Here is a 60,948-nt window from a genome sequence, read left to right as displayed (position 1 = left end):
ACTTATTAAGTGGACAAACAAGAGCTAAAAAAAAAAAAAAACTTCTTCTGAAGCCTAATTGAGAAAACAAGCCACCAGAGTATGAACAGGGAACCATTACTAGCTCCTCACTCATGAAGAAAACAAGTCGGGATCGGCGCCACGTTGTCCCCATGCCAGGGGCGGAAAAATACTTTTGGAAAAAATAAAAAAAAAAATTTCACCGTGGGCCCCTGTGTGTGGTCGGGCCTGGGGGCTCCCCGCGGGGGAGTCCGGTTCGAAGAAAACCACCCTGAAAGAGGAAACCGGATTCCCAGAATCCCAAGATCTTCGAAGTTAGCAAGTTAGCACCGGTAACGCGAAAAATTCAATTTTTGAATTTGTGTTTTACTAGAGAAAGTTACACACTTACATCGCTAGATCGCTGCAAAATAGGTATCCCTGCATAGTCGTTCTCTGGTGGCATCAATTCTGTTATAGCGATCCAAGAGATCAAGAGATGAATACTGTGTAAGAGAAGTTCTTTCTCTGTTTCTTTCCCTCAATCTTCATCTTGAGAATCACTAATTAAGATAAGAAAGCAATTATTTTTCATTTGTTGTTGTTGTTGTTGTTGTTTTTCTTCAACCCCCAAAACCCACTCTTTTTTCTATCTTCAATACAGGTTTAGCTGTGGATCTGAGTTAGCAGGTTTCGTGTTAGCTTCTGGTCTTCTCCAGGGTTCCTCGAAGGCAATTCAAGCACTCAATGATGGTTCCACGACGAAAATACGCACGTCCTCTTCATCTCTTGCATACAAGATTTGTGATAATGAAAAGTACCAAATCTTAGTTTTCGGCGTTGGAGTGGATGGAGAAGTCTCGTCGGAGCTGCCCTCAACTTTGGTTCAAAATCCTTCTGCGTTTGATTTCCTTAAAATTAAAAACTATTCTTTCTCCATCAACGAAGAAGCCCTCACACTATTCGGCTCCTTCTCTCAGGATGAAAACCTTTCCCAACTGGTATGCTCTGGGTTTCTTTGGTTAATTTCCCCCCTTTCTTTCTCTGATCATCAAATTCTTATCTTTAAATTGTTTAATTGTTATATGTTTTGGAAATAATGCAGCCAAGGAAGCGCATTGATTATCACGGGACATTCTATAGGAGGATGGGTTGCATCTCTCTGCTGTTTATATTTGCTTCACAAGATGAAACCATCAAACTCTAATCTTCCCATATGCATCACATTCGGATCTCCGCTACTTGGCGACGATGCTTTCTCCAAGGCGATTCACATTCGCTCGGGATGGAAATCCCAATTTCTGCACGTTGTTTCCAATGGCGACCTCATCGCTCGTGCCTTCGTCTCATCCACAGAAAAGACCTACAAACCCTTCGGCACGTTCCTTATTTGTTCATCTTCGTCTTCTTCACCTGCTTGTGCTTGTGCTTGTTTCGACCATACTGTTTCGATCCTCCAAGTGTTGGCAGCTACTCGTGGGTCGCCTCAGATTCTCGGTATCTTGGATTATGTTAACTTAGTGGAAGATCTTAGCCATCAGATCATTGTCTCCAATGGAGTTTCCGAGCTATGGGGCTCAGAAGACGATCCACTTCGAGCGGGGATTATACTTCAACTGGATGCAATTGGAGTTCAAAGCAACCAGGTAACCCTACCTTCATCCACGAAACAGTCACTGTTTCAACTTAAATACATATTTGAATTACAGGTTTTTTCATCCTTCAAAACAGTTTGAACTTCCAAGCTTCCAATTTCTGTTCTGCTCTCGGATACGATCTGGAACTATAATTGTTTGATGTTAATGTCTAAAATAAATGTTAGATGGCCATTGTGAACCATTAATCTTAGTCTTGAGTGGTTAGAATCACAGTGGCAAAGCCAATAAGGCGAATGTTTTCGTTAGTGACCTTGAATTCTCTTACTTTCTGTCAGAACGAGGAAGATGACAAATTGATTACAGACATGGAGAGACGGGAAAGAAAAAATTACCTGGATCATGTGAGGCGGACCTCTGAAGCTGACAAGAAACTGAATGATATGAAGATAAACATGGCCAATCTTGAGTGGTACAAGCAGGTCTGTTCAACTGAGGTTGCTATGGGCTATTATGATTGTTATAAGAACAAGCTATTCCCAAGGGACATCTATGCTGCGAAGTTCAAGAAAGCCCTCACGAATTTCTGGCAAGAGGTGGTCAACGAAGCAGCGACAAAGCCCCTGAAGCTGGGGGAGCCTCCCTTGCCTATGCGCCTGCTCTATGCAGGAACAAACTACAGGAGAATGGTGGAACCTCTTGATATTGCAGACTATTACACGGATGGTAAGCTTGGTTACATGACTTACATCACCAATGGAAGGTCTGAGCGCTATAAATTGTTGGAGGAATGGATGGAGGAGCACGAGAGAGCTGCAAAACACAGAAGGAGATTAGACACTAGGGACACTGCTGCTACTCTAACGGAGGATTCTTGCTTCTATGCGAAGTTGGAAGAAGCAATGATTTGGACCAAATCATTGAAGTATGGAGAAGCTGCAGGGCCATTAAAAGAATCACTTCTGCGCCAGCTGAATAAATTTGAGGAGTACGTCGATGGACTTGATTGACGACTTAGCAGCTTCTCTAGAGATTTTCTTGAAGGATAGTATCTTCATGCAATGGTGGAAGGAGTATGAAACAATTCCAGAACGCAATCGTACTTCCCGTCTTGCAAACTTCATGGATAATAAACGTCATCTAAAGTACAAGTAACTGATCTTGTATAAGGCATTCACTCTCTCCAATATTATTACACTTCTCAGCCTATTTTGTTTTTGTCTTGTTTTCAAACTTCTTCACCTTTGTAGGTCTTGATGTAGAAAGAGTATCTAATTTTTATTATTTGGTTTGGCTGTAACTTTGCTGCTTTCTGGAGAATTGGTATTTGCAAAGGAGATAGTTGCTTCAATCAAGCTTTACACGTAGGTAGGTAAGAAACGATGTTGGTAGGTGAAATCAGATGGGAAGCCATGGTAGTGGCAGAGCTTGAGGAAGCAGACAAGCTCACGGTGGTGAGAAGAAAAGGTTCTGAGGATTGTGGACGATGTTCAAGGCTGAGAAACTGAAACTGAGGTTAGAATTTGGTTTGAAATAAAACTCAATTGAGAGAATTATTCCACTCTCAAATTGGTGAGTGGGAGAATATTAATATTATTTGAATTACAACTTGTTTATAATCAAAACTCAACAATTTGTTGACCATAACTAGACTCTTTTGAGGAAAGAGTTGGTAAGGGTGGATTTGAATAATGAGGCTTTATCCTTTACGTGTAGAAAACCTTGTTATCCATGAAAGTAGAAAATAAATGCAATCAAAGTGAAAAATAATACATTCAAGTAAGACAAAGTGCACAAGAGTGTGTATGAGTTGCTGTCAGTGCTGCAGATGTGTTGCACCAGGCACTGATAGTAACAAGGAGATGCGGCAAACACTGATATCACCACCCATGGCAGCCGTTTCAAGTGCCAGTGAAGCTTTTCAAACTAATGTCTGATAATGGCTTTGCTTTGGCTACTTCACCAGTTCAGCTCTATATGTATTAGAAATCAGTAGGAAAACATAAAAGAGTGATAGATATGTGTTGCTTGCTGCTTAATCAGTGTGTGTTTTGGTAGTTCGGTTGACAGTCAGTGATCTGTTTTATTTCTAATCCACAGAAATTCGATTAATTTAATCATTCCTAGAAAAGCATTTATTGGAAAATCATTCCCATTTGCTTTTCTCTTTGACCAACCAGGTTAATAACAAATATCTCTGTTAATGGGCTTGGGTAGGAGAAAAGGGGGCCCAATCTTTGTTTGTTTTGCTGCTTTGATTTGTTAGCTCTCAGATTCGTACCACTGGTTGGTCTGGTTTGTACCTTGTGTGGCTAGCTGTCTTTTATATTATATGGGCCAGCTGGCATCACACCCACGTGGGGTTGTCTACCAGTAAGATGACGTGTTGAAAGCTTTTAGTACCAAATGGTTTTTGCGTAAAACTTCCGGCTTAAAACAAACTAAGATCAAGATAAGGTCACGATGGAGTGTTTGACCTGGCCGGCTTGGTTCAATTTTACCTTTCACAATATTTATTATGAAATCATAAATTCTTTTGTTATTTTATAATGATGGTCTAGAGTCCACATCACCGAAATCATAAATTCTTTTATCCGTCATTTTAAGGCATAGGTCTAAGGATCACCTACCTCTTTGTCCTGCTTTAATGCTTTCAAATCATAAATCATTTTGATTCGACCCATGGATAAAATATTCAGATAATCGGTCACCGTTACCACCTAACTTTGAATTGTGGGCAAGGCATGCAACAATAGCACAAGTGGCAACATCAAGTCTAAACTTTCATTGGGAGTTATCTTCTCCCCAAATCCTACAACTTTCACATCTTTATAATTTTAATTTCTCGAATGAAGATGACTCTTGAATGTCTCTTATTTCAAACAATGGAGAATTCTCAATCAAAATGGTAGGAAAAACCTTGTTACAAATAAGAACGACATCTCAACTTATTGCTACTCACACGACATGGTGGAAATATTTTTTGAAATTACATCTTCACCCAAAATTTAAGTTTTTCTTTTGGCGTCTTCTAAATGCAGAACTACCAGTCAAGGCAGTACTTACTCAATGGACACCAATACCATTAGAATATGAATTTTGCGGAAATAGCATTGAATCCCTTTGACACATTTTTCTTTCGTGTGAATGGACAAAAAGAATATGGGCGGCAAACCCTCTTAGACTTCGAATGGAAGAAATTACACAGACATCCATCAATGATTTATGCCACTCTTTCATAATAAATATTGATTTGGACAAAAAATCTAAACGATGGCTAGTATCTATCTTTATACCCACATGCTATTTTGTTTGGAGAGAAAGAAACAACAATCTTTAATTAGCAAGCTCCAACCCCCCTAAGAGTTTTAAATAATGTCTAAAACTCATAACACAGAAGAAACATTACAAGCTACACACAACTTGACACAAGTAAGATTTTCTATACCTTATGTGTGTAGGGATACATAACATATTTGAAAAGCACTGGATGGAGTGTGAGGCTGATTTGAGATGAACAACTAAAATACACCAGTACAAGAGGAATAGGGAAAATAAATATCATGAAGGTGCTTTTGTTGGATTTACAAAACATATTAGAACAAGCTACGGTCCTTAATCTTCTTAATTTCTAATTCTCATAAATTTAATTAACTTAATCATTCCTAAGAAAAGCATTTATTGGAAAATCATTTCCATTTCCTTTTCTCTTTAAGACTTTAACCAAACACATGTAATAATTAGTAATACACAAATATCTCTGGTAATGGGCTTTGGATAGGAGAAAAGGGTCAATCACTTTTAAGCTAAAGATAGGTTTTCTTTTTTTTCCATGACGAGGGAGGGTGAGATTTTTTTTTTTTTTTTTTTGTCTGAGGTTCATCCAGGTCAACGTACGAGCACTATAATTATTTCTTCCGACGGAGCTTTGTCGGTTTTTGTTTGTTTTGCTGCTTTGCTTCGTTAGCTCTCAGTGGCTTTTAAATTATATGAGCCAGTTGGCATCACACCCATGTGGATTGTCTACCAGTAAGATGACGTGTTGAAACCTTTTAGCACCAAATGATTTTTCGGTAAAACTTTCGGCTTAAAACTAAGATTTGTTTTTTGGGGGTAAAACCGTAAAACTAAGATCAAGATAAGGAAGGTCACCATGGAGTGTTTGACCTGGCGGGCTTGGTTCAATTTTATCTTTTATAATATTTATGAAATCATAAATTGTTTTGTTTTTTTATGGTGAAGGTCAAGAGTCCACATCACCGAAACCATAAATTCTTTTGTTATGTTATCTTTTTTATGCCGCAGGTCGAGACTCGAGAGTCCAGATCACCTACCCCAAGGGAGGAACACATTTTTTTTTTTCTGATGGAAAAGTGATGTGAATACATTAATATTTTAACTTAACCAATCACATCAAATTACATCAAGTTAGGGTTTTTTTTTTATTGGGTAAACAAATTTTTAATTAGAAGACGGGCAAGAAAAGCTCAAGACATCCTGATGACAAAGACCAAGAATCCAAAGAGTGAAATTAGACCATACAGTTCGACTTGTCACAGACTGGACCTTCCTAGCTAGAGAATCGGCTACACAATTATAACCTTCAAATTAAGGTTTTGAAGGTTATAATAAAAATCTTTTCGTCTTTTTTGATTATAATCCTCTTTTAAGCTTGTTAAGCTATTTAAAAGTTGAAAAAATTTTAAAGACACCTCGATAGTTGGCAAAAACCAAGAACATTTCGAATTATGCCAAATTAGCAATAATACTTCAAATATTTCTTAAATTTGCACAATAATACCCTCTGTTAGCAAATTTTTTTTACCTCGCTTGGTTCGATTTGACCTTTTACAATATTTATGAAATCATAAATTTTTTTGTTGTTTTATAGTGAAGATCAAGAGTCCACATCACCGAAATCATAAAATTCTTTTGTTATTTTATGGTGAATGTCAAGAGTCCAGATCTCTACCACTCCATGGAGAACAATGTGTGATGTATTGTGCTACTTTGATGCTTCTCAACTACATGTATTGAATTTTTATTTTCAAATTATTTTTTATATTCACTGATAATATTAGGGAAACACATTTTTCTCCTCCGACCAATAAGTAATCCAGACTTGAAGGTCAAGACTAGGGGTGTCAACGGTGCAGTTTGGAGTGGTTTCGAGCTGAAAATCCCCCCAGCCCAAACACTGCCCATTTAAAAGATAACGGTTTCGGTGCCGTTTCAACTTGGTGCGGTTTAGATTCTGGTTGACTAGCGGTTTGGACTAACGGTTTGTATTCGGTTTGAGTTAACGGTTTTGACTAAATTAAAAATCAATATTGAAATTTATTTTTATTTTTCCTTAACTCCAAGTTTCTCACACACAAGACTACAAAAGAGAGAGGAATAAGACTCCAAGTAGATCTAGTGATAGCATTAGCTTGATGTCGTCGCCGTTGCCTAGAAGGAACAGGAGAGAAGGTAAAATGTGAAAGTAGAGAAACAAAGAAAGTGAAAGTGAAAACCCTTAACCCTGATTTGTGAAAATGAATAATGAAAGACTGAAAGTGAAATCAAAACAGTGAAATCGTAAAACTTAAAATTAAAATATTAAATGAAAAGAAAGGTTTTGCCAGTTTGGTAAAACTTAAAAAATTGAAAGAATGTTAAACGTTTAACTAGTGAAACGTAATTCAATGGTTCATTACTTCATTTAATATTTTTATTTTAATTTATACTAACGGGTTAACGGGTTGTGGTTCGGGCCTATTGGTTTGGGCTAGCGAGTTGCACACGGGTTGGCCTAGCTCAGCCCGAAACCGTTCGGGTTGACGGTCTTCAGCGCAAACACAGTCCATTAAGGTTTGGTTTGATTTCAACGGTTCGAGTTAAAAATTGACACCCCTAGTCAAGACATTAACGGTTTAACTTGACTAGACACATCAAATTAGGGTATTCAAAATATTTTTGTCTTTTTGGGGTAAAAGGCCTTAACCAATCCAAATTTGTAATAATCTTTGTTATCAACATTTCCAACTGCAATCTCTAAACCAGAATATGCCAATTGAGCTAGAGTTGGGGTTCAAGCGTAAGCGAGGGGTTCAACAAGTGCTTCTTGGACAACGCACTTCTTAGGAAACTCTCCCTCAGAGAAGCTATGTGATGAAAGAAATAGCAATGATGCTCCTCTAACCTCATGGGACTTCTCGGTAAGTATGACAAGAGTGAGGAATTCTATGTAATATTCATTCTAGCATTTAATGCATTAAGGATCCTTGATATCCCGCTGCGGATAAAGAAGCTTCTAACTCACTCAAAGCTCTCCTCGAGCCCCGAATCAGCGATTCATTTGTCCCATTGTTTGTGGGCTATTGTCACGTTAGTATCAAAGTGACACTAACCTTTGATTCATTGACAAGATTTTTTGACGGGCGGGATTATCTGGCACTTTGGCTTATCTCTCAAGCCTCTCTTAGAAGTCATCTTCACCCTCCATCTGACCAGATGTGCATCTAAAGGCGGTGAACGTCCATCATCTCCTGAGGTATGGATCAGCTATATAACCCGTCACTATGCCTAAACAATGGTAAGACTTAGATATTCCAGCTATTACTCTTCTGCAATGATTCATAAAGAACATTCTCTCCTTCTTCTTCTTGAGCATTTATTCCTCCATGACTGTGTTTGTTTGCGAAGGTAGGGTGGAAAAAAAAAAACATGTGGGTCCCATGTGTAGTGGGGTGAGGGAGAAGGAGAAGGAAAGGAAAGGAAAGGAAAGGGTTTTGTGAAAAAGTGATAGTGGTGAGTCCCACTTTTTACTTATCCAAATTTTTCCACAAAATCCTACCAAATTTGTGGGGTTTTAAAATGACTTGGGGTGGGAAAGTTGGGCTGCCACATCACCAGAAAAATTTCTTTGATTCAAGGAAGCTTGTCTCTTACTTTCCTACTCTAAACAACCAAACAATCTACAATTTTGAGATTTATGGGAAAAGTAAGAAATCTACACTTTTTTCAAGAATTTTCCCACCCCTTTTTTTCCACCCCACTTTTATTCCAACAAACAAATGCAGCCTCAGAGGAGTCCCTGACGACCCACTCTCACCATTGCTTTGGTCTCGGGAACCATGACAGAAGGAGTGAACCAAAGAGCTAAGAATACATTTTTCACCTCAACAATCTTCTTTTAAGTTTTTTAAGTTATAAGTTATTTAAAAATTGGAAAAATTTTAGAGATACTATAATAATTGACAAAAACCAAGAATATTCAAAATATGCCAAATTAGCAATGATACTTCAAAATATCCCTTAATCTGCCCAATAGTACCGTACCCTCTATTAACAATTTTTTTTATTCACAATTTCATAATTGTATTTAATCTTTTATAATTTTATAAGGTTGTTTTTTTCTTTCTTTCTTTTGGTTTGCCAACCTTGGTTTTCAAGGCTTTGCCTTGACTAATCCGGTGTGCGACCTAGGCTGAGGTGGATGAGTTTTTCAAAGGAAATTTTTTGTATCCACAAAGTTTTGATACCGAAACCTTGCTTAAGCGGACCAAGCTACTTATCACTTGAACCAACCCGTTGGTTTATAAGGTTGCTCTTACTAAAATAGAATTCTGATTTCATATTCTTTCTTCTTTTGTGAATTCTTTCTTCATTTATTATAAAATATGAGACAAAATATTACCATTGAAGAAAAAAGATGTATTTATTAATTTGGCATAGTTTTGATAAGTCTATGAAATCTCCCCCCCCCAAAAAAAAATGGTTACCCATGCCTCCACACTTGCGGGTGAATTTCTCTCTCAATGAGTATCCTTTTGTCTTTCTCTTCTGCTGCATTAGTGGCTTTTGATAGTCGATTTCTTTGCAGCTTCTAAGGCTTGCTTCTGAAGCTTCTGTTGATTTGGCATTTGGTGTGACCTAAAGAGGCGATGGTGCCGTAAAACTAACTGAGAAAACACAAGCTAATAGAGTGTGTGAACAGGCAACCGTGGCTAACACTCCTTAGTCATGAAGAAAACCACACTGAAAGTCTGAAAGAGAGAACCTTCCCAGAATCCCATTCTGGGGTAAAATCTATCTGGTGAAGTTTGCAAGAAGGATTCTCCGAAATTACCAACACGAACGTCGTTGGACAAAAGTCGTCGAAGGTAACCATTTTTTTATGTAACACGAAAACGAAAGATTCAATTTTTGAGTTTTGGTGTTTTGCAAGAGGAAGTTACACTGAAACATCGCGTCAAGTGGCCTTCGTATTATAGTACTCAGCTTCCCCGACCATGGCGTAATGTGATGGAGGTGGAGGCCCACCACCCCCGAAGACCTTGACTTCCTGAGTTCTATCAAAAATAAATAAAAAGACTTCCTGAGACTGTTTCTTCTCAAAACCAGAGAGAAGACAGAGAGCTCTTCATAACAAACCAATTCTCTTCATCGCTGTTGTTATCTCTCTGCGATTTACGCTCTTCGCAACTCTTCCTTTCATCTCCATATAGTATCAGTTCAGTTATAGCGATCCAAGAGATGAATACTGTGTAAGAGAAGTTCTTTTTCTGTTTCTTTCCCTCAATCTTCATCTTGAGAATCACTAGTTAAGATGAGAAAGGGATTATTTTTCATTTGTTGTAGTTGTTGTTGTTTTTGTTCACCCCACAAAACCCACACTTTTTTTTCTTTCTTCGTTACAGGTTTAGCTGTGGATCTGAATTAGCAGATTTGGTGTTAGCTTCTGGTCTTCTCCAGTGTTCCTCGAAGGCTATTCAAGGACTCAATGATGATTCCACCAAGAACATACGCACGTCCGCTTCATCTCTTGCATACAAGATTTGTGATAATGAAAAGTACCAAATTTTAGCTTTAGGCGTTGCAGTGGATGGAGAAGTCTCGTCGGAGCTGCCCTCATCTTTGGTTCAAAATCCTCCTGCGTTTGATTTCCTTAAACTTAAAAACGATTCTTTCTCCATCAACGAAGAAGCCCTCGCGCTATTCGCCGTCTTCTTTCAGGATGAAAACCTTTCCCTGCTGGTACGCTCTGGCTTCTTTTTGGGTTTTTTCCCCCTTCTTCCTCTGATCATCAAATTCTTAGCTTTAATTGTTATATGTTTTGGAAATAATGCAGTTGAAGCCAACGAAACCCTTGATTATCACGGGACATTCTATAGGAGGATGGATTGCATCTCTGTATTGTTTGTATTTACTTAACAACATGAAACCATCAGACCCTAATCTCCCCATATGCATCACATTCGGAGCTCCGCTACTCGGCGACGATGTGTTCTCCAAGGCGATTCAGAGTCGCTCGGGATGGAAATCTCGATTTCTGCACGTTGTTTCCAATGGCGACCTCATCGCTCGTACCTTCGTCTCATCCGCAGAAAACAGCTACAAACCCTTCGGCACGTTCCTTATTTGTTCATCTTCGTCTTCTTCACCTGCTTGTGCTTGTTTCAACGATACTGTTTCAATCCTCCAAGTGTTGGCAGCTACTCGTGAGTCGCCTCAGATTCCCGGTATCTTGGATTATGCTAAGTTAGTAGAAGATCTTACCCATCAGATCATTGTCTCCAATGGAGTTTCCGAACTATGGGGCTCGAGAGACGATCCACTTCGAGCAGGGATTATACTTCAACTGGAGGCAATTGGAGTTCAAAGCAACCAGGTAAACCTACCTTCATCCTCGAAACAGTCACTGTTTCAACTTAAATACATATTTGAATTACAGGTTTTCATCCTTAAAAACAGTTGAACTTATTTCTGTTCTGCCTCGGATACGATCTGGAACTATATTTGTTTGATGTTAATATCTAAAATAAATGTTAGGTGGGCATTGTGAACCATTAATCTTAGTCTTTAGTGGTTAGAAACACAGTGGCAAAGCCAATAAGGCAAATGTTTTCTTAGAATTAAGCCAATAAGGCAAATGTTTTCGTAGTGACCTTGAATTCTCTTACTCTCTGTCAGAACAAGGAAGAAGACAAATTGATTACAGAGATGGAGAGACGGGAAAGAAAAAATTACCTGGATCATGTGAGGCGGACCTCTGAAGCTGACAAGAAACTGAATGATATGAAGATAAACATGGCCAATCTTGAGTGGTACAAGAAGGTCTGTTCAACTGAGGTTGCTATGGGCTATTATCAATGTTATAAGAATAAACCATACCCAAGGGACATCTATGTTGTGAAGTTCAAGAAAGCCCTTACAAAATTCTGGCAAGAGGTGGTCAACGAAGCAGCAACAAAGCCCCTGAAGCAGGGGGAGTCTCCCTTGCCTATGCGCCTGCTCTATGCAGGAACAAACTATAGGAGAATGGTGGAACCTCTTGATATTGCAGAATATAACAAGGATGGTAAGCTTGGTTACATCACCAATGGAAGGTCTGAGCACTATAAATTGTTGGAGCAGTGGATGGACGAGCAGGAGAGAGCTGCAAAGCATGAAAGGAAATCAGGCAATAGGGACACTGCTGCTACTTTAACGGAGGATTCTTGCTTCTATGCGAAGTTGGAAGAAGCAATGGTTTGGACCAAATCATTGAAGAATGGACAAGCTGAAGGGGCAGCAGAATTATCAGTTCTAGAACAGCTGAATAACTTTGAGGTGTATGTGATGGGCTTGATTGATGACTTAGCTGCTTCTCCAGAGATTTTCTTGAAGGAGAGTACCTTCATGCAATGGTGGAAGGTGTACGAAACAATTCCAGAACGTAATCGTATTTCCCCGCTCGCAAACTTCATGGATAATGAACGTTACCTGAACTACAAGTAAACTGGTCATGTACAAGGCATCCGCTCTCTCTCCAGTATTATTACACTTCTCAGTTCTCAGCTGTTTTCTTCTTTTTTTCTTTTTTCTTTTTGTTGTGCTTTTTTTTCAAGGCTTCTTTCCCCTTGTAGGTCTTTGATGTAGAACGAGTGTATCTGATTTTCCTTGTTTGGTTTGGCTGTAACTTTGCTGCTTTATGTAGAAAACCTTTTTGTCCATGACAGTAGGAAATAAATGCAATCAAAGAAACATTGCCTGTGAAACTGCAGAGAAATCAGGATTAGGATATGCACTCCCAACCTACATTTCCTCCCTTAGGAATTAGCTGGAAGGGTTTCAATGACATCACATGTTTATTCCTTCAACTATTGATTCACATCTTGGTATTCCTTTAATTGTAGCTAGAACTTTACATAATTCTTCCCAAGGGATTTATCCATCTGAACTATATTCTCAAAGGCTAGAAGTTGTCTGCTTAGCAGGAAAGTATACTCTCACTCAAGCTGCCTTAGCATTTATGCTAAATGACTTAATTCTCTATGTATCTTCTGAGACAGTGGCAATAAATCCCTGTTCCTTATAATCAATTGGGCTTCTATTTGTTGCTCTGAGAAGTCAGGCATTCAGGATTGTAAATCATGTGCCTCCATGAATAAAGCAGCCCCTAGGAGCTCCTCACCCCCATCATCTTTGTTGTGGGGCTGTCTCACAAAGGTAAAATATTTTCCTACCATGGATTTCTTGTGGGCATGCTACCTCCCTAGGCTTCTTAGGGTGGAAATGCCCCTTCCCTTCTATTGATATGGCTCTTTATTATGTGCTGGTTATGCCAAGAGTATCAATCATTGATCAGTCTATGAATTCCAAGATACCCTGTTGCGTCAGTTCTCTATTTTTCTACCTCATCATGCCCCTTCCCTTCTATTGACATTGCTCTTTATGAGGTGGTTATGCCAAGAGTATCAATTCTTGATCCAGTCTATGGATTCCAGGATACTCTGTTGAGTCAGTTCTCCACCCTCTACCTCATCATGCCCCTGCTACTGTGGTAGATTGATCAATTGGACTGGTTGTTCTTTTCCTCTATTAGCCACCTGAAGTAGGATCGGTAATCCAATCTGTTTCACTTCCTCATTTTATAACATTGTACAAATGCAAATGGTGGCTCCTATATTGAAGGTTTTGTCCTCAATTCCTTCAGGTGATCAACTAATCCTTGATCCCATGTTAACCCAAGTGAATCCCATTAAACAGCATGTCTGGCAGTCTAGAGCAGCCCCAAAGCATGCTTTTCCTCCACAAGCTCTTGCTTGATTTGAAATTGTTGTTGATTTTATCAAGACTGAGCACGAAAATACTTGACATTCTTTAATCTGGACTATTTATAACCCAATATATCTTTTTCTATATGTAAGACCTAATCCATAGCACTTCATCTTACCACCAAAAAAAAAATCTATACCACTTCATGATGACTAGATCATCAATTTTTTTTTATTCTAGTCATACCGCTCACCGTGGTCAAAACTTAATTAGTTTTCTAACCAAGACAGATACACAAAACTGCTTCACCTCAGAGTGAACTCACTCTCTCTCTGTCTCTCTTGAGTCCTCAAAATTCTAGCAGACAGATCCCAAATATAGAAGTTTGACTCCCAAAAACTTCTCTCCTCCACAAGAGAAGCAACACCTTCCCCCACCTTCAATCTTCATAACCTTAAAACAGTTCCCCTTCATTCACCTCCACATACATAGCATCACATTCCTCTCTCTCTGTGTGTTCGTCTCCCCCGTTTCTTTTGGCCACTGAGAGGAGGTTCTTCACTAGTCCTCTCTCTTACACAAAGAAAGAAAGGGAGAGAAAGAGAGAGAGATAAAAGTATCATTGACAAGAGAGAGAGAGAGAGAGGAAATGACAATGGTAGGAGTACCTGCATTGCCCGTATTCATCCTTCTCTTCTTCTTCATCATCATATCCGAATCCAAGCTCACCACCGATTACTACCAGAAGACATGCCCTCGTGTGGAGCAGATAATTATAGATGTTGTCACCACCAAGCAGATCAACAACCCCACCACCGCCGCTGCAACCCTCCGTCTCTTCTTTCACGATTGCATGGTCGAAGGCTGCGACGCTTCACTCCTCATCACCTCAACCCCATCCAATAAGGCCGAGCGTGACCACCCATTCTCCGCCTCCCTCGCCGGCGACGGCTTCGATGTTGTTGTTCGAGCCAAAACCGCCCTGGAATTATCCTGCCCTGGCATCGTCTCCTGCGCTGACATTCTCTCACTCGTCACTCGCAATCTCGTCAGCATGGTTGGAGGACCTCATTACGAAGTTCGCCTGGGTCGCAAAGATGGGTTAATTTCCCTTGCTTCCCATGTTGATGGTAATCTCTTGAATTCCACTGCCACCGTTTCAGAGCAAATCGATCTCTTCGCCAAAAAGAGCTTTTCAGTGCAAGAAATGGTGGCCCTTCGAGGTGCCCACACTCTCGGTTTCGCCCACTGCAAGGAATTTGCAGAGCGCATATTCAATTACAGCAAAGACTCACAGAGCGATCCGACCCTGAACCCACGTTTCGCCGTGGGTCTTCGAAACACTTGTGCCAATTACGAGAAGAATCCCAATATGGCCGTCTTCTTCGATGTGGTTTCCCCAGGGAAATTCGACAATGCGTTCTTCCAAAACATTCCCAGAGGAATAACACTGCTGAAATCGGACACCGATCTGCTTTTGGACCCTAGAACCAAGCCGTTTGTGTTGAAGTACGCTTCAGATCAAAACGCTTTCTACCATGATTTCGCCCTCGCGATGCAGAAGCTCAGCATCATTAACATTAAGACTGGTCACCAGGGTGAGGTCCGCCGGAGATGCGATTCCTTCAACAATATTCAGGGGCATTAAGGTTTACCAGCTTGCTTAGAAGAGACGATGAATACACCACAATCATAACTTTTTTGTTTTTTTTTTCCTCAATGGGCTCATACGTTAAATTTCATAATTTTAGAAAATAGGTGGTTCTTTACTCTTTTCTTTTTCTTTCTTTTGACCAAGAAAGGTGATTCTGTACTTGAGATATATTTTCTGTTGGGTTGATCCAATTGATTTTGTGTGTATTAAAGGTTTGTAAGAAACAAAATAGTAGAATGAAAGAAGAAAAAAAAGTGTGTTTTGATGTGAATATATTCAATTCTCTTTTTCTTTGGGTGCAGTATTTGTCTTCAGTTCATTTGACGTTGAAGTTTTTCTGTTAAATCGATGTAGCTCTGCATGCAAAGTTACTTAAAAAGAAATGAATCTAGGGTATCTAACCAAGTCCAATTTTGTATTACCCAAAAATTTTGAGTGGAAATTGGAAAAATGTACGTGTGATCTTTTGTGTGAAGGCTAAAATCTTGTTTGGTCTCTTTAATTTTGCTTTTTGTTTCAGGGCTAATGCACTATTTAATGATCAAATTACCCTAAGTTTAAAATTACAATTTTACCTATCATATAGTGGGTGAAGGTATTCTCTCCTTTCTAGAACCACCACCACTTAAAGCCAATCTTTTCTAAAACTCAACTCTTCTGCAAGTTGAACTCAAGACTTACCCGCCAAAAAGAACACTGAGATGAAGTGAGAGGGTTTAAGGTGAGATTTGTCAAATGTGTGCAAAGCAACCAATCCATGTTTTCAGTGATGCTTCGAACATTATTTTTCTTTTTCCCTCTGGTGTGAGCAACAATTTAACCATCTAAACAACAAACCTTATCAATAAGATGAGTAAAGTGAGAATCTTGTCACTAGACTTGTAAATGGATAGCCGAAATCCGCCTCCGAATTCACATTCGTATTCAAAAATTTTTCTTACCGGAAAATATCTGTATCCGTCCACTAAGCAACTGGATTCTGATAATTGCTTATGGATCGGATAATATCCGGATAAATTTTTATCCGGATAGAGTAAAGTATTTAACATTTTTTCTTTAAAAATAGATGATAATCGGATTCAGATACCGGTAATTGGATTCGGATAGTGGTATTCGAAAATTAGAAATTATAATAAAAAATGTAAAAAAGTGACAATTATCAATAAATAATCGGATATTTTATCGGATCGGATTATTATCGGATATCCGATAAAGTTTCGGATTCGAATTCGGATGCCTTCTATAAATTTTTGGCGGATTCAGATAGCGAATTTACTAATCAGATTCTGATTTGGATTTGGATACTGGTGTATCCAGTCCATTTACAGGTCTACCTGTCACCCACCTATATGAGAGAGTAAAATTATAATTTTAAGATTAAAGTAATTTAGTTATTTCATGAACAAACTTAACACCTCTCTAACCGTATTAGTTAACCCTATATCTAAATGCAAATTTTCAACAAATGAACCCAACAAGAACTTCCACTAAAGAGGCCCACATGTAAACTTTTCCATTACCTACTTAAAAACCCTACTTCGGACAAAAAAAAATTATGTTATCACCATGAAACATACACTTACAAATTTCGCAATATGCCATTTTTTAAAAATGAAATCAAATAAAATTTCAAACCTAACAGAGCTCTACATTACAAAGGGAAGCAAATATTTGGTTTATATTCAACTCCTCTGATCATCATACGTGCTGCTGTTCGGCTATTCTTCTTCTTACGCCTACAAAACCATCTCCACTGGCGGAGTTGCAGACCATACTTCAAAATATCACTGCGTTTCTGATTTACTTCTAGTTACCTTCAGTGAATAAATATTTCTAGTTTCATCAAAGTAATTCCATGCACCTAACCCATTTCCTCTTTTCCATTGATTCACCGATACTCAGCCCCCACAAATACAAAATTACAAGATAATGTCACCTGAATAGACAAAACAGGAAAAAGGGGAAGGATGGGGAGAACCAGACACAATGAGAATGTCTTTTAAGGGTTCAAAACCCCACACATCATTGTGGAACCATCATCCTTACCCCCAAAAAATAAGGAAACTAAATTGTGGAACCATCCTTAAAAATACTTTCCAATCCTTTGGAAATGAAGCGGTTACATGGCAAGATTCCTGCATGAAATTGTGTTACAGTCAGCACCAACAATTCAGCCTGTTCAATTGATGGTAAAGCTGTTGGATAATCCATAACCAAAACCTCACCCAGCATATGTCTTTATACTTTAAAAGTTCTTTCGCAATTTGCAGAGGCTTGAATGTAGGCAGCCAGATCATTGGAATGATCATCCAGTGGCTCTCATTTTTGAAGAAATGATATTGACGTAGGAAAACTAACTACAAGACAACTGAAGACCAGGAATAACATAGGGATTTTACAAGCATTGACATTGACATACTTTACAAGCTATAATAATGAAGACTGCCCCAGATTGTCTCTACTCTATTGATGAAAGAACTGTCCGGTCGACAAGGGAGAATCGAACTTCCAGCCACAACACCTGAAATTAGAAAATGCTTCTTTAAGCTAAACCAAAACGTCCCTTAATAGTAGAACCTAGAAATTGGCAGAAACCAAACATTTTCATACACAAAAAAGCAGACAATGAGATGGATTTTTGTTCCGATATCTTACCATATTCAGCAAGACTTCCTCTTGTTCACCTTTAAGTGTAGATTGAACCATTTCTTCTTTTTTGGCCTATCCCTTGTAGGCTTCTTACCCCTTTCTGGCTGATCTTCCCCTTTAGACTCCTTGAAGGAACCTCTGACCTTGCTACTAAACGAACTCTGTTTCAGAGGTGGAGCAGTTGTGTATGCAGCATGGATTGCATTCCTTTGCTTGAGAAGCTCATCAATCTAAACATGCAACAAAAGACCAAACCTAAATTTAAGAGCTCCACTTATCTGAAACCCCGTTTATAAAATCAAAATTGATAAACCAGACCGTTCATTGACCATTAGAAGGGTTAGATCCACAGTTGAAGAGTCTGAGCCATTGCTCAACATTTCAATTAGTTGGATATACAGCTAAAACATTTCTATCCGTGCAAACAATCAGTCTGCACCAATTTATCGTCACCGAGATTTTGGAGTCACGTCAAGATGTTGAGTAGCCTAAACAATTTCTATGACTTAGCATGACCTAGAGTCAAAGCCTTCACATGAAAACATGAAGAAAACAAAATCAAGGTAGAGGGATCTATATGCTTCATGCACTAGAATCTAAAACCATAGAATGTTAGTGATCCTCAGCTCCATTTCAGCCATTTAACCCATCCAAAGTTGAAACCCATTTCCTCCACTGCTGCTACAGTCGCTAACCCTGCTTACTACTGCAACTAAGTGGCACTCCCTCTCTCCCAGTTGGCATTTCATGCCGTGCCCTCCCCACTAACTCACCCTTTGCAGCCAACAGTATCATCAGCAACATGACATCTGGCTCTACACTTCACATTATACTACAGCCAAGTGGGTCCCTACAGACTTTCATAAACACAAATCCAAGGAGGAAGAGTATTCTACATAGTGATCAACCAGGGTGTTTGCAACAGTGATTGCAATCACATGAAAATTGAGAACATGCAGTGCTTAGTCTGCAATCTGCATAGAGTCATAGATGATGTTTAAATGTGGGCAAAAGCCTAGGAGATGCCTTGCAAGCATAGACTTCATCGTAGGTGTATTCTGCCATGGCCAAAGCTTCGTAGTTCTTACCCAGTATGTAAGTCTCGGACATTGACTGATGAATCCAAGCTTGATCTGGATCTGTATGCCAGAAGGTAAAACAAAGGGACGACGGTGGGGATCAAACTGGACAAAGGGAAGGAAGAGTGGAAAAAGAATCCAGCAACAGGGTGTGGATTGCAGTGCAAGAGATGGGGGAGACGGCCAAGTTTATGTTGCAGTGTCGTTCGGGATGGATTTAAGAGTGGTGAGGGGGCCCAGCTGTGCTGAAGCAGGGAGAGAAACAAACCAGCAGACAAAGAGGGTGTGGCTTGCAGTGCTGGAGATGGAGGTAGTAGAGGAAGTAATGGTTGAGGCTGTACCGGCATTAGAAGACTGCAGAATACATCGCAAAGTAGCAAACTCCTCTTATGAAAAACCAATGTCTGTAGAGGGTGGTGTGGAAACTGTCTCAGAAAAATTAGCCTTTGGTTTTTCCTTTCTTTGTGCTATTTTTTGCCCAAAATCAGTAGGTTTCCCATGCAGTTTCCAACAATTGGCCTTGGTATGATATGGTTTGTGACAGTGCTCACACTTGACAATCTCCTAAGCTGAATCAGATTTAATGCAAACAGATTGTAAGGCTGATTTCTCCATAATAGGAGTATGAAGCATGGCTAATCGATGACTTTCCTCACACTGAACAAGAGCATAAGATTGTTCTAGTGTAGGAAAGGGAGAACGACTCAAGACTTGCACTCTGATCTGATCATACTCCACGTTCAAACTTGCCAAGAAGTCATATACTCGAATCTTATCAATGTGCTTCTTATAAGTAGGCCACATCATTTGGATTAGTGGGGTGATAATCCCCATAAAGATCCAACTCTTGCCAAAGAAATCGCAACTCAGCATAATAGTGGGCCACAGTCAGTTCCTTTTGGGTAGTCTCATGAAGCTTTTTTCGTAGCTCATAAACCTGTGCATCATTCCCCAACTATCCATATGTTTCAGTAGTAGCCTTCCAGATTTGGGCAGCAATATCAAGTAATAGACATCCACGAGCAATATTTGGAATCATGGAATTCAAGATAAATGACATAATAAGAGAGTCATTCGAGATCCATTTATATAGGTTTGATAGTGATGCCCGTAATGTATCCAACAACTCCTCTTCCAACAATAGTCAAGTAAGCAAATTGGGACCAAATCAAATAATTTGTCCCATCAAATCTTACCGAAAGAGGATGAAGAGTGGGGTAATGATCAGGGCCGGTGGGAGCAGTAGTACCATCGATAATTGCCATGTTGAAAAAATTGTTTGTAGTTCTTCAATCTTCACCTTTTGAAAAATAACTAAAACGTCGCAGAATGCAATAGCCAAACCACCCAAAAAAGGTTATAAATACCCTCTCTTTTTTCCAGTAATGACAAATATGTCCCTGGAAAATCTGAATTTGCAAATAAATCTCATAACTTTTACAAATTTACATATAAGTCCCTACAATGCAAATTTACCAAAATAACCCTCAAACATCTATTTTGTTTGGGCTAATCGAATCACTTCAGATGAAGAATCGATCCTCAATAGCAGGCTTAAGAAGACCAACCCCAATCGAAGAACCTCAATCGCAGGAGTCAAATGAAGAATCAGAAAAATCAGAGAAATCAGAGAAAACAGAGAAAAAAAAGTTGCAGAAGCAGCGGTAGGGCAGCGGTAGTGCAGGCTTCTTCTACTCTTCTTCTTTCCCTTTTTTTTCTCTATTATTGCTCTTTTCTCACCGTATGCAGCAGCGTAGTACATCAGTGGTACTGAAGAATAGCCAGAAAGAAGAGGCGATAGGTTTAGATGGGTTTGAAGAACTGTCAAAAAGAAAGGGCGATTGATTTTGATGGGGTTTCGATCGGTTTTTGATGGGTTTGAAGAGTTGTGACAAGAGAGAGGCGATGGTTTTTGAAAGAGATAGTTCGACACTCTGCAACAGCAAGAGAGAGAGAGCAGGAGGTAGGTTTTTTTCTCACTTCCCTAATCGTTTTTAGGCTTTGATGCCATGTAGAAATACAATGTTTGGCAAAATGGCATATCAATCCATGATCTCAAGCCCTCTATTTATATAATTAAGTGGAAAGTATACTATTACAAGGAATAGAATTTTACATGAATATAAACTCTAATTTAACTCCTATACAAACTCTAATTGGACTCCTAGTAGAATCCTACATGCATAAAACCCATCAAAACATGCCACCAAAATCTGGTCGATTCTATACCAAGTTTGGTGAGAATTTTGGCCAAAATCTAGAGATCTTGGTGGTCTCGACCCACTGAAACCTAAAGACGAATGAGATTTCAATCCTCAGATTCAACTACAATAAGAAGCTAGTAAATAAGAATCCACTACATCCCTCTATCATGTAAGACATTCCATAAAAATGGAATGCAAGTTCCCTCATCATCATGTACTTTCATGACCTCAGGCTCTGAACCTGAACTGCTAGTGTGCATAAACAAAACCACCTGGGTCAATCAGTTCCTAGCTCCACTGATTGGACAAGTCAAATGTTTGAGCTAAATCTTTTAAATTGGATAATGCTTGACCATCTTGTCATAAAAGTCTATAGCCAGCTTTAAATCTATGAACTAAGACAAAAAGACCAAGAGATGTAAACTCACTGACTGCATTTCTTGTGCATATCTACTGGTCATCTCTGTGAATTGTGCAAGTACCTATCAAATGGCAAAAAAATGATCCCAAATGAATATAAAGGTTCCATGAGGTATTAAGAAAATGCTAATATGTGAACCCATACCTCTCGATATTCAGCTTCAAATTTAACAAGATCTGCCCTCTTAGTTAAAATCTGAGCTTCCACAGCCCTTAGTTTTCCCTTTTCTTCTGAAAAAGGTGCGGCACAAAGTGCTTCTATCCTGTAGCTTACACTTTTAAAGAAGTTGTCACCTGAAAATATGTAACAGCATACAGCAAGGGTAATGCTGAGGTTCATCAGGCATTCAGCTCACAAATCAAAGGAAATGCCATCCTCAACTAGACAAAGGAAATCAATGAACTGACCATAGACAGCAAAGACATGGGATCCAGCTTTCAGTTGAGTAATTTCACACTGCTGAAATCCATCCAATTTTTTGAAGAAAGCAGTATCAGGATCCTTTGAATTTGCCATCTGGATTCAGAAACCATGTGATTTGATGAACGAAACAATAAATGAATAAATTTTTTGAGATCAAGAGCAAGAAAAAGAAGAAGAAGAAGAAAGAAGAAAGAAGAAAGAAAGAAAAAGAAGAAGAAGAAGCTTGCAATGCCATTATCTCACCATATTGACTGATTCATCTAACCGATAAACAGGGAAACCAAGAAAATACATCCCAGCAGATGTGACCTTTCCTGTTTTTAAACTGTCCTCCTAGTTGACAAAAGAAAGTAGTCAATCACGAATACTTAATAAATGAAATAAGTAAATTTGATACATCAAATGTACCTACCAATTAATATTGTTCAAAATGTGATGTAGCACAATAGGGGAGCTCGTGGTTTTCCTTTATTGCTTTAGGTGTTTAGTTTTTAGTGTCCTAGTTTAAGTAAGTTTCTTATTAGGCTTGAGGCTTAAATAGGTAGAAGTTATATTCCAAATGTAATTCTCTTTTGGCTTAATAGAAATATATATACACGCACACACAGAGGTATTGGCTGGTACGGTGGAACATTCTATAGAACAGTTCTTTTCTCCCATTATCTTCCCTAATCTCTTACTTTACTCTTTACTAAGCACTGGTCACAGCCTTACAGGTTATTAGATTGTTTACAGATATCAATTAAAAAAAAAAAAATAAGTACTAGCAAACACTCTCATAAATAGTTGGTGTTTGGAATCGATAATATTAAGAACAAGCATTCATTATATGATATAATTCAATAAATAGTAACTTGGATATCATCAACATCTTAATTTATATAAGTAATACTTGAAAAGGTGAGGATCTTGCTAACCCCAAATGTGTTTAGCAAGTATTAGTTCATAGCATGCAAAGAGATGATGCGATATTTTAACAACACTACATTTTTTCATTTTTAGGACAAGTGTTTTGTAGCTCAGTATTAATGAATGATACATTCAAAAGAACTTGAGTGAACTATTTCAGTTAAATTGAAAGAAAAAAAACAACCCATGGAAAATGCTCAGTACCTGTAATGCAAGGCTTAATCCACCATTATCTTCCTGCTCAAAGTACAAAAGCTGCAAAAAATACCAAGCCTTTTAGTAGCAGGACATGGATGTTCTCCTTGGCAATTTCACTAATCATAATCGAAGTCCTTAGAAGAGAAAAATATGACCAAAAACAAAGTATATTACTCAGTTCAATGTCAGTAAAAATATCAGAAATTTTAGTGTGGGAGCAAACTGATAGGGTTCAGGATCAGGAACAGCAAGAATTATGATCACATAAACTTTACAGCCTTATGGCTGATCCTTCCTAGCTAAGAAAGTTCCATGACAAAGTCAAGAAATAGGGGCTTCTTGATGCCAATTTCGAAGAGCTGCCAACTCACAGGTGTCCAATCCAAATTCGGTTCATAAGTATCATTTCAAACATTGTAAGTTGTTAAGATATAGTTTCAGACTTGTAGGTTATGGGGTGGTGAGGGGTATTCTGGATAATTGCAGGTATATTTCAGTAATGTGCAGGTTATGGGGTTGTGAGGGGCATTTTGGATAGTAGCAGGTATTTCTACTTAGGGCCGACATGACAACATTTCTGCTTCTTTATTTCCTGTTTTTTTTTTCTCTAGGAACAGAAAAGAATAGAAATCCATTTGTTAAAAGCAATTCATTTTTTGTTCTTGGGAATGACCGAGGCAAAAATGTTGCTAAGGAATTGAAAAAAGGAAAAAGAAGCACCAACATAAAGCTCTTGTGTCCCAAGAGTAGAAGGAACAAATAAGAAAAAAAAGGGGGTGAAATTGCTCTTTAATGAGTAGAAAGTTAATTTGATGAGCAAGGCAATAATTTCACGTTCAAAATAAAACATCATCCACACTGCAACTTCAACCACCACCTCCACAAAATCTTATTTACGTTTGACGAAATAATGTCCCAGTTGAAGCCCTATTTAGTGTGCGCAATTGTCTTTAAAATCACTTTGAATGAAAACAAAATTTGGATAACAAAATGAAGGATTATTTTGTGTCTTTTCTGATACTATCATTGATAAGATTCATGATTTTTCTTTTTGAGAAAATTACAGATTGCATGCATTAGTAGGGGCTTAAACTTTGGTTGCACACTTTAGTGCCCTAAATTACAGATTTTATGCTCTCAAAATAACAAGTTGCACACTTTTAACATTCAATCCAAAATTCTAAGTCATGAGTAAAATGACCATATTATCCTCATCAAAGTCAAATGACATAACTACCCCCATTTAAAACCTCCCATACCCAACCTTTAGGTGGGTGAATCCCTTCACCCATCTTCTACCTATCCTCGCTGGAAACTGCCCGCTGCTAGCGACCACCGCTCCCACCACCTCAGAAACGGAAATATTCCATAAATGAAGGTCTCTCTCTCTAGTTATGTGGAGATATCAGAAAATGAATCGAACATCCTCAAGAACAAATTTGTCTACCTTAAGTAGCCATAGCCGTTGCCGCATCCACCGGAGTTGGGAAATCCTAACCCTAACAAAAGCGTTGAAAGCTGCCAAGAAGGAAGCCATGAAATAGGAAAGATTAAAGCGTCAACAAGAGCAAGCTGCAGCAGCAGTGGCTGCAAATGCTTCTGAATCGGATCCTCTTGCGGGAAATTGCAGAGATGATCTGCTATTGAAAGTTGTGAGTGGTAAAAAATGGACCGCAATTTAATCGCTTAACGAAGATTTGAAGAATAAACAAGTACCGATTCATGGTCAAGTGCTTATTACTGGTGATGCGGGGAATAATATAATTTTTCTGTTATTGAGAGAGAAATGGTTCACAGTGCAGTGTGTTGTGACTGTTGCTCCAGCTTTAGTCAGTAAACAGATGGTGAAGTACACCAAGAGCTTGACTCAAGAATCTTGGATCAAGATTGAAGGAATTGTGTCAGTTCCAGGCATTGCTCTCAAAGGTGCATCGCAGCAGGTTATTTACCCTGTTTTTGGTCCAATAGATTTAGTATTTATTTTTGAGCACTTGGATAACCAACTCTCTTAAGGCGGACAAATTTGTCTTGAGGATGTTCGATTCATTTTCTAATATGTCCACATAACTAGAGAGAGACCTTCATTCATGGAATATTTCAGTTTCTCGAGGAGGGGGAGGGAGAGAGAGAGAGAGAGAGAGAGGTGGAGCAGTGGTCGGCGGCAGCAGTGTGCGATTTCCGGAGAGGATAGGTAGACCTTCACCCACCTAAGGGTTCGGTATGGGAGGGTTTAAATGGCGATAGTTATGTCATTTGACTCTAATGAGGGTAATATGGTCACTTTACTCATGACTTAACAGAATCTTGGATGGAATGTTAGGAGTGTGCAACTTGTAATTTTGAGTGTGTGCAATCTATAATTTAGGGCACTAAAGTGTGCAACCCAGAGTTTAAGCCCCACTAAAGCATGCAATCTGTAATTTTCTCTTTCTTTTTTCCCCTCTTTTTGGGCAAGGGAGGGGAGTGTGGGCATTGACTCAAGGCAAGGCAGTTTAGAGTTGAGGCACATGGCCCAGACTGCATATTCCCAATCAATTACAATTTTACCTTGTATACAGTCAAATCAAGTATAATAACATATTGCTTAAGTCATTCAATTAAATTATATTGTCAAAGATATAAAGTATTTGAGTACATAAATTACAAAGACATCATCAAATCAATACCTTCCTGGAGTCCTAATACAATTGCTTAGCACCAAGTAAATACTAATAATAATTACTATGCTGTCTGGTATAAATTTCTAAAAGTCCAATGGATCTGACATGAACTGTTCTTTGCACACTATATCCTAGGATAAGAAACCCCTTGATCCATTATGGTGAAACAAATGATGCACCTAGTAGCATGTATGACTGAGTTCAGTAGGAGAAGATGTTGTCCACAAAAGATAATCAATACATCCTTTAGGTAAGAGACACACTCATTAGCCCACAATTTTCAACATTCCAACGAAATATGGTATTCTTTTTTTCACTTTGAAGTGGCATCCTGTTTTGAACACTGAAATTTATTTTGTACGAGTTTTTTTATCTATGAACCAAAGATAAATAATTGCTTAAGTAATGTTATTACTCCGTAGTACTTCCAAAGAAACATACACATTATTTAACACAAAAAATAAACCTCGACCAGGAGAAACCAGCAGGAGATCAATCACAGCCAAGTTCAACATAATATGAACAAACGAAACTGAATAGAACCGAACATTCTTTTTCTCTCCCCCCGACCCCCCCCCCTTTCTTTTGTTTACATATAAAAGAACATAAAAAATAAATAATTGAAGAATAAGAGAATAAGTAGAAGAAAGGGGGATATGGTAATGTAAAGCTAAGATCAAAGACGACTTGGCCCAATTAAACCCACAAATCAAAGAATTAGAAATGATAAAATAGAAACAACGAGATGAGAACAGAGAATGGGAATAGGTAGATTTAGCTCTTGAGAGCAAAGCTCCTTCGACCCAGGAACTTAGCCTAAACAGCAAGGTCCTCATCCTTCTTATCACCAAAGCAAGAGAGAAAATAAACTCAAAGCAAAAAGCTTCATTAGTCCATAAAAATCTGTGGTCACTGAGAACACCTAGTTACATATATAGACTCATAAAGAAAAATACAAAACTGCTGATTTAGAAAATAGAAACTCCATTGCTGAGTTACTTAGGGCATTTTGGTATCAATTATCATTCTCATTTTCTAACATTTTTCATTTTTTTAATGTGTTTGGTATCTAAAATCCTATTTTGTTTAAAAGAATAGAAAAACCCTCAAAATCACCAATAGACTTTTTGTCTATTATGGATTCTAGGTCTGAAACTCATTCTATTAATTTTTGTACAAGTCACTTAAATTTAAATGCAAATTAAGGATATACTAGTATGCATACATTCTTTTTCTGAAAATCTTATTGTTTCTCTTTTTTTCTCGCTCCCAAACCCTAAATATTTGTTCTCAATTTGTATTATCATTTATTATCAATATTTTATTTTGACACACCAAATTTATTTTTCATTCCATAATTTATTCTTGACAAAAGTTAACAAATCATTTTTCATGAATTCTTGTACTCATTTCTTTTAAACAGGCAAAACAGATACCAAAAAGGCCTTTAGCTAAGATTCTCAGCAACAAGAATAGAAACTTCGCAGTTCTGATTTTAGTAATTAGGAGATCAGAAACTATGGAAATAACATATTTAGCAGCTTCTGTAAAAGGTCTTTAGTCTTCAATCTTCATAAAAGATCTTCACACAATCTACCCTTGAGCCCCACAAAATCCTAAGTAATATTCCTTCAAGGCTAAAAAAGGGCTGTGACCCTCTTCATGTTACCATTCATGTGACCAGTGTTTTGGCCTCTTTTTGATCCTTCTAGAAAGCCAGCTGGGTTGATTTGACCTGGTTCAGTTGGTCCTTTGAAGCTGGTTTGGTCCAGCCCAATTTCTACATAATAGGGTTGTAGCCTGTAGGCTAGTTACAGTAGGCTACCTCAGCTGTTAAAGCAAGTCTTTCTCAGCCCAAACACTTGCAAATGAAAAATATAAATTCCATTAATGAAGTATTTATTCAAGTATAGCTGACAGGGCCTATCATAGATCAGCCTAAGCTTCACAAAGTAGAAAGTCATAAAAATAGAAACTTGAGAAAATAGATTTCTAAATAAAAGCTAAGGAACTACAATAAAAACTTCCTTTAACTCTAGACTCTTAAAAACAAAACTAGTTACAAACTGAAATTAGAGACTACCCATTGAAAAAATATATATACATCCTAAAACTGAAAGTAGAAATTAAACTAATAACAACTTCTAGAATATTCCACTAATATCCAGCAGCTAACCCTCACACCAGCAGTCTATATCAATTATCAAACCTCAAATTTCTGTTCATGTGAACACTAAATTGGCTAATGTTCATGTGAACACTGACCTCTTTTTCTTTTTTCCTTTTTTTTTTCAAAACTCTCTTGATCTAGTGCCTTTTTCTTGTAAAAGTTGTCTTGGTCTCTTCACTTTTTCATGCTGAGGCAGCCCCATGAGATACTCCACCAAACTAATAAGACACAGCACATCATCAAACCAGGCTGCTTTCACAGTTGTCCCATCATACCATCCTGCTGGGCTGGTTTTACATATGGACTCATGATATACATCATTATCTGCATGAGAGCAAAGCATAATTGCTTTGACTATGAGATAGACCAGTTGAATAGAGTCAACAGACCATACAATAACCTTTTGACATGCATTTTGGTAAATAACCCAGCGGCAAATTTCACCAAATTGAATGTGAAATAGATAATAGCACCAACACTACCAGCATATAGCATAGCTGAAACCATTGGAAATTAGAACCTAATATATTCAAAAGTTTAAAATGAATATATTAAATTGTTTGATCCAGCTAAGAAAAAACATACAAGGAAACCTGTTATACAGCCTTTAATATGATGAAGAACTACAATGAGCACATAGGTTGTAAGATATGCCCCCAAGAAATTAAAATGTCTTGACAAACCTTGAATTTGCTTTTATCCGGTGATTGCACTCGACAAACAAAACCAGCTTGGGCTTCTTGTTCTGTTATTGTTACGGAGTAGAAGTGGGCGCACTGCTTCTCGACCTGTAGAAATATGAGAAAGCTCTAAAGGTGTCCAATACATAAAGAAGCAACAATTACATAATCTTGAAAGAAGATAGATCATAACAACTCACCTTCTTAACTGAGGGTTTCCCCAACTCAAGCAGATGGATATTCACCATTCCATTGAGTGCTTCCTCCAAGACAGTTGCTGACACAGTGGTCTTAATTGGCACACCAAGTTTACTAACATGGAGTACATATACAAATAAAAACACCATCATTTCACGGTCCCTCATAATATCATGGTTATCCCCATAAATGAGAAAGCAAACTTCATTTAAATTGAACCCACCTAAAAAGTGCAGCAAACATGGTGTTGACAGCTCCCAAACTTGAAAGATCCAACTCCAAGTCTTGGCTTTCTGATTCAATAGCCTGGAGTAGTCATTTACATCAGTATTCAACCAATTCTTTAAGCTATATCACAACACAAACAAAAGAAATCTAGCCAAGGCCAATCAGAGTCCAAGAAGGATCCAGCATTTGCATACAAAGCAAGTGAGTTTGTTTAATTGAGTGCATCCACATCAAGTATTAAATAGTCAGTATAATTAGAATCCTCCTGACTATCTTACCTCAAAACCAGCCATATCATACTGAGAGCGCTTATCTGGATTAGAAAGAATATTATAGGAAAATGTGACCTCCTTAAACATGTCAGCCGCTTTAGGATCATTTGCATTTTTATCAGGATGGTACCTAAAAATTTATGGTCTTAGCATCAGTAAATAATCCATCTAAAGAAAAATATTGGAAGAGCAGAACAAACTACAAGCAACTTACTCACAGAAGACTCCATAGCATGGGGTGAGGGGATGAGAAGATGCCATACACTACTAACACAGTATGATGGATCCAACAAAGGCAAACCATGAATGGAGATACATAAAAATTTCCTTCAACAATCATCACCAGGACTCTGAAACTAAGAGATGCACAACCAGCAAAAACTGAGCGATATTCTATACTATTCCTCCACTAACAGAAAACTAAGAAAGAAGAAACTCAAAAGAGACTCATTGTTACTTCACCAAAGATTGTGGTGGATTTTAAGACAATTCTATGGGAAGCAAAGTAAACTAGGGGTGATTAGTATATTCTGACAGGGAAACCACTTTAAGCTCTGTCAGTAAAGGTCCCAAATGTTTTGTCCAATTTCCTGCAGAAACCTGGAATCAGCCCATTAAACCATTCACTCATGTCCATCCAAACTTATTAAGTAACAATGCATGATCCTTTAAAAGTAGTGATATAAATTCATCTCTTTGTTGCATAAGACAAAATTTAGTATTAGTTAGGGTCAACTTTGCAGAGTTGAGAACCTAGGGAGATCTAGTGCTATAAGTAACCTGGGGCTGATAAGAATTCAGGTTTGAGAGATATTGCACACATTGTTCTGCTGGTTGTGTACTTCTATCATTCCATTTTGGGTAGGATTCTGAACCCTATCACGATGTTAGATTAAAACTCATTTAATACTTTAGAGAGATTCACCCAAACAAACTGTCATACAGAGAGAGAGAACTGCCATTCTTTTCTCTAGGTGAGCAGGAACAATATATAAGTTGCCCGGAAAATATTAAGCAAGTAAAATAATATCATCCAGAGTAAAGGTACCCAAGTAGCATCAACCCCAAGGAACTTAAGAAGTAATTCCCCACCTCCCACCCCAAGAAAGAAAAAAAAAACTCAACTAAAACTTTTTTTCTTCATTGTATTTGCCATTCCTGCTGAAACAAACTTACAGGAAATGAAAGGTTATCATTCATTGCTTTAAGAAGTTTCTAGAGTAGCAAACAGATGGATGACTTCCATATACAACATATTGCAATATGCAACTGGATTAGTCAGGCATCAACTACAGCTCTCAGAAGTAGCCAGATTATATCTATGCCCAACAAGAAGTTGGAATGATGACAAAATGATAAATAGTCTCAGGGGATAAGAATGGACACTCTTGAAACCGAGCAAAGTATGGTGGACTAAAATACTGACAAAGGTACACAATAAAACATGCCTACCATACAGAGACAGTCTCATTTATCAGCCTACCTACATCAATCTCATGATCAGAGTACCAGTTAACAGATATGCCTGGGGGTGGGGAGGCCTCTCACTCATTTTTTCATGAAGAAGCACTAGTAAATGAGAAAATCCAATGATGTAGTCCATCTAAAACCCATCATAAGATGGACGAGATTCAACCTAAAGTGAGGTATAATCTCTGGTAAAGTCTGATTATAATCCATCAAGGGTCACCCACAATTCTAATTCTGTCTATTTGTTTGGTCAATGACTTTCAATTCCAGCCTTTTTATAACTGTTCAAGGGCTACCACAATCTTAAAGCCTCTCAACCTTATCAACGAAAGCATAAGGTTGAAAATTTTAAGTCAACCAACATAATGAGTGTTGAACACAGCTTGCATTGTGCTATCATTTACATTGTAGTCTACACAAGTAGCCAAAAAGTTAGTTTACTACTGGATTTGTGTTAACATATTGTTACATACTCATTTAGATGGGCCGAGATAAGTGCAATTTTTTTCAACTTTCTAACGCTGGGGTTTTAATTAAATCTAAAAGTTTTATGAATCTTAATACTATAAAATATTGCTAAAAACCCTAAAATGTGATAAAACATTCATTTGTTTTAATATGTAAAAAACTATTAACATCTAGAGCAATTTGTACATGCCAAATTATATTTGACCAAACATAACTCCAATATATAAATCAGATATCCACCATGACATGAGACTTTGAAGTGGCTCTTGTTCTTATTTAACCTTTTACTCTAACATCTATTAGTGGCTAAAAGCCTTCAAGAGAGCCTTTGTTGAAGTGACCTAGAGAATACAACTCAAGGTTTGAAAAGAAGAGGAAGTAAAAGGAGATTGCGCAATGACACGTGACGTCTGTCATTATCATTTTCCGAGGTTGCCAGCTGTCTAGGTAACCTTTAATCTAACTGGTATCATATTCACCATAATGGTTGTTTGATTAAATGACCAAGTTAGTCATGGTTTACTTTTGAGGAATTTGCACATCATATGAGCAACAACAGGACATACATTTACAAACCACTTCTATTATTTGTATTTCAGGTGTCCTGTGGCAACTGCCGTTGGATAGTGAGGGTTGTAGCTCCTTGGCAACTTTGGCTGCCGAAAACTAGGTTTGGTTGCATCTTCAGAACAGTGGTTGTGTAAACCAGAATCTTCTTGCAGTAGTCGCCATTCAAGAGTGTTAAGCACCATGCTGACCCAAGTCAGCACATTCCTTTGTGAATGTAGGCAGGTTTTTGAACAATGCTAACACAGTCATTGCATGGATGTGAGGTTGTACTGATGTATTGGAGTATTTTTTCCATGGGATGAGTGTCCACATCTAGACTTTGCCACTAGATAATGTGTGTGCAGCCAATTCTTCGAACAGGCAACGCCAACCAATCATGTCCTTACGGAGATCTGAGTACACTTGATTGACGGCAGCCACAGAATGTGAATATGTGACTAAGCACTGGAGAAGTCATTATCCGAGATTGTGAAGTTTGAGGAAAACATTATTATGAAATGCTACACATATGGCAGTACAGAGATAGCCAGCGAAAAGGCTATGTAGTAGTGGAACCACAGGTGAGATGGAGGAAGAAATGAAAGTTTTCTGGACATATAAATTATTATTTCTAAGTACATTCCCTGAGTCCATGCACTCTAAAAGGACCATGGTAACAATTTCTTGATGAAATACAATGGAGCTATTTCTCATCTTTTTTGTAGTTTACAGAGGCTATGTTTGGTTGCCAGGGGAACTAAAGAGAAGGTAATTCGGAGAATTTTATCATACTTCAAAAATGTAATCATTTGAAACAATTACTTTATGTGACAATATGACCAACTCCAAATCATTCGTGGTTATTAAATTTCATCTTACTCATCCAAATTCCTTTGATCTTAAGAAGTAAATAAAGATCACATGTAAAATACATCATTACTAAACATGGTGTGAAATTTAAGTAGCTTATACAATGGCATGGGATAATGATTACAATAGTTTCTTTTTTAATTACGAAAATTTCCCTTCCCTTCCCTCTAATTTCCCCTTCAAACAAAATAAGCTTAAAAAAAAAAAAAAAAAAAAACCCAAAATGCAGCCATGAAGACGGAAAGCAGTGACCCGGATTGATGTTCTGTAGGAAAAGAAGCATGTCTCCAAAACTCAGGTTCATCTCAGCGAGATGCAAATTCAAAAATCAAAAGTTTCACACCAACAAACCTAAAACTCCAAGAGAAGACTCGCATAAACAAATAGGAAATCAAGCAAAAACAAGTAGTTCAACGAACATTACAAAGAAATACATAGACTTGGATCATTCTTTCATTTCATACAACTGAAAATTAGCTTACTTGAGGGCCATTCTTCGATAAGCACTCTTAATTTCCTGATCTGTGGCGTTCCGAGAAACTCCAAGGACCTCATAGGGATCCTTTCGTGGTTGCTTGACGGCCTCATTCTTCTCCGATTTCGGAGAAAACCCGTGAGCTGGCATGTTCCACTAAGACAGCCTCGGCACAGAAAACCTCAAAACCCTATAACACAATTTTCCACAGCGAATGTCAAAGAAAGACAGAGATCTTACAGCAGAAATCGACCTCTGCACCTCTCATTTCCTCACCAACCTATCAAATATCAAATCCTCTATCTTCAGAACCAATAAAGACCCTGAAAATCAAACCTAAACAAGGTTAGGTAGGTTAGTGATTGGACGAATAGCTCTATAGACCTGCAAGCTCGAACTTCGCAATAGCATATAGCACACAGAGAGGGAAAGACCACCAAAGAGGAGAAGAGAACAGAGAAGGACCAGACATTTGAGGCCTTGAGGGTACGTGTGGTATCTTGAAAGGACTCTGTTGATATTAAACGCCGTGGGCGCAGTGCGCATGTCTCGCTTTTCAGGAACACAGGCTGGAAGCGGAAGGCAGAATCGTCGATTCGTCGTATAGTGCGCATCATGCGCATGGAAGAGAAATCGGCAACGACAGAATGTAGCTATCCTTATGAATTGGACTTACTGGAGAGAATTCAAATTTCAAAGGTGGGAAAAGGAAATCCAGGGTTCCACGCTTCCCCACAAAATCCAAGGTCCCAAACACTCTGATTAATCCTAACTCTTTTATTAATAAATTAATGAAGATTTAATTTATTATATTAATCTAGGTTAATTTTTAAGTCGAATCATTAGGCTTTAATAATCTTTGCTTGTAGCGATGATCATGAATCTTGAAGTACTCGTTTAAGTCTTAACTACAACAGATAAATTTATTATAAGGTGGGACCCTTTTCCTTTGGTAGGTGTTGTACTGTTGTGGTTTGATTTTACACCCCAATCTATTCAATCATGTTTTAAGAAAACCTTATTATTACAATAAAAGTGTAATTAATTACTCCAAGTTAAATGATGGTATTCGTTAAGCAAAGTTCCGGTATTGAATTCTTGTGGATGCAAAAAATCCCTGCTGGGAAGACTCACTCACCACAGCCAGGTGTACGACGCGGATCGAACACCGGTTTAAAAACCGGGGTTGGCAACCCACAAACAAAAAAAAAATAAAAACAAAAAATAAAAATCATTATTTTGTTCCTAATCCATTAACCCTATAACAAACTTGTGACCAAAGACCAAAAAAAACAATACGACAAAAAAAAAAATAGCAACCTTGAAAATCAACACCGAGAATCTCTTCAATTCTAACAGAGATTCCTGAATGAGAGACCATAAATTTCTTGGACCTATTGAAAACCTAGACAACCAATCTGCAGTTTGATTATCATCTCTTTCCACATGACTGACGAACATGCCCTCTAAAGACGAATAGATATTGAAATCCTTCAATTATCTTGTCATTTTTTTTTTTTTTGTCTTTATGACCTGGATCGAGCAAATAAACTGCTTGTTGGGAGTCGGACTCAATATTTGGCTCCTTTATTTATAACAAATCTTCTAATTTGTGTCTAATAAATTATATGATATGTAATATTCTAATTCAATAGCATTCATTATAATTTATCTTAGCCCTTGAATTATAATTTATCTTGGCCCTTGAATTAGAATATTACAAGTGGCAGAATCCTATCACCCGTTGGAAAAGCGCTTCCAACGAAAAGATCTAGTTCTCACTGATATGCAAGAATCTCATCTTATGAACAAATGGTTGTTTAGCCAGTAACGATCATCACCTCTTAATGAAAAGGCCATATGTTCGATGTTCCCTTTAGTCACCTTCCCCTGATATACAGTTTTCGATCAAAAAAACATTCCACTTTTATTGATGTCTTTAAACATTCTTGTTGGCTATGCATTGCACTCATCCATGGCAACAAAACCCAAGTCATAATTTAAAAATCACTAAGCAACAATATGAATTTAATACTCCAAACTGTCAATTTTTGTGACAATGATGTACACCTACTCTTATGAATGTCATGATAGGTTTAAAATTACTCAAAAATCAAAAGTAGAAGACTTATTTTACATAAGAACATGGAATCTTGCAAAGGACCTTAGCCATTGAATTTCTACCCAAAAGGTTGATTTCTCAAACATTAGAACCAATTAAGCAATGATTTAAGGAGTGTGATGAATGATGGTTTATTGAAAGACTTAATAATTTGTATGTGAACATAATCTCGAGGGATTGCATAGTCGACATTTGACAAAAGATCAATGCTTCATGGTATGAGATCGAAAGTCTGAATTCTCTCGAGATTAGGGGAAAAGTTTTGTTGTATATTTAAATGATATGTGAAAGTTATCTCTAATGAAAAATTTTCTTTCCATGTAAATAGAGGATCTGCACTTGAGGATGAGTAATGACCTGATGTAGAGGTGTCAAAACCGGACCGAACCAGCCCGTTATAGCCCAAACCGGCTCGCACCAAAGCTTAATGGGCCGTGTTTGGGCTGAACAACCTCAGCCCGCAATGATTCAGGCTGGGCCGGGCTAGCCCGTGTGTGGCCCGCTAGCCCGAACCGTTTGGCCCAAAATCAGCCCGAACCCGAACCAACCCATTAAACCCGTTATAAATAAATAAAATAAAATAAATTTAAATGTAAAAGACAAGAAAACCCCCAAGTTTTTATTTATTTTCTTAATTGTTTTATTTTGGAATATGCAAACAACAAGCTTATCCAAGCCTTCACCAATTGGAAGACGAGTTTAGTAAATATTTAGCAAATGTATTATCATTTGAAAATCTTTTAATGTTTTATTTTGATCCATTTTTACAAGCATCAAGAAAGGAAAGGAGAATAAGCAAATATAACCCACTAAAATTCATCAAGATGCTAGCTTTCTTTTGTATATTAGTTCAATAATTTTTACTTCTTTGTAGAAAAAAAGTTTTTGGTTTTGAACACCCAACACAAGAGATTTGAAGAGAACTTAATGTTTATATGTGTTTACATGCTTTTGATAAATTACACATCAAATAAGTACTAAAAACATAGCGCTAATAAACCCGAACCCAAACCGTTAATAAACCAATTCTAAACCATTAGCCCAAACCGTTAGTCAACCCAAACCCAAACTGCACCGGCCCAAAACCGTTATTTTCTTAATGGGCCGTGTTTGAGCTGAGTGCTTTTCAGCCCGAAACTGTTAGACCCAGCCCGAAACCGGCCCAACCCAAACCGTTGACACCCCTAACCTAATGTATAAGAAAAACAAGTTGTAGGGGGAAAAAAGAAAAAACTTCATTTGCGAGAATGTGCCCTAGGTCAATATTCCTTTTCTCTCCCCATAAAAAGACACATTTGCCCTTTGTCAGTGGTTCAACAGGATCGATGGAGGGTGACCAGTTAACTAAATCAATGGTAACTTGGAATTATCTTAACAAATATGAGAGACAAGGATGTCACACCCCATCTTCCAAGTTTTGTTCCTTCTTGTGGACAATACAATCATAAAAGAACGGGTAACACAACTGATAATACCAGTAGGGAATTTTATCAGGTTCATTTCTGACATTTTCCTCAGCATAAATGATACATATCCATCAGTCACATATAAAAGTTCAGATTAAATTAAAAAAATTTAAAAATTATATTTTCTGAATATTACTTCAACCTTTAGATGTGATTGATGGAACATGTGTCATTTTTTCAGAGGCAATTAATGGTCTATTTTTGACAAGAAATTGACCTGATAAAGCTCCAAACCTGTAGCCAACGCCCCTGTTCTATGGGGGCAACCCTAGCTAGATGGGCTGAATCTTTCAAAGCATAAATACAGCCCAAAAACCAAATATATTGGGCTGGCTATATTGGGTTTAGGCCAAATGTTGTATGAATTCTTTGTTATTTGTGGATTGACATGCAAGTAAACCTAAGGAGAAAGAGAGAGGAGAGAAGTTTCTTCAAGCCTCTTATCTATTTTTTTTTTTATTTCTTTTTTAGTATGAAAATTTTCATTGCCTTCTCATCTGATTACCATTTATCTCTTCTCATTTATACCCCCTGTAATCCATGGGATCCAACTCCTCTCTGGAGGAAATCCCCAAAGAATGCCCAGTGAGTTATGAGAAGCAGACACGTATAATGTTCTCGTCCAATATATATAAAACCCGTTTAAAACTGTGTTCATACCAATATGAAATCTCATCTTCTCTTAATTTCAAAACCCCATGCCTCGTTCGAAAGCCAACTCACACCTTTGCTTAGGAAACTTTTCAAATAGTTACTTGGGTAGGAGCTGGAAAGACCGTAAGCCCGACAACCCAATCCTAAAATCTTGAGCCAATGCTTCATTTACACAGAGATCATGGCTAGAGTGTGATGTAATTAGACTGTCATAGCTTCGAGACAGGGCATTCCAGACTAGGGGATGAACAACACCACTAACTTTCAGGCTAAGGGATGAGCAATACCATTAACTTCCATATGAATAAAAGAAAATTTTGTAAATGAATAAAGAAAGAAAAAGATACACTAGCCCAATGAGCATTAAATGGCTAGATGTTGTACATAAATCCCGAGACATACTACGAAATGTGCATGTGCCTAGACATTAGATGTCTCATTGAACTTCAAAGAGAGGGTCCATAATTAGACACATTAACTATTTAGACAGATATCAAGGACACGAATAAGATTATTATTGGATTACTGTGAACAAATTACAACCCTAATAACCAATTTTAAACAAACGGTCAAGAGGGCACACGACATAATAACATAGGACCACAAAAGAAATTGACTTCTATACATTTTGGCACATGTATGCACAATTTCATTTGGATTTCGTACCATTTGAAAGATACAACATATATTTTATAGTGGACTAATCAAAGTCAAAATACTATTTTGTAATAGAAAAAAGCAAAATTAAGGTCTTACAAGATTCACCAAGGATCTTATTTCAAATTTTTTTAACCACATCTCTGTTTAATTAATTAATTTACATTTTTTTATGATCACATTACCTGATCTGATTCAATAAGAAACTAAGAATATTCATAAAGATGCTCATACAAAGTCAATATCCAATATGTACATTTCAACCCACATTATAAAAGATATAATCTTAATTCTAATCCTTTTAGAGTTGTATCTATTTGTTTGGTTACGATTATATGTTTTCAATTAATTTTTTTCGTTTGTTTGTTAGTCTTAGATTATTGTAGCTTTGAACTACTTCATCATTTTTGTTAGTACATGAACGTGCATCATTTATCACGTAATCTAATTATAAAAATATAAGTTGTATTGGTTGTTTTGTTCGTCTTAGATTATTGTAACTTTGAACCACTTCAACATCTTTGTTTAGTATAAACTATCTAATTATAAAATCTATTGTATCTTTTTAACATAAAATATTTATGAAATATTTTGATACCACACATACAAAAGATTACATATAGAAATACACGTGCAGACGTATGCCGAGGAAAATATTTTATTTTCTTGACAGCTGAACTTTTTATGTTTGACATAAATAAGAAATCAAATAGTTAACAAATTTGACATTATTGATTTGATTAACTCTAATTCTTCCATACATAACAATCAAAAAAATAATAATAGAGTATTTATTTAATCAATTAATGGGGGCGGCCATTAATGACCATGCATAGCATGCACCTTAGTGGTTTCATTTGTTTTAAAATAATAATAATAATAATATCATTTTTTTTTTAATGCACCTTAAGTTTCACTTGTTGTCATGATAATATCCTATTTAATTATTTATATACAAACATTAATGGAAATAGTACAAAAATAATATCCTTCCTATTTATATTTGATGAGAATATAAAATGAAATAAAAATATATAAAGAAAAAGATAAAAGCACAAAGAGCCAACTGTCCCAAAAAAAAATTGGTAAAAATAATTTTTTCTTCTGTTGATGATATCATAATATAAGTTTTATTTTTTTAAAATAATTCTATATATGTTTTATAAACTTTTGAAAACATAACATGGAAACTGAGAAGATGGTGTCAACTTATAAATATAAAGATTTTGAATAGTCAAATATACAATTTAATGGATATTATTATTGACTATAATCTAATAATGTTAAATAAATACATTTAAATTTGTGTTACCTAATAATTATAATATATAAATATTTTCTAAGTGAAGATATATTAATATCTTTTTGTTGTGTGTTAAGTAAGAGAATTTTTATATATAAGAGATGAGATATACAAATGTTTAGTTGGTAAAGGTCAGATGGTTTACAAATCATGTAAACTAAAGAAATTAAGTTACCTAAGATCATGTTTAATGAATATTATATAAACTTCTTTTTTGTTGTTAGAACTTTAATTAAGAAAACTAAAAGTTGACTTGACCTTAAGCCAACTAAAAGTCAAGTAATAAGGATGGTGGTGAGAATGAGCATCATTAAATTAAATCATCAAAATTGAATAAGTTATCAATATCAATTTATTAATAATTAACACATTCTTTATTTTTTTGTATTGTGGCAAACGTTTCCTTCAATTGCAATTCAAAATTTGAGGTTTTGGTAAGGTGGTTGTGCAATTTTTTCCTTTATCATTTGAGTTTGGTTCTCCAATGTTAAGAGATGGACCTCCTCTTATTGTGTAGGATACGTTCAATGGAAATTACAGTTGTCGGATAGAGATTTTGATCTTGGATGCTTGTTTTTCAACTGTTGAGATTGAAAATCTCGACCGAAATCTCGATCCGACGACTGCACTTTTAGGGATTAACAGTCCTACACGTTTATTACACAAAACTGAAGCAAAATGATTTAAAGGCATGTTTGATTATCTGAATCCAAAGATTTCAAATCCTGGATTCATGAATCGGAGATTTATACTTGTTTGGTTGTAAAACATACCTGAATTTCATGAATCAGAATTTCACTTTTTTTGCCTAAAAACATGAATTAAGCTATTATTGTATAAAATTAATGAAATTTGCAGATTCACATGGAGTAACCCAACGGAACTCTATGAACTTCGATAGATTTGAGGCTAACCAAACAATTAAATTTTTGAACAATGATTCTGTAGATTTAAAATCTCATTTTACTTCAAATTCCTGGATTCATATAACCAAACAGGCCCTACGTGTATGGGGAAAAAAATGTGAAAGAAGCACAATTCTCTAAGGGTGGTGAGTTGAGATGTATTTAATGAAGAAATTATCACAAGCTCTTCTTTACACCTCTTTGGATTTACAAAGAAATCCTTGTAACCCTAATAAAACACTAAAAATCTATAAGAAGAACAAGGGCAAAATTTCCTGAATTCCTCCATGTCTCAATCTTTACAGAGAAATCAAATCCAGCTCATCTAATATTTGCATCACAAAACCCTAATAACCAAGAATCTACCGACGATTGAATAGGAATCAGCTGGGATTTATCAAGATCCTGATTGCATATCTTGGTGATCTTCTATGAGGTAGATCAAATAATGAATCCTGTTGATGATCTAGTTAAAGCTTGCATGTGAATGCTCCTCCTTAACTGGTTCATAGCTGTATAGAGTCTAGAAATAGCTAAGCACTTATCACTACTATGACTGGCTAGATATCAATTAAGCTAGATTTTCACCATTATTGGATTTGAGCATCTTTCATGGATGCTCACATGAAGCTCACAAGGGGATCAATTATTAAGATCTAGTATTTTGAATTCCCACATGATAACCTATTTGATGAAATGTAATCATATTCTGAGAGACATGGCTCTCTTTATATTGGAAGATTGTAAACAAGAGTTGCTAATCCAGGAAGAAGATATAGGAAAGCATGAAATACCTGCAAGTGAAGATGAATCACACTTTGCGTTTTCATCTCTCAGGGAACTAATCAGAGAAAACTGAAGAAGAAACTAGAAAACTAGCTTTGGATCTTTTAAGAACGAAGTTTTCATTGGTAAGTCATGCTATTGTACATATGTAGATGAAACTTATATTTCATTTTGAATTTATACATAAAAAAGAGAAAAAAAGAAGGAAACAAAAGGAAGAAAACCTAGGTATCAGCAAATACAAGTGAGACTTGATCATGCTAAAATAAGTGTACATTTTTCAGTTGGCTTTAATTGGCCAAACCCCATCAAACTATCCTGTGACTGATCATAGCTGTATTTCTAGATATCATCTGAATTCTGAGGTGATGAACATATTTTCATAAGCATTTAAGGAAGAGGGTCCAAACCCTTGCAGCTTCTTTTGGAACTAGGAAATGGTGAAGGCTTGATCAATGGTCTCTTCTGGATAGAACTGTTTGTGGGTGTTATGGTGAACATACGAGCATCTTGTGGGACTGGAATAAGAGAGGGCAAAGCATATGATTTTCTGAGAGGAGCTCCATTAAAGTAAGAGTTTTGGTCAAAGGGATTGAAACTGATCTGGGTCTCATCAAAGGCTGTAAAATGATCAGGTATACAGGATGAAGGATCATAGAACCATGGAGGGGACATATGAAAACTGAAACCATGGTGATTCTGGAAAGGCTGAAAGTAACAAGCAAGGCTTGCTTTCCTTGCTTGCAGTTGCAGTTTTTTCTTCTTCAACCTCTCCTTCTTATGGGCATTTTGGTGTCCACCCAGTGCCTGTGAATTTGCAAACTCCTTGAAACAAAATTGACACTCGAACTTCTTCTCATCCATGCTAGGAACATCACTTTTCTCCTCCATAGATTTCTGCCTTGACAGAACTGTATTTGAAGAACTTGCACTTTCTTCTTCAGACACTCTAGATGATCTGCCATCATTTGTGTAGGGATCCACCTCAAACCCAAATAACCTGAGCTTCTTCTCTTCACTATGGAAGCCTTCTCCTGTGCCACCTCTAGGGGAAAGGCTGGTTTCAGGATTCCTCTCCATTTCCTCTCAAAACAAGAAGTTCAATGTTTGTAGCAAAAACAATGCATCTATTAGTTGTCTGGCCTCTTTGTCATTTATAGTGAACTCAACAACAAGTGTTCAAGATCCAGTGCACCCAAACAAGATAAGTCTTTTATAATAATGAACAGTAGAAATGTGATTAGTCAATAAAAGGGAATGGGAAAAGGGTAAAAAATTCAAATGGAAGGACCCCTGAAGTAGTACTGGTTTAAAACTTTTCCTTATTATAGTAGATATTGTAGAAGCTATCTCCATCAAAGGGGATTCAGTGTGTTTCCTTATTAATGGTTACATGCAATAATAATACCAACTTGGGCATTTAAAACAAATATAATTAGTCATTAGAAACAAAGATTCCATGCTTTAAGAGGACAGCATGATATTAGATTTACTTCAACCCCTAAAGTCAAAATTAGTGGGGATGCAATCCCCTTCAAGGAGCTCAACTTTGCCCAGAATTATTAAAGTCACAATTAAAGATTACTCTAATTGTACTTAATGGAATAATTAATTTTAATTATCTTGACCAACTAATGAGCAAGTGGATGGGATTTATGTATTGTCTTCAACCCTAACTTTGATAAATGATAACCATATAAAATGTTATCAAGTATCATAATTGTGGGTTACCCAATCTCATCGGCAACAGGTTTCAATAGGCCAGTACATGATAGATATTCTATATCTTGTCTCTTGAGTTCTCTAGTCTAAAAATAAAATCCATGAAAATTGACCTTGTTTTGTGAAAGCTCTTTCAGAGGGAGTAGTTGCCAGAACAGAAGAATATTAGAAGTGGGTAATGAGGTCAGCATATATACTAATGAAGGTCTTCAAGAAGATCTGAGCATATCTTCTTAGAACAGGGAAACCTATATTTTATACTTAAAAGCATAGGTTTACAGCTGAATCCAATGTTCAGCTTCTATTATTGAATAAGCAAGCAAAGCATTTGGGCAGGAAGTTTATTCTAATTGGACCCCACCCTTACAACTCTGGAGACATGTTAGAAACAATTGGGTTTCATTGTTATTCTCTTGTCCCAACCCAGATTTTCTAATGGTAGACTTCTTCCACCAATGACTGTTTTTCTGTCTCTTTTTCTCTCTTCTCTGATTCATTCTCATTGCTTTCTTGCCTAGAAAGAAGCCCAAGTAGGCATGTTTCAAATCTTTCTTCTAGTAGCGAGTCGGATCGTTGGGTGGGTGGGTGGGTTGGTGGGTGATTGATTGATTTAATCCCCACTTGGTAGGGGTAGGAGTAGAGGATGGTCCCTACCCACATCTTGATATCAGATTCTAATTTTCCCTCTTTCTTTACTTCTGGACAAACCTTTCAGTAAACAAAAACAAAGAATGTGAAACCATCATATATTTTGTTCAATTATTTTGGATCTATGTCCAGAAATAAACAGAGGAAGATAAATTATTTTGGTATACAAAAAAAAAATTATGTTGCAAACTAACAATCATACAATGCACAGAATGATTACATGGGTTGACAAAATATCTCTAGTCTTTGTACATATCCCTCAGATGGGTTAGAAAGATAGAACTCTCACTACAGAATCCAAGAATCACTTCGTAAACCCTGATGGATAGACAAAGAGTCCAATCACAAAGTAACATCACCTGTTGATCCATAAAGAGAACTTAATTATCAGTTTCTTTAATGGGGGAAAAATTTTCTAGGCCGCCACAAGAAGGTATGCTAGCACCCATCTCTTTCCTCACCTGAAATGAATTTGTCCCTCCTACTACACTATTCATTCTTTGACGATTAGCTCCTGCTACAGTGGGTGATAAATAGACAGTTCAGATAAAATTTCAACTCATTTGGTAGTGATTTGTTGTCTTTTGAGATGGCTGTATGCTTTCTCCCTGTCTGCACGTACGGAAACCCAACTGATGGTCTTCATGATCTGATAAACCTGAATTAAGTACAATTAAGAGGGTATGAGTTCAATTCTTATTGGGGCCTACCTATGAAAAGAAATGTAAAATCATGTACAGGCAAGATCTCATAGTATATCCGCAGGTGGTGGAGTTCCCATGTAAGCAAGCATCAAAAAGTCTCAATGATCAATAGAAAATTTAAATGTTAGGAACTTTGATCCTTAGCTCAATACCAAAAGTCAGGCAGGTGCTGAGTAAGTAAATTCCAGGCAAGCCAACATTTTGAAATAAAGACAGGGCAGGTAATTCACTGTACGAGGTAAGCCATTTCAAGAAGAAAATTAGTTGAAAAGCTACTGGATGCAATGTACTAATCTCACTTCTCAATGGAATATTCACAACTACAGTTAGCTGCTTTACAATTACAGGTAAGAAGAGGGGATTCTTTAAGCAGCATATCTGTAGAAAGTAGAAAACAGCAACTTCCATATGTGAAAGGTTCTAGTTTTCATGTTTTGAATTACTATATAAAATAATGGTGTTTTGAACATTATGTTGACATAACCAACAACTTTAGTTGTTTATTTAAAGGCATTTTCAATAGAGGATTGCTGGACACAAGTTATCAAAAGCTATGACCAATTAGATGGAAAAGTAGCTACAAACCCAATCGATATTCTTTACCAGCTCCATCTATGAGGCACTTTATTTCCTAGAATCCTAGAACCTGAAAGAACACTAACATCATAGCACATGTATCTCAATGGTTGAAATCCATCACCCATTCAAAGCGGATAAATATAAAACAGACAATAGTGGTAAGTTGGTGGACAACTGGTAGGGAAGGAACCTGATGGGCCTTAGAGTAGCAGGCGAGGAGAAAAGGGAGGAGAAAAGGGGGGGGGGGGGTTCACAATAAGAAAAAGGAGGGAACGAAAAGAATCATACCAACCGGAAGGCTTCAACCACACAACTCAAATCTTATTCCATTATTCAACTATCCTCCATATTGGATCACAAAGCCATTTATTAAAAACACAAAACGCAAAACGAAAAGAAAAAAAATTCTAAAACAAGACTGTAGTTAGACTGAGAAATAATGAAAAAGAAAGGAAATATATGCTGTTTGTTAGAAAACAAGCATTAAATAATCAAAACAGCAGCTGAACTTGAACAAAGAAAAGAGAGAAGAAGAAGAAGAAAAGAGAGATGAAGAACTAGTAGAAGAGGCTTGTGATTCTTGCTTAAGAGTCTAGAATCACAGAACACTTTTCATTATAGCTTCTAATGAATCTAATACAACTTGAGAGACAAGTAATTGTCCTCTAGAAAAAGGAAACAAAATATTACAGATTTAGTAACTTCCTAACTCCTAAAATAGAAAGTTCTGAAAATAGAAACTACCACCAAAATAGAAGCTATGCTTTTTAAAAACTCCCAAAAATTATGTAGCAAGATTCCCATATTAGAAATAGAAAATATAATAAAAACAATAGCATAATACTGTTCACGTGAACAGTAACGTGAACAGTAAAAACTGTTTTTTACTGTTCACGTGAACAGTAAAACTCCCAAATTTACGTATACTTCAACACTGTTATTAAAGATGCTAACTAAAAGAAACTACAAAATAAAACCTGCTAATGGACCCAGTTATGAGATAGACCATAAAATAGAAAACCCAATTGAACCAACCTCAAAGTGGACCTGGTTCATCTCCATCAGGGTTTCCAAAATGGTTAGGGACTGCCCAGGGTAGTGCACCTACATCAACGGTCCTTTGGCATCTTAGTAATTAACCAAGAACTGGCATCTTGGAGACCAACCAACAACTGGTCATCTGTAAAATATTTGGTTATACTAGTATACATTTATATTTGTGTGCTCTTGGAAGTTCAAAGGTCATAAGAATTGGCAAAAACAGTAACAGCCTTATCCCAATTAAATGGCATCGCCTACATAGAAGTTCATACAAGTTATCATCGGAATATTGCAATGCAAACCTCCATTGTATCAAACTTTCTCCTGACTGCAATTCAGGAAATTTGAAAGAGGATCCACATACACGTTACTGTTTGAAGTTTGAACCAAACAATTGGTTTCACTAACTGGACTGTTACAGATAAGTGGGTTATCTCAAGCTGCCTATGGAGTTTTAAACATTGAATTTAATGTTACTTAACACAGTAAAGATGCCTAGGCATCTCATGCTCTCGGAGGCATTTAAAGATGATCAGAGGGTTTCTCTCGATCTACTGTGTCTTTTGATTTCAAACCTTAAGCAGCTTTAGGGCCTCACTGAGAGTAGAGCTCTCTAGGCCTCTAGTGGTAAAGGCGGATTCCTCCAATGCTCTCCTGATGCTGAAGCAGAAACTCACATGTCCTAGCAGATAAAGTGATGCCAAATGTTTTGTTTGAGTTTGTTTCTCTTTGCGAAAGAGCTGTGCATTTAGGAATGTTTGAGTATAGATCAGATAGAACAGAGATGACCAGATACCAGCTAATCAACAAGTTATAAATCTAAAACAAACAACCCTCCCCCCCCCCCCTCTAAATTCTGAGCTTTCAAAATACTTGCAACAGCTAACAACTAGCACCCATTCTATCAACGCGAAAAACAAGACGACGAGGCCAGATGAAAAACATCGATCATATTATGATCTCAGACAGAGACTTGGTTTCAAGTAGTAAAGATAAGTTGAACCCCTTGAATAGCACATAGTCAGTCAGAACTTAAAATCCATAGAGCCATCTACAATTTAATGGTGCCTCAGCTTTCTCTATTTCAATAAAGCAGGAGTGATCAATCAGCTACTGTCAAGCCTATTTCAAACTCTCAAACTTCAAACACTTCTTGCTCAATCTAAACACTTCTGCTTCTTTTTAGACACAGGCCACATGCAAATTTTCTACCCCACAGAAGTGTTCCCCATGAAATGATAATATTTCTGGCTCAGAAACACAGGGCAGTGTGGAGAAGAAGTGCTGTCAAATGACACCTTATAACTGCCCTAACACTTGGTGGAAGGCTATTTGGAAGATTATGATTGTGTCTGATAGGCTGTCCACTATTATCATGTCTAGACTCCATGTCCAGACCATATATTTTATTTAGAATATTTATCAAATGGGGAAGGAAAAAGAGAAGCACATAGTAACATTAGGTTGAGTAAAAAAATTTCCTTTACTTTTACTTCCTAGCATTAACCAAATGTACAGATTCATCTATTTAAAATTATTCTCAGAAAACATTGACTTAACATTCTAAAATTACAAACTAAGATTACATTAATTTTAAAAGAGGGCCATTCTAAGTAATCTCAGGAATCCATAACATATGTTTTTTTTTTTTGGATGTGTAGGTAATACTCCATATATCAATATTGTTTAATTGACGGGGGAAAGATTCCTTACCTGGATTCGCTTTCCCTTACTTGAAGTATTCACAGCGGAAGTCTAGATCCACGTTCTCGTTCAACCATCAAAGCTCTACCGGGGTGATTCCACAATCACTAGGAAAGGGAATGATATTCACAACCCAAATGCCGTGGATTAATGGAATGAAGATCAAAAGCGAGGAAAGGAAAAAAGCTTCCTTGGCCTGCGATTCTATGAGAGAGGGAGAGAGAGATGGAGCCGTCGTTTCTCTGAGATTCGCTCGTACGAATGAATCACACACTCACTAATGCGGTGGTTACCAAAATATATAACCCTATTTTGTAACCGCCCTAATAGTGAGTTTCCAATATTGCCCTTGGGCATTTAATTTATTAATCATATTAATAAATTCCAACAGCTCCCACTTGCACAAGGGCAAGTGTTAATCTTTCAATGTGTCCCAGACACACTTGTATATCCCAGATATACACATTCAATCTCTCTGCTATGTATCCCAGATACATAGACCTCTTGTGTCCCAGACACACATGTATATCCTAGATATACATATTCAATTTCTCTGTTATGTATCCCAAATACATAGACCTCTTGTGTCCTAGACACACATGTATATCCCAGATATACATATATATTGATCTCTTCACTATGTATCCCGATACATAGACCACCCGTGTCCCGGACACTAATATCCACAAGTCATACTTGGCAAAATGGGTTGTGCGACCGGTGATATACCTGCACGCGTGAGCCCCAAACTAGAAACCTTCCCAGAAGGCCAGAATGGCACATCACTCATAGAAACAAATCAAATAAGCATTAGTATAACACAGTGTCCTAGGTTTATTCAAACTCACCAGACTAAAGGTATCTCGATCCCTCTGAGAGATCACCTTCTTGTCCTTAAAATGTTCACTACTGTAACACATACAGTTGGCGCCAGCAAACACTTTTTAGGGTGCAGTTGAATCAAACCTTTCCTTTCGCCCCAGACCATCACTACACTTAGGATTGACTCCTTTCCCGGTAGTGCCCCTTTAGGTCGAATCTATCATGACCTTAGGTAACACCCCAAAGTAGCCACATCAACCCTTCGTTTCATGATGTTGTCGAAAGTCACTAAGAACACTAATGGACCATAAGGTCCAGGACTCACACAATGAGAGGAGCAGGGATCCATCCTCTCATTTCCAATTATCGCTAAGCACACATAGTATGATATATGTGCTATGGTGGAGCATTCTATATACAATAGAACGTATGTCCATCTCAACACCATACAGGTCTTAGTCTAGTCACAACCTCTTGCGCCTAACCCGAGTTTCTTTATTGTCGCCACCCTAGAGCCACATAAAGTACTCGCACTTGGCTCCTACAGGCAACATGAATAGTGGGAACATTCATGTCGATTCTCTTTACAATAGAGAAACTCATCTTGATTCCAAATCAAGGCGACATCATGATTATGAATTGACCTACACAAAGTCATTCACAATCTGTCTCATCTCTGCTCTCCTCCAAGGCGCCAGAGGCGAATGCTCGTGTGAGTGAGCCATTCTCTTGCCTATTGACATATCTTGTTTTATGCTAGCAAAACACAATCACACGAAAAGTGAATAAAAAAAATGCTGGAATGAACTCATATTACTCATTAATAAGAAAGTCTCAGTACAAAAATAAGTCACAATCTACACAAGCCCAAGGATTTTACATGAGAAATAAAAACATCCTTGGCTATAGGTTTGGTAAGAGGGTCAGCTACCATCAAACTAGTAGATATGGGCTTAAGTACAACTTTCTTCCTTGATGTAATGTCTTTAACAAAGTGATATCTCAACTGTATATGTTTGGTCTTCCCATGACACTTGGGGTCCTTGACATAGCTAAGAGCTGCCGTACTATCACAAAGAGACAAGGCCAACCTCTTTGGATGTCATCACAATCCCAAGATATGTCGAAGGAATCTCCTCAACCAAACAGCCTCTTGAACCGCAGCTGAGCATGCCACATACTTTGCTTCCATGGTCGAGAGAGATATACAAGCCTGCTTCTTGCTACACCACGAAATGGCCCCGCCATTCAGCAAGAAAGCATATCCAGAGGTTGATTTGTGCTCATCGATGTCTCCAGCCCAGTCGGCATCACTATAGCCAACTAACCGCAAATCCGATCCTTGGTAACACAACATGTAGTTACTCGTTCCTCTGAGATATCTCAATATCCTCTTGACTGCTTTCCAGTGCTTTATGCCTGGGTTTGATTGGTACCGACTAACCAAACTCACTGCATAACAAATATCCGGCCTAGTACACATCATAACGTACATTAGGCTACCCATTGCACTGGAATATGGAACTCTTTCCATCTTGGTTTTCTCCTCTGAAGTCTTAGGACCCATATCAAGGCTCAAATGCAAACCCTTCTCCACTGGAGTATCAATTGGTTTGCAGTTGTGCATCTGGTATCTCGTCAAGACATTGTCAATATAGGTCTTTTGAGATAAACCCAGTAATCTCTTTTGCCTATTTCAGACAATCTTGACACCAAGCACATAGCTTGCTTCACCCATGTCCTTCATATCAAATACGGAGGACAACCATTTCTTAATGGTTTCCAATAGCTCCTTGCTATTGCTAGCCATAAGTATGTCATCTACATACAAAGGTCGGAATGACATAATTATTATCGATCTCTTGGTGTAAACACAGTGGTCTTCCTCAAGCATGGAAAAACCATTTTCCATCATAGCTTGGTGGAAGCGCACATTCCACTGTCTAGATGCTTGCTTTAAGCCATATATGGACTTCTTAAGCTTGCACACTTTGCGCTCAAGTCCATTTGCTTCAAAGCCATGAGGTTGATCCATATAGATCTCTTCCTCAAGTTCTCCATTGAGAAAAGCAGTTTTTACATCCATCTAATAAAGCTCCAAGTCCAACTGAGCAACAATGGCTAGTATGAGGCGAATTGAGGCAAACCTAACCACAGGGGAAAAAGTTTCCTCATAATCAAAGCCCTCTCGTTGGGTGTAGCCCATAGCCACTAAAAGAGCCTTAAATCTCTCAATAGATCCATCCGCCTTTCTTTTGATCTTAAGAACCCACTTGTTCCCAATTGCCTTTCGGCCTGGCGGCAAGTCAACCAAGTCCCAGACATGATTAACTTTTATCGACTCCAACTCTTCCTTTATTGCTTTTAACCATTCCTTTGAGCTTGACCCCTCAAGAGCTTCCCGCACGCTCTTTGGTTCATGCTCATCGATCGAAGTCATCTCACAGTCGATCTCTTCAGGAGTTACCATGTAGGCTTCATCCTCTATGTCGAAATGTCGACGAGGAACTAGCCCGCGCCCACTACGGCGCAAGTGCATGTCAGATTGCTCACCGTCTAAGGTAGCTATCACATCTGCACTCCCACTCCCACTAGGATCTTCTGGATGAACCCCGGGTTCATTATCCGAGAATCCGAATCCCTGGAGTGACAAGACCACTATCTTGTATCTCAAAGAATTCCGATGATTCTTTGTTAACTCCTGAAAGAGATGGAAAATCATTCTCCAAGAATGTTGCATCCCTAAACTTAAGTTTCGTTCTCCTCTCACTCTCATCTAGTCCAATGAAGACATGGCCCTTTGAGGGTTCAGAATATCTCACAAAGATACACTTTCTTCCTCTGGGTCCAAGCTTTCCATATTGGTGAGAAGTAGAGTGAACATATGCTGCACATCCCCATGGGTGCAAGTAACTCAAATCTGGCTTCCTTCCGGTCCACAACTCATATGGTGTGGAAGGAACCGATTTGGTTAGAACTCTGTTGAGGATATAGGCCGCAGTCAGCAAAGCATCTCCCCAATAAGAGATGGGTAGATTTGCCTGCGCCATCATGGATCTCACCATGTCTAGCAAGGTTCTATTCCTCCTCTCAAAGAACCCCATTTTGCTGTGGAGTCCCCGGAATAGTAAGTTGTCCGGATATCCCCTTCTCATCACATAACCCTTTGAACATATCGGAGAGATACTCTCTTCCTCTATCCGTTCTAAGAGTTTTAATCCTTTTATCTAACTGATTCTCAACTAAGCTCATGAATTTCTTAAAACATTCCGAGCTTCGACTTATGAGAAATTAGATAAATGTGACCATACCTTGTATAGTCATTTATGAATGTGATGAAATAAGACTGTCCTTTTCTAGTATGCACATTCATGGGTCCACACACATCTGAATGGATAAGTTCTAAAGGAAGAGAGGCTCTCAAAGCCTTTTTAAATGGTTTTCTAGTTGCTTTTCCCGCTAGACATGACTCACAAGTTGGCAAATCGGATAGTGAACCTTGGCCTAAGAGACCTTCTCTTGCTAACCTGTTCATCCTATCTAAGCCAATATGTCCTAGTCTAGCATGCCACAAATTAGAATCAATACACACAGATTTTTTGGCAAACAAAAGCACTACTAGAATTAAATGAATAATCAATTGTATCCAATACAATGAAACCATTATTAAGAAAACCATAACCATAAACTGTATCACCCGTGATACAAAACCAAAGAATTGTTTTCAAATACAACTCTAAAACCTTGTCTTAAAAGATAAATAACTGAAACAAGATTTCGCCGAATGTCCGGAGCATACAACACATCATGGAGTAACAGCGTCCGGCCACCTCGCAAAACTAATTTGCATGTGCCTATGCCATGAACCTCCACGCTTGAGCTGTTCCCCATCGTTATTCTTTTGCTTCCTCTTGGAATACGACGGTATTCCACGAAGCTCGAGCGTTCCCTTGTTATGTGTTCCGTCGCACCCGAATCAACAATCCACAAAGGATTTAGTTCAGCAAGCATAGTAGAACTTGTTATATAACAAGATGAGGTATAACACACAAGACATACCTCTTGCTCAGGCAATCATGAGCAAAATGACCAGAGCTTTCGGCACTTGAAGCAAATCAAAGCTGATTTCTTCTTGCCAAGACTAGTCCCCCTTGAACGCTTGGGGCCACTCTTGTTTTTGTTCCCACCCCGGTTACTTTGCTTGGACCGCCGAGGTTGAGCTTTCTCTCTTGCGCGCTTGAAGCCCGCACCCTTACTAGTGCTAGCTTCAGCAGCAGAAATACATCGATTTGAGGGGCATCGGCCAACATCCGATCCTCATCAAGCTCAAGGTGCTTGGCAGCTTGATCGAAAGTCTTGACCTCATCAGCATGAGTCAAGAAGATCTTCATATGCTCCCAAGTCTTTGGCAATGACTCGATGACTCGCGGAGACTTGCTCCTCATCGTCTTCTCGGCGCCCACATGCGCTCAACTCATTAATCATGTTAGACATGATGGTTATATGCTGCCTCATGGTGTGACCATGGCGCATCTTATAACCGTCAAAGGTGAGTCCGAGCTGGTGGCCTCTTGTGGTGGAAGTCCCTCCATATTGGAACTTCACAGCCTCCCACAAAGACTTTGCAGTCCTATGCTTCTCATAACGAAGCATCAGGTCATCCCTCATGGAGCTCAGGATTGTAATCCCGGCTACCCGGTCTTTCCTCTTCCAAGCATTGTATGTATCAAGGTCCCCGCGATGTCTGTGTAGTGGCACCTTCCTCGGGTGGGTTCATGGTCCGGTTTATGGTCTCCAAAGATATCCTCGCTCTTCCAAGAGATATTGCACCTTTCGGTGCCAGAGGTCATAATTCCTCTCATTCAGCTTATCTCCTTTAGTGAGGTCAGCGACTATGCTCTTTGTAGTAGCCATTTATTCTAGAGATATTACATACAAGAATGAGTTCAAGAAATCTTGCATAAAACACAACTCATGCAACAACAAATCACACTAGCATAGTCAACCTATGGGATAAGCACTTAAACCAAAAGAGATGCTAAAAAAATATTCAATCAAATTCTCATGCAAACCCACATAGACTTATACACTAGCTTCATTCTGTGCAAGAAACATGATTGATAGACCCATAAATAAAAATAGTTTTATTAAAATAAAACATGCAATCATGTTCAAGCTATGAGGTGGTTCACACAGAACACTTCTACCTCATTAGCTCCCACTAGGCCCCATTAGGCCCTTAATGCTCAAACATCACATAGATTGTGAGCCATAGATGTCCAATAAATAGAAACACATTCAAAATTGGACAAAAAACTCAGACGGATTCTGAGACGGATCACCGTCTGACAATCCGTCTGAGACAGATTCTGAGACGGCTCTCCGTCTGGGAGTCCATCTACCCAGACGGACTGCCGTCTCACCAGACGGACGGACCGATCATCGGCATTATGTGACCAGACGGATTCTGAGACGGCGCACCGTCTAAGAGTCCGTCCGGCTCGTGACTGGACAGACAGATTCCGAGATGGCGCACCATCCGAGAGTCCGTCCGGGCTGGCACAAACGGATTCCCGAGACGGCTCACCGCTCGTCCGTCGGCCGTCAATTCCCATTTCGATTTTTTTCAAAAAAAACATCCACGAACACATGAAAAAAAAATCCAGCATTAAATCTTAACAAAAATTATCATCATGGATTATCAATTCATGCAAATCTTCATTAGGGAAATTCACAAGATCCTCCCACTCGGATCCGAATCAAAATTAAGGGTTTCCAAAAACCCTATCACTTCTCCCATGGGTTTCGTATTAAACCCTGGATTCTCCGTAAACCCTTGATCCTCCCATTGGATCCATACAATAAAATTAAACAATGGGGAGGAACAAAAACGTGGGAACCAATGGCTCTGATGCCAATGTAGGTAATACTCCATATATCAATATTGTTTAATTGACGGGGGAAAGATTCCTTACCTGGATTCGCTTTCCCTTACTTGAAGTATTCGCAGCGGAAGTCTAGATCCACGTTCTCGTTCAACCACCAAAGCTCTACCGGGGTGATTCCACAATCACTAGGAAAGGGAATGATATTCACAACCCAAATGCCGTGGATTAATGGAATGAAGATCAAAAGCGAGGAAAGGAAAAAAGCTTCCTTGGCCTGCGATTCTATGAGAGAGGGAGAGAGAGATGGAGCCGTCGTTTCTCTGAGATTCGCTCGTACGAATGAATCACACACTTACTCACTAATGCGGTGGTTACCAAAATATATAACCCTATTTTGTAACCGCCCTAATAGTGAGTTTTCAATATTGCCCTTGGGCATTTAATTTATTAATCATATTAATAAATTCCAACAGGATGAATAAATAATTTAATTAACAAAAGAGGAATAAGAAAAACGGTCTTTAAGAGGAAGACCGGAAAAAAGAGCTTAGACCCCAAGAGACAACAATAAACTTGTTCCTTGGGGGTATCATCAATCAAGGGGTGGGGAGAAGCTACAAGTCTAGAAGAAACATAAAAATAGATGGCATTCCACATCATGTCTTTAGAGCCGGATTTGGGAGTTCATCTTCGAAGATTACACTCCCACCATAGATGATTGATAGTGGCACAGAACACAAGCTTACCAACCCGATCACCAATGGAAGAACCTCAAAAGTTTTTCAGCATCCAAGACCAATCACTAGCAAAACCAAAGGAATGCCTCGAACAGGGCCAAATAGAAGATAGGGTTTTTTCCCAGATAGAACTGGAAAAATGGCAAGAAATGAAAAGGTGATCAAGGTCCTCCGAACCATTCCAACAAAGGATGCAGTTTGGGTTCACAGGGATGTGGCAGCCAATAAGGAAGGATTGGGTGGGGAGGGCAAGGTTAAGGGCCCTCCAAAGGGTAAGGGAGTGATGGGGGATGTGCCCTTTGAACCAAACCAGGGGAGGCCAAGGGGGTTTAGGGTTGCACGGAGGAGGTTCCAGGCTGAAGAGGTGGAGAAGGTTTTGTTAGGGGATGGAAGCCAAATGATAATGTTACGGGGAGAGCTGGAGAGAGGGGGGGTCCAAGAACCATCGGAAATGAAGGCGGACAAGGGGGTGGTTTTGGGGATGCAGAGAGAGTGCAGGGTTGCAACAAGAGAATTTTCCTCCAAATCCATGAAGGGTTGGAGGGTATGGGACAGCTAGAAGGAGTTTGATCGGAGAAGGTAAGAGTAGACCCAATTGACCCAAATGGAGTCTTGCTTTGAAGCAATTTTCCAAATAAGCTTGAGAAGACAGGCCAAATTAACATCGAGACCCGAAAAAATGCCGAGGGCGCCTTCAGAGATTGGGTGACAAATGGTTAACCAACTAACATGATGGATGAAGTGCGAGGCTTCACACCCTTTCCAAAGGAAAGCAAAAAACAAGGACTCCATAGCATGGACTGTGGATTTCGAGATGGAAAAGATTATAAACCAGTAGAGATAGAAGGATTGAAGGACTAAGCGGATGAGCACCACTCTACTGGCGAAGGAAAGGAGTTTGCCTTTCCAAAGTTGAAGCTTCTTGCGAATGTGGTCAAGCATGGGAAGGCAGTGATGGCGAGTGAGTGTACAAGGAATGAGCGGAAGACCAAGGTAAATAACGGCAAAGGAGCAAGGCTTGAACCCCGAGAGCTGAAGAAGGGAGGCTCGCATTTGATATGAGACACCAGAGAGGAAGAGGGTGGATTTATCAAGGTTGACCTGGAGGCCAAAGAGAAATTCAAACAGGGAGAGGGCTGAGAGGATGGAAGAAATGGACCGGTGATTAGCTTTGGAAAAGATCATAAGATCGTCAGTGAAAGCGAGATGGGTTAGGCTTAGGGATTTACATTTGGGGATGGGAGAAATGAGGAGTTGGTCCGTGTTGGATTGGAGGATACGAGAGAGAGCCTCCAAAACCAAGGAGAAGAGGTAGGGGGAGAGGGGGCATCCTTGGCGAATGCCAACACGAGAAGAGAAGAATCCAATTGGGGACCCATTAATGATAATGAAGAAGTGAGGGGGGGGGGTAAAGATATAGATCTCAATCCAGTGGATGAAGGGAGGAGGGAAACCCATGGAGGAGAGTACATTACTAATAAAGTCCCAACGAATGGAATCAAAGGCCTTGTGGAGGTCTACCTTGAGAAGAGCGGCCGAAAAGTGAGGATCTATCAAAACCACAAACAATTTCCGCGTAGAGGAGGATATTGTCCGCTATACTACAGCCTAAGATAAAAGCAAATTGGTTCGAGCTCATGAACTTGTAAAGGAGATTACAAAGAGAAATAGGGCGGAAATCAGAGAGAAAGGAGGCACCTTGCTTCTTGGGAATGAGATAAATGAAAGTTTGATTGATAGAGGAAAGCTAAGAAGGGTTAAAAAAGAAGTTGAGGATGGCATGAACAAGATCATACTCAAGGAAGTCCCAAATGGCAAGGAAGAAACGCATACTAAAGCCATTCGGACCACGGGCTCAATTGGTCTTGTGGGAGAAAATGGCAATGAGGATCTCTTCAAGGAGGGGATGGCACAAAGAGAGGGAATAAAAGAGGGATCAATGAATTTGTTAAAGATATTGGGAGGTAACCTCAACCTTAATACTAAAGGGGTTAGAGATCCAGGTACCATTACTAGTGAGAAGGGAAGGAATGGAGTTGAAATTATTACAGGCTTTGAGGGACCTATGAAAATAGGCAGAGTTAGAGTTTCAGAGCTTAAGCCATTTTATTCTAGCTTTCTGGCGAAGGAAGCTTTCTTCAAGGGAGAGAAGGGAAGAGAGATCAAAGGAGAGGGCCTTTTCCTGATCAGCAAGGGAAGGGTTGAAAAGGTCACTTTGGAGGAGGTGTTGGGTTCTCTGGAGGTCCGAGCAACAAAAGGAAACCCTAGAGGAGATGTTGCCAAACAATGAGGAGTTCTAGGAGCGGAGGGCTTCCTTGGTATTACGAAGCTTACGAGCAAAGTAATGAGAGGAAGAGAGTGACAATGGACAGGCTTTGACCATTCTTCTTTAACAGTGGAGATGAAAGAGGGGTTCGAAGACCACATATCAAAGAATTTGAAAGGCTTAAGGCTAAAGGAGATAGGGGAAGAGGTGGATGAGATAGGGAGAGTGATCAGAGAGGCCCGAGTGAGGGAAAAATGCATGGGAGGCGGGAAAGGAAGAGAGCCAAGAGGCATTCAAGAGGAATCGATCAAGTTTGGAAGCAATTCTAGAGGGACCAAAATGTCGATTATGCCAAGTGAGGGAGTGGCCAAACCAATGGAGATTTGAGATACTTGAGTCTTCAATATAAGAGTTGAAATCATCTATCGCAACGGGGTGCCACATGGAACCACCCACACGCTCAAGAGAATATCGAATAATATTGAAGTCACCACCGAGTCCCTATGGGAGATCAAAGGTAGAGATAGAATGAATATCCTCCCATAGGCTAATACGATTTGAGCACGATTGAAACTATAAATGATAGTGAGGAGAAAGGGGGAGAGTTGGGAACAAGGATACTAAGGTGTATGAGTTGGGGGGTGGATTTCAGGAGAGTAATTTGGAATCTAGAGGGGTCCCAGAGAATCCAAAGACGACCATTGATAGAGACAAAGGAGTTGGAGAGAAAGGACCAAGAGGGGGAGATAGACAAGGCAATCTGATAGGCATTATCCATTTTGTCACATCCTCCCAGCCGGCACCCTAACTGGCATACCCGAGAGTGTGATCCACAGCCCGAAGATCAGGTATCGAGTAATCAACCTCCCACATAAACAATGACATAATCATGAACAATAATAATCGATGTGCGAAAGATAAACCATAGATCCAAATAAGGAAAGAATGAATCATATATAAATCAGAGTACTAAATATAATCAGAGTGTCTAAATCAAATAAGCAAAGTGAGGCGAAATCCCACTCTACAACCAGCAGAAATGTAGTTCTAAAAGAGAAGAAACAGAATGAAATCTAATCCCAATAGTAGGTACAATAGGTAACTAAATTGTTCTCAATCCTATAGACATTATCCCTGTAAGTATAAATCTCATAAATGGCACAAGGGCGCTTCCACTCTATGGTCGGACTAAGCATCATACGGAGCATAACCACTCGCGGAATCTTCAATGTAATTGTCGTAACCGCAATCACTTTCCTGGAGATATGCCTCTTCTCCTTGCGCTTCTTCATACGAGCAGTCATGATACTCAGAACCTGTAGAGTAGTCTAACAAACATTGTACAAAAGGAATAAGTTTCAAAGAAACTCAGTAAAGCAGTTAAATCCATAATAACATAAATGGCAGGATTACAAAACAAACATAAATGCAATATGGTATGAAACAAACAATGAATGTATGAATCTAACTCTATGTATGCTGGTCTCTAATGGCAGACATGCTTTAAGTCATAGCACCGTACTTCTTTAGGAAAGTCATTCACTCATCATCAGTTGGTAATGGGTCCTTCATCCCTCAGGATATTCCATGGCTGGGGTATAGGTCACCACTCTCTCACATCACCATTGGTCTAAGTACCGGCGCATGTCGTGGTTAAAGCCTAACCAAATGCAAGTCTTCTACTCGGCTACATCAAGTCGGATCCGGATACGTCCATTCCTCGCCCCTGGCGATCCTTTCCGGTATCCTTCACACTAGAGTCCTCATAGTCCCTAACTACGGACTCATCAACCCTATTGATCATCCACATATGGTAAACGGGAAGCTCTCACGTCCTCTCACGGGTTGGTTACCGGTCTTAAGCGCCCGTGAGCCCAAGTCTAACCATATGCAACCCTACCAATAAATGGCCCCCACAATGTGATTCCTGTCCTCTCACGGGTTGGTTACCGGTCTTGAGCGCCCATGAATCCCCATTGCTACCACGGGTCGTTCGGTCTCAATACCCCTCCGATTAGGGTGTGACATAACAGGACATCCTAGCCAAACACTACTAGACAATCCTAAATATGTCATCCAACAGTTTAGGAAGGTGTCCAAAGGGCATCTCCGGAAACATCCCATAATATTCCCGTAGTAGTCCTAGGACAGAAGTGTCAAAAGGAACACCTCTCCTTTCCAAACCATACTTAAGCATTCACAAGCATCAATCCATAACATCACATATATGGTAACTTCATATATGGAAAGAAATCAATAATTACAATCAACTTGTGTATAACTGGTAAGTAAATCATACATGAGTCAATTTAATATAAACAAGTAATGCTACCGATATCAAGACAAGACCACAGTAGTATAACATTATAAGAATCTAATTAAAGAAATAAATTAACAAGATTCAAATATAGAAACTAAGATATGCAATTTATGTTGTTAAGGAAGTAACCATCCTTACCTTTTATAACTTGCAAAGGAATCTTAAGAAATCAAGTAAGATCTTGACAAACTTGAGAAGAAGGTCCTAGACAAGTGTATACAACATATTAGGAAAGATCCCTAAAAGAAAAGATATCAAAACATCCAAAACAGACCAAATCTGGAGTTGCTGTACTCATTGGTCGATTGGATTGGTCTACTGTCCCGATCGACCAATCAGTCGACCAATGGAGACAGTGGCCTACAAAATCAGAGTTTTAAGAATAAAGAACCGAATTTGGTGGTTCAAAAGGGTACTAAACAAGGGGTAAACTACATTGGTAGTATCCTAACATATAGAGGACCTCAAAACACTAATCGAATCAAGTTTTCAAGTTACAAATTAGGAAACAAAAAGTTACCATAATTAGATTAATCATGGTTCTTGAAGAATTAAGAATACAAATCATAGACACGAACAATAGGAGAATGAATCATTGATTTTGATAAAGATATCATGGAAGGCATACTTAGATCTTCAAGAAAATAGATCTAAGAACATAAATCTAAATAAGGAAACAAAACTTACCATATATATATCAGTCATGATTCTTGAAGAAAGCGTGGTATGGTAGAAGAGAAACAACTAGAGATTGATAGATCACGGATTATGTAAAGAAAACACAGCGATTGACTACTAATATGATCAATATAATAGATCTAAGAACATCAGAATTTAAATCAAAGATAAACGAAGACGAGATCATGATTTAGATCATGATTCCTTCAAAAGCTTGCAATGATCATGATTACGGACATTGCTTTAGCCTTTAATCCTTAGGAAGATCATGAGAGATAAGTTCAGAGATGTTTGCAACAGAGAATGCAGCATCTCCTCTACTGTCTCAACTCAAAAAGGAAAGAAAACAAGGATGATGAAGAAGAAGAGAGTGTAAACATACCTTTTTGTGTAAGAACAAGAGTTTTGACGAAGATCCGTCAAGATAAACACCAAGGACGCAAGGGAGATGACTTACAGAGGTCTTTGGTTCGTTCCAAAGAGTTTGGAGGCAGAAAATACGAAGTAGACTCGAGATTGGACTTAAATAGAGCAAGCAAGACCTAATTACCAAAGACAGAACCCATTGGTCGATTGGATTGGTCGACTGGTCCAGTCGATCAATGAGTCGACCAATCAGTTCAGCAACTTCGAAACAGGGAATTGAAGGCCCAGATCAAATCCAAACCTAAATGGGTTTTGCACACACACCAAGTGATTTACCTAATAGGTAGAAATGCCTTCAAACCATGATAAAGAGCACTCCAAGTCCATCAACTAATCCGATCTTCA

At 38.3% G+C, this 60,948-nt stretch overlaps 4 protein-coding genes and 1 pseudogene across 6 annotated transcripts; 3 read left to right on the top strand and 2 right to left on the bottom strand.

Annotated features, from left to right (window-relative positions):
* The first annotated feature begins 264 nt into the window (after nucleotides 1-264).
* On the top strand, nucleotides 265-3,141 carry LOC149006912 (senescence-associated carboxylesterase 101-like; annotated as a pseudogene). The gene is made up of 4 exons (XR_016175342.1): nucleotides 265-489; nucleotides 644-991; nucleotides 1,085-1,625; nucleotides 1,913-3,141. The product of XR_016175342.1 is annotated as a senescence-associated carboxylesterase 101-like (transcript).
* Nucleotides 3,142-9,933: 6,792 nt separating this feature from the next.
* On the top strand, nucleotides 9,934-12,553 carry LOC149006911 (senescence-associated carboxylesterase 101-like). The gene is made up of 4 exons (XM_089165843.1): nucleotides 9,934-10,105; nucleotides 10,259-10,595; nucleotides 10,690-11,229; nucleotides 11,532-12,553. The coding sequence occupies exons 1-4, from the start codon at nucleotides 10,095-10,097 to the stop codon at nucleotides 12,336-12,338; spliced, it is 1,695 nt and encodes a 564-aa protein (XP_089021969.1). The 5' UTR covers nucleotides 9,934-10,094; the 3' UTR covers nucleotides 12,339-12,553.
* A 1,679-nt stretch (nucleotides 12,554-14,232) lies between these two features.
* On the top strand, nucleotides 14,233-15,505 carry LOC149006910 (Peroxidase superfamily protein). Its single transcript, XM_089165844.1, has one exon. The coding sequence runs from the start codon at nucleotides 14,248-14,250 to the stop codon at nucleotides 15,244-15,246; it is 999 nt and encodes a 332-aa protein (XP_089021970.1). The 5' UTR covers nucleotides 14,233-14,247; the 3' UTR covers nucleotides 15,247-15,505.
* Nucleotides 15,506-16,658: 1,153 nt separating this feature from the next.
* LOC149006909 (chaperone protein dnaJ 16-like) lies at nucleotides 16,659-33,781 on the bottom strand. 2 transcript variants are annotated; one of them, XR_016174956.1, is made up of 13 exons: nucleotides 33,183-33,781; nucleotides 29,350-29,473; nucleotides 29,067-29,149; nucleotides 28,846-28,957; nucleotides 28,649-28,753; nucleotides 23,142-23,192; nucleotides 22,272-22,361; nucleotides 22,013-22,121; nucleotides 21,750-21,898; nucleotides 21,613-21,666; nucleotides 17,908-18,131; nucleotides 17,478-17,773; nucleotides 16,659-17,387 (listed from the first exon to the last, which is right to left on the bottom strand). XR_016174956.1 is itself a non-coding variant. In XM_089164677.1 (12 exons), the coding sequence occupies exons 1-11, from the start codon at nucleotides 33,323-33,325 to the stop codon at nucleotides 17,913-17,915; spliced, it is 1,239 nt and encodes a 412-aa protein (XP_089020803.1). In that variant the 5' UTR covers nucleotides 33,326-33,781; the 3' UTR covers nucleotides 16,659-17,773; nucleotides 17,908-17,912. The 2 variants fall into 2 exon arrangements, 1 of the variants encoding a protein (XP_089020803.1); XM_089164677.1 differs by having other exon boundaries at nucleotides 16,659-17,773.
* Nucleotides 33,782-41,016: 7,235 nt separating this feature from the next.
* Nucleotides 41,017-42,187, bottom strand: LOC149006908 (uncharacterized). The gene has a single exon (XM_089165959.1). It carries the CDS (start codon nucleotides 42,146-42,148, stop codon nucleotides 41,459-41,461), a length of 690 nt encoding a protein of 229 aa, XP_089022085.1. The 5' UTR covers nucleotides 42,149-42,187; the 3' UTR covers nucleotides 41,017-41,458.
* Nucleotides 42,188-60,948: the final 18,761 nt, after the last annotated feature.

This window comes from Hakea prostrata, chromosome 8 (genome assembly GCF_041222555.1).
Source record: "Hakea prostrata isolate BN-2017 chromosome 8, UWA_Hpros_2, whole genome shotgun sequence".
Classification (NCBI taxonomy): Eukaryota; Viridiplantae; Streptophyta; class Magnoliopsida; order Proteales; family Proteaceae; genus Hakea; species Hakea prostrata.
The sequence above is the reverse complement of the archived record's forward strand: the minus strand, read 5'-3'. Positions and strand labels throughout refer to the sequence as shown.

Coding starts and splice junctions, on each gene's coding strand:
- LOC149006911 (XM_089165843.1), top strand. Junction 10,596..10,689: donor ATGAAAACCTTTCCCTGCTG/GTACGCTCTGGC, acceptor GAAATAATGCAG/TTGAAGCCAACGAAACCCTT. Junction 11,230..11,531: donor TTGGAGTTCAAAGCAACCAG/GTAAACCTACCT, acceptor ACTCTCTGTCAG/AACAAGGAAGAAGACAAATT.
- LOC149006910 (XM_089165844.1), top strand. CDS start 14,248: ATGACAATGGTAGGAGTACCTGCATTGCCCGTATTCATCCTTCTCTTC.
- LOC149006909 (XM_089164677.1), bottom strand. CDS start 33,325: ATGCCAGCTCACGGGTTTTCTCCGAAATCGGAGAAGAATGAGGCCGTC. Junction 22,122..22,271: donor TAGATGAATCAGTCAATATG/GTGAGATAATGG, acceptor TTCTGAATCCAG/ATGGCAAATTCAAAGGATCC. Junction 21,899..22,012: donor CCATGTCTTTGCTGTCTATG/GTCAGTTCATTG, acceptor ACATATTTTCAG/GTGACAACTTCTTTAAAAGT.
- LOC149006908 (XM_089165959.1), bottom strand. CDS start 42,148: ATGGAGAGGAATCCTGAAACCAGCCTTTCCCCTAGAGGTGGCACAGGA.